We start from the raw sequence: 65,340 nt of genomic DNA, 5'->3' as shown, positions 1-65,340 counted from the left end.
GACGCGCCTCGGTCAGCGCCGGCGCGCAGGGCACGCTCGTCCCATCGCAGCACATCCAAACAAAACCTATTTCTGCTACTAACAAAGAACAAAGGCCCCACTACACTTCACCCCATTAAAAACTCACAGAAACCCAACTGGAAATAAATTTTAAAACCCCTCTATAACTAGCCCAAACCCCCCCATCCATTCCAATCCTAAACTTCCTCCCAAACCAGTAGCTCAGAAACCCAAAAAACTCAAACACACATTGAAAATGAAATAACTGCTAATAAAAACAAAAACCCATGAAAAAATAAATCAAACCGACTCACTGAACTCAAAACTGTGCAACTGACCCTAAACATTACTACAAAAAGCCCCCAAAGCTCCACCTTTATGCTAACTCACAAATAAGAACAAATAATCTATAAAAATTATCTTAAAAATTAAAAAAAAACTAATTAAAAGCATACAAATAAAAAATCTAAACTATTAAAATACTAAAAATACCACTACCCAAATTTTAAAAAATGTTGCCTATAAAAACCCACCATAAAAATGCCCCTGTCCCCAAAGATAAAACTAAACAAAACCCATCACACCAGAAATAAATCGGAACTTGGGAAAGCTAAAACCGTAACACTCAAGAAGTACACCATATCCCTTCTGGTACACCAGCTACAAACAGCATAAAACAATACAATCAATTCTTAAAAACCACCTTTAAACCACGACCTTTTTAAGAAAACTTTCAACAATTTTAAAACGGCTTTTAACAAAAGCCATCTAATAAATTAACACCCAAAACTCCAGCAGCCGAGCTAGCCCTACCAAATCTCTCTGTTTATACATCCAATAAACAAAACCAAAATCCCAACAATATCCCAAGTCTATTCAAGAAACCTACTGAAATTAATCCTACTCAAATACAAACCAACCCATCCATAAAGTTAGCCTCACTCAAAAAGAAAACAATGACAGAGAGTTAAGAATACCAAGAAATAAAGCAACACACCATACACCACCAACGAATATAATATTCAAGGAAAAATAAAAACACTTTTTTTTTTTTTTTTTTTTTTTTTTTTTTTAAACTAACTTCTTTTATTAGCTAGAACAAAGGATTTTGCCAGGACTGTAACAACAACTTCTTCTCCTCCTTCCTCTTCTTCTGAAACGTCCCATCTCATTCCCAAATTCCTTACAACTTTTGAGTTTCAATCCAAGCAAAAAGCAAAACTCGTGCACGTGTGCGTCGGATGCTCCTGCCAGGTTCTCCATTGCACCCCACATCTTCTTACACGTTCAGTCTTCGTGCTGTCCTGCCGGGATGAGTTTCAGAGAAGGATTGGCACATGTGAAGAGAGGATTTCCCCTCCCTCCCTCCCTCCCTCCCCCCCCAGAGCCGGTTTCCTTAGCACATTTCAATAAATTCCAAGCCTGCAATGATGCACACTCGTCCCAAGGCTCACAGCAAGCACGCAGGAGCTCAGGCTTACTTGCTTCCATGGCTCTGTGCCTGAGATAGCTGAGGAAATTTCCCGTGACCCTCTGTTGCAATAAACTGGAATGCAAACTCGGCTCCATCTCAGAGCCTCAGTGGGAGGCAGGAGCACATCTGGCTGACCCACAAAAATCCTTTCTTGGGCGGCGGCACCGCGCTGGAAAGGGGAAACACGTGCTAGTGAACAGCAGCTCAGAAACCATTCTTGTCCAATGTTACCTGCTCTACTTGGCAGCTCACTAACACCAGTCTAATTTTATCACTGCAGGGAGAATTCTGTAGGAAAGTGTCTGATGAGCAGCGACAAGGGCTTCACTCCCTGCTACGCAGCCTGCAACACCCTTGAGAGAGCAGAGCAGCAAAATCACCAAACTCTTCTTGCCGTGGGGCAGGGTAGAAGATCACTGTGGGAGGCACATAAAAAGAGGGGAAATGCTCTATAAATGCACAGACATTTGATTTCAGAAGCCCAGAGATAAGGATGTTCTCTAGGAAGCCAGACGTGACATGATATTTCTAAGATTTTCTTCTTCATTGAAGGAAATCTATGTGTATATATACACACTTAGAAATGATTGCGTGAGGTTTTTTTTTTTTTTTTTCTTTTGAAGCTCCAAGAATGATTTCCCATCTTGAGTCACTCAGGAAGAAATGGCCCCTGTGACTCAGGACAGAAGGGCTGCCTGCTCTTTTGATCATGACAGCTTTTGGCTGTACCCGGGAAGCAGGAGCAGCAGCCAGAGCTGAGGCTCAGCAGAGGCTGACCCCGGCCAGCCCCTTCCTCACTTCCCTGTGTCACAACCCTTCCAGGCAGAAGGACGCAAAGCAGGTTATGATTTCTCTCCTAGATATGTTTTTCGAAAATAATACTTCCAGGGGTGATCACAATGGGGGCACAGAAAAACACAAAGAATGAAAAGTACCGTGTTTGGTGTTTTATCAAACGGTGTGTCTTCCCTACCATGTCCGGAAGCTGGATCGATGCACCAAACTTTTCACTGCACCCTTGTCCTTGCTTCTGCGCCATCCTCACCAGCTGCTCTTGGGAAGTGCTTGTATTGCCCTGGAAAGGTGATCACCCTGCACGAAACTGGAGGCTGAGCTTTCGGCCTCTGGAGGAGGGAGCTGCGCCGTGGATCCCGTCCCGATGGCGCTGCAGACGCCGACACCCGCGGGAGGACTGGGGGGACTCCGAGCTCCACCTCTCTCTGCCCAGGCCCTGGGGAAGATGGGGGAGCTATTCTCCAGAAGCATCGCCCCTGCAATCATCACCTCCATCAACATTCTGAGAGCGCTTTTGGTTTTAACGAAGAGCAACCCTGATTTGCCATTTGCAGATCACAATGGGAATGAACCTGGAAGACAAAACACAAGATCAATTCACAGCTGGACGTTCAAATCTTTTTCTCCAAAACCCAATCAACGTGCAGCTTTTCCCTTAAGCTGAAGTACGGACCAAAGTCATAGAATCGTTCAGGTCAGAAAGGACCTTCAGGCAGCGAAGATGAGCATTTAGGTGTGGCATGAAGCTTGGGGAGCACTGAAGAAGCTGTAAAAGTCAACTGATATTCTTTGGAAATTAAAAACAAAACGAAGTAATTAACTAACAAGGAATCCTCTGCGGAAACGACACACGGGACGGCCTGCGGGGGAGACGCCCGAAAGCCAAAGCTGCGCTTCAGTGGCATCTAAGGTGGGAGTTTTGCAGAGTGCCTGTACACAAGTTTGTTTTCACTGGGATCAGTGAGCAGTGGCCACCGCAGAGCAGGAGGTGCTGTGGCTCAGAAGACCTGGCTGTGAAAAGTACAGGTTATTGTCCCCAAGCACATGCCAGCGGTCTGGAAAAGGGTGATCCGGCTTGACACTGCCGGTGTGCTTGCTAAAGGGGGGGAGCGGCTCAGTCCTCGTCACTCACCTGATGCTCCCAGTCGGGGCGCAGTCGAACGGCACCACTTGGCCGGGCTTCACCTCCCTGGCTATTTTCTGTGCAGGGAACTGCAATGCCATTGCAACTTTTCTGTTCTCGCATCATTCTTCTAGAAAAAAAAAAAACAATACGTTGAAGGGGAAACTGCCTTGTCACCGTCCCAAAATCCTTTATCGCTTGTGGTAACCCACGGCACACTCCCTGCCCGTGTTATCTTCACCTTAACTCTGTTTACAAGTGCCATGAATAAACCCAAATCCAACTGAGGAAGCTCCTCTTTGCTCACATTTCAATTCAAGGCTGGAACGATCACCTTGCAAAGAACTTTCCTCTACCGGTGCTAGATGCAAAAGAAAAAAAGCCAACCCAGGAATGCCTGCCACACCGGAGTACACAAAGCTGCTGCTGCTGCTTCCAATGGCTTAGGCTGAGGGCTTCTCTGTTCTTCTTTTGCCCTTCTCACGGGAAGGACTGGCTTTGACTGTCTTTGAACTAGCTACAGATACGAAAGATTTAGTAAACAAGTATTCTTTATCCCATTTCTCTTAAGAGTGTGTCCTGACAGATGTCTTCTTCCTCCTGAGGTTTAGACCACTGTTTGATCTTTTTTTCTTTTCCCCCCGCTTTTTTCCCCCCCTTTATTCCCTGAAGCATTTCACACCATGATGGGCAAAGGCCCAGCAGGAATTAGACTGAACACTGGACACGGAGACAAAAGAAAAGGCTGGAAGTTACTCTTGTTCTCCAGGCTGGCACTGCCAGCTCCTGAGGGCTCAGTCAGGACAGTCAACATTTCTGAGAGTACCTGTACACAGGCGTGTGCAGACCTTGGGTCCTGCTGCGGCTCGCAGCTGCAGGCTCAGACACGCACGCCGAGCTCCTGGATCCTCCACGACAGAGCCGCCTCTCCCTGCTGATCCCGTGCTGTGCCTGCGGAGCAGGGAGGGAAGGAGAGGCACGCAGGGTAGCACAGTGGCAGTGCACAAGCTGCCAGGCCTCACCCATCGGACCTGCACCGAAGAGGAAATCTTACTTTTCAAAACTCTCCATCGTGCCATACAAAACACTGAATCCTTCCCAGTCTGGAAGGGACAGCCTGGCATGATGCCCCTCAGGTCACATCTTACATAAAGGGTTCTTCTTCTCCTGCACAATGCTCTATAGTCTACTTTTACTTTTTATCTTTCTATAGATACAAAAATACCTACAGAAACTATCGATATTCACCAAGCGACCTTCAATCGCAACAGCCAGGCCTCCGCATGACTGCGCTTAACTCCTGCTCAGCTCAGGGCATCTCCCTGTTCCTCAGGCTCCAGAAACCACTGAAACTCCCCTGTTTTCCCCGGGGGGCTGCCTGCTGGCAGCTGCCCTCCTCTCTCCAACGCGGTCACCTGCCAGGCTGTAATATTGACATTGGTGTGACTATCGAGTCATTGGAGACTCATCCACGCTTAAATCAAATAAACCCCCTACTTTTAAGTACTAAATTCCCTACCAAAGCACGCGTTTTACTGACGCCTACACGGGCATACCGGGCAGCTTATTTTCATTCGGAAAAATAAAATAAGCTTCCCCAGTACAAAAGCCCCCTCCAGCAGCAGAGGATGCACCCTGAGTACCTCGGCGAAGAGAGGCCACCACGCCAGTGCCCGTCAGCGGCCCCCCAAAACCCGCCCGCCCGCCCGCGGCGCTGCCGAGCCCACAGCCCGCCAGCCCCGCACCGGAACCACCGCGGAAAGCCCCGACGGGCCGGCGCCGCCACGGGGGCGCCGTGCGGGCAGCGCAGCGAACGGACCGCGAGCCTCGACTGCGCCCCCCCTTCGTGCCGCCATCTTGGGAAGGTCACCCGGCTCCCGGCCGAGCCTCTCCCGAGTCCCGGGACGGCGGCGGCTGCGGGTCCCCGGCAGAGAGAGGCGTCCGTGCCATTGCCTGTCGGCGCCCGCCCGCCACCCGCCCGCCAGCGGCGCCACTGACCCAGGGCCCGTGTGCCCGGCGCTGCATACCTCACGGAAAATCCCGCCGGGCCGGCGGGCAGGCAGTCTGGTATACAGACCGCGGTGCTCCTTTTTCCCGCCCTTTTGGCCGCCATCTTGGGAAGGTCAAGCGCGTCCCGGCCGAGCCGCCCCCCAGGGCGCGATGGCGCGCGCGCCTCGGCACGGACGCGTCCCGGCCGCTGCCCGTCCGGGGGGCGGGACCGCGCTCGGCTGCGGGCGGGGAAGGCGGGCAAAAAACCGGCTGCCATCCCCCAGAAAATCCTCTGAAATAAACGCCGAAAACCTGCCTCTTAGCCAACAGGAACGAAACAAGCGCCCTTTCTTTAAAACCATATTTAAATCTATTTTAGATTTAAATGTTTCATGTTTACATTCACATGCATCTTTATACCGGACATTGATGCGTTAGGTAATTTGTATAATATATTACATCTACTCCTATGGTTTGTGTTTATTTATGTTTTGCGTTTTTATACATATCTGTCTATATCGATGGTATATTTCTTTCTTTAGATTTCTATTTATATAATACTTCTATTATTCAAAATAAAAACCCTGTCTCTAACAAAATAAATACAACCCCCCCTTATTTTAAACGCCATTGAAGTATTTTTATTTCTACTTCCTAAAATTATATTCACATATGATTCTTTCGTTTCTTTTGATGCATTATAATAGTGATTACATATAAGATATATAAAATTCTAAAAAAGTATTTAAATTATTATTTCTATTATGTATCATATCTACTGCTACAACTAATTTTTTCTTATATTTTTAAATTTTATATATATCTGTATGTATTTATGATCTATTTCTATCCTTAGATTGCCACCTTTATATTATTTGTATCTAAAATTTTTACAATCAAAACTCTGCCTATTGACAAAAAAAAACCCGCTTTACTATTTAAAAATATTTTTATATTTATAATTTTCATATTTATATTTATAATTTGTTATATAGTATACGATAACATATTGATGTACTCTACTTATATATATCCAATACACATTTCCTATAATATATTATCATAAGATATATACAGTATTACTTGTATTATGTATTGTATCGATTTTTATTATTCTGTATTTATAATTATCTTATATTGTTATATATGTCTGCATATATTTGTCATCCATTTCTATATTTATATTTTGATTGGGGCTTTGTTTCTATTTATAATCTAGATCTTTAGATATCTATAAACATATGTAATACTCTGTATTAAAAATTATAATAGCTTATTGTAATATATAATGATTCATGTTACATGTTTCACTTTTATATATTCGGTCTATATTTAAATTTTAAGGGGTTTTATTCCCATTTTTATACATCTATTTGTTTTGTTTCATTATCGTTATAGTTATAATTTTACATTTAAAATCCAATTCCTAAATAATAGGACAAAACAAACAGCATCAAATTCCCACCAATATCCTCCAAAAGCATCCAGATACCTCCACCAGCCAACCGACGGCCAGCAAAAAGCCACACAACGCTCTTTGCCGTAACAATTCTCATCACATCAGAAAAATGCAACGAATATAAAAGAAAACCCAATAGAAACGCACACAGCAAATCACCAAAACTACGAGGAAAAATTCAAACCACCTTACTAAACTCCAAGCAGTGCCAATGACCCTGAACTTTACTAAAAAAAAAAAAAAAAAAAAGAAAAAAATAAAAAAAATTTCTACCTCTACACTAAGTCAAAGAATAACCAATACTCTGTAAAAATAACTTTAAAAACCGAACTAATTAACGAAATAGAAAAAAATCTCAACCACTACAAAATAAGAAAATAACTACCCAAATAAAAAAACTACTTAAAAAGACCCACCCTATAAATACCCATGTTCCAAAAAAAAAAACCCCTGATAAACAACAACCAAATATATCAAAGGCCAAAAAAAAAAAAAAAAGCACCACCAAAAAAACCCAACCGAAAACTTAAATTTAAATAAACTTAAATTTACAACAACAACAAAAAAATCCTAACTGAATCAACCCATAGTGCCTCAATCTATCAAAATAAAACGCCGCCTAGAAATGAACACAAAGCCTAAAAAGAAACGGAACCATAAACAATATCTCCCAAACGATCCGTCACAATAAAACATACGCTACAATCGAACAAACCAAATAAATGAAAGCCCTGTAAGACGATAAACACAAACGCAATTATCAATATCTTTAAAACCCCGCTGCTATTAACTACCTGACGCTACCTCAAGCCCACCAGAACAAACGCTACACACTCACGCTACTAAAAGCCACCACAACAGAATTAAACGCCTAACCTCTACTTCACGCTACGACCCATAAAAACCATCGCACACCTTTAGAAAACATCGCACACCCCGGCAAAAAAAAAAAAAAAAAAAAAAAAAAAAAAAATCCGACAACAAAACTCCATTCAAAACAAACCTTTATCGTCACCACCTGAACCGAGATCCACAGCATTCAGGAAAAACACCCTATCCCTTAGCATCCAGCAACTGCAAACAGAACGAACCGATGCAATCGATTCCCAAAACCCGCCTCGAAACCACGACGTCCAAGAACTTTCAGCAATCGAAGCCCGCGCTGCCGGCACGGACGGAGCGCGGCTGCCGGCAGGACAGCGGCTCCTCCGGCGCGCAGGGGCGGCGCCGCCCCGGAGCCCCCCGCCCGCTCCCCCGGCCCGGCGGGGCCGGCACCGGGCCCAGGGGGCCCCGGCGGCGCCCGAGCCCCGCGCCCGGAGCGGGCAGAGCGGCCGGCACCGGCCGGGCCAGCGCAGGGCCCGGGCCGCCTCTCCCGCCCGCCGGCCCGGCACAGCCCCGCTCGGCTCCGGCACGGCTCGCACCGGCGCTGCCGCGGCAGCCCCGCCGCGCCAAATTCCCCGTCCGCCTCAGCGAGCGCCCGGGCGGTGCCGGGAGGGCTCCCGAGCGGGAACGTTCGGGGCCGGGCCACGGGCAGAAGAAGCGCCCTCGAACGCTGCGGCGCGGCCCGATCGCAAGCCTGCGAACGCTGCGAGAGCTGGAGGTGCCCGCAATTGTACCCCGAAACTGACGCCGCGGGCGGGGCTCACCTCGCTTCAACAAGGGCGAATAAATGTGTGTTCTCCCCTTCAGTTTCATCCCCTGTCATAACAGAAAATAAGGGGTTCTCCTCAAATGAAAGCCTTCAACTGATGGCAAAGAGGGATTTGGACCCCAATTCGAACCCTCGAGAAGGAGGGACAACAGGGCTGCCCCCTCAATTTAAACCTTAGGATGATGAAAATGGGGTGGCTGCCTTCAAATCAAACTCACAATACGACCACGATATTTTTCCAATTCCCCTTAAAACAGAACGCAGGGATTCCCTGTCGCCCCTGTGATAGCCCTAACAGCCTGGAAAAGGCAGGTTTTCCTTCAATCAACACCCTTAAAACCGCAAGTGAAGGGGGATCCCCCCCCCCCGGTTCAAACACAGACAATAATAGAAGAGTAGCTGCTTCCCTCTCCTTAATTTCTTTTGTCCTCATAAGCTCCATTTTTGTTCCTGGGGAACCGGGGAGGGACTGGCAAGATGAAATTGAGAAGGGAAAGGACAAAAGTCCCCGCTCCGAGTCCACACGGGCTCACCTGTTCGGCTGCCGCTTCCCGGCACAAAGCTCTGTCTCTCGGCACCTCCTTTAAGCAACGCTCCGCGTATCCAAGCGCGCATCCTGGTGTTCCCCCAGAGCCCGTGAGAAGCTCTCACCGTCCTTCCACGAGACAGCCCCGGGAACCCCGCTACTCAGCAGCAGCACCATGCAAAAGGGAGCTGAGGCAAACCCTCCCCCTAAAACAGACCCCGGCAGGAGCCGGCCCCTCCTCATCGTCACACTCACACCTGGGGCTGCTCCGAGCCCTCAATCATCGTCACACTCACACCTGGCGCTGGTGCCACTCTCCAACAGCGCCTCTCGGTGACCAGCGCAGAGCCCGCTTCTCACAGACCCAGAGCAAACAGAAATCTGCTACGGGTGTTGGCTTTTCTCATTCCGTCTGGTTCCACAACTAAAACGCGTTCGTGCGCTGATGGCATTGAGAGAAAGCTTTCCAGGGGAGAGAACTGTCATTCAGGTAGCACGCTTTGATACACCTTCAGAAAAAGCAGAATCAGCGCCAACTCCTAAGACCCCCGCTGAGGAACCCAGCCCTCCTTGGGACACCCAATGCACCTCGAAAAAGGAGGGGAGAAGTTCTCGTGCTGAACTCGGCACGGTTCGTCTAAACTCGGTCCTATTCGGTTCTTCGGCTCCACTCGGCTATTTCCGTCCACCCTCGGCTATTTTCGGTTCTTCGGCTGCACTCGGCTATTTTCGGTTCTTCGGCTCCACTCGGCTATTTTCGGTTCTTCGGCTCCACTCGGCTATTTTCGGTTCTTCGGCTCCACTCGGCTATTGTCGGCTAACCTCGGGGGGCTGCAGTACCGCGCTCTGCCCACCAGGCGGCTAAAAAGCAAAAAAAAGTCAACAAAGAACAACCCAAGCCTTTCTTTTAAACAATATTTAAATATATTTTATTTTCAAATTTTTCATGTTTATACCCAAATTTCGATTTAGAATGTATATTGATGCCTAATGTTGATTTCTATATTTATAATTTTCTATTGATATATACATTTATATTCTATATTTAATCGATTCCTATTACTTAGATTTATTAATATATTTTACATATTGATTATATATTTCTGGTTAAGATTTTATAATTCTGTAACAATCATATGATTTCAAATAAAACCCCTGCCTCTACCCAAATAAAAGCCAAAAAGAACCCCTTTCTTTTAAACTTTATTTGATTTTTTTTAAATTACATTTTTCATATTTATACTCCCATGTACAGTTTAAATGTGTATTCATGTATAGTGTCATTTGTGTTCTATATTACATCTCTCCCTATTATATTTATTTCTATTTTATATTTCTCTATCTATATATTTATATCCTGATTATATATTTTTATATTTAGAAATAGACAAAAATAATATCTATATTCATATTATTTAAAACAAAACCCCTGCCTCTAACCCAATAAAAACGAAAAAAAAAAAAAAAAACCACCAACCCTTTGTTGTAAAAAATATTTAAATTTTTTTTTTTTTTAGATTTATAGTCCTTTCTATTTAAAAATGTATATTGATGTACAACGTTTATTTGTACATTTATGTTTATCGTTTTCTATCTGTATATAAATTTATATTCTATATTACATACATTCCTATTGTTTATATTTATTTATATATTTTTATACATATGTTTTTATCTTGATTATATATGTCTGGTTAAGTTTTTTACTTCTGTAACACTTCTATTATTTAAAAAAATAAACCTGCCTCGAACCAAATAAAAGCCGAGAAGAACCACTTTTTTTTAACTGTATTTAATTTTTTTTTTACTTATGGTTTTTATATTTAGACTCACATTTACATTTCAAATGTATATTAATGTATATATTAATTATTTCTGCTCTCTATTACTTCTCTTCCTATTATTTCTATTGATTTATACTTTATATCTACATTTATATCCTGATTATATAGTTCTATATTTAGAAATAGAAAACAATAATATCTATATTCATATTATTTAAAATAAAAGCCCTGCCTCTAACCAAATAAAAACGAAAAGAACCCTTTCTTTTAACCTATATTTACATATCTTTATATTTACATTTTTCATATTTATATACACATTCATACGAATGAATTATTTTGCCGCCTAATATTATTTATATTCTAAATGACACCTCTTCATATTACTTACATATATTCATATTTAAATTTAAATTTATCGTTTAGTTATAGGTGTATATCTTTATACATTTATTTTATCTTTCTCTATTTAGATATAGAAAATATTTCTAAAATATTTACATTATTTAAAATAAAACCCTTGCCTCTAACCAAATGAAAACCAGAAACACCCCTTTATTTACAACCTATTTAAAGATTTAAAAATAATTTTGTTCTGCCTAATTATATTTACATGTCCATTTATAATTTTTATTCGTTATATTTATAGATGTGATATATAGTCTAGAGAAAACCTTTTAATCTATCAGATATAGTATTTTTATAATAGGTATTTCTATAAGTTTAATTTATTTATATTAGATATTTACAGGTATCGGTATATATAGTATATATTTGTATAGTCGGATTTATATTTTTATATTATTTATATTTATAATCCTTTTCAAAAACTCCAGCCTATAACCTAATAAAAACCAAAAAAGCCCCAATTTTTTTTAAACGACATTTAAATATTTTTCTGTTTACGATCCCTATTTCTATCTCTTTGTACAGATCTCTATCCCTCTAGCGCCCTTTTTGCGGTCGCTTCCAACGCCTGGGGATGGGCAGGGCGCTGGCTCGGGGGGGCTGCAGTACCGCTCTCTGTCCACAGGGCGGCAGACTTACCGGGAGGGGCGCGCTTCGATTTTCCCGCCCTTTATGCCGCCACCTTGAGAAGGTCAAGCGAGTCCGCGACATCCGCGACACTCCACTCCCAACATGGCGGCCAAACGAGGACCCCCCCCCACCGTGAGGCGTTTACGCAGATGCCTGTCAGAAACACGCCAAATTACAACCGTCCGCGACTCACCTGAGCTCACAGCCCGCGTCCGAGGCACTTGATACGCCACAAAAAATCCCGCCGTGGCCGCGCAGGCGTCAGGGTGCTGTGCAGGCAGTCCGGTTAGACCGACCGCGGGGCCTTCTTTTTCACCGCCATCTTGAGAAGGTCAGAGAAAGTCCGCGACATTCGCGACACGCCACTCTCAACATGGCGGCCGCGAGAAGACCCAGCAGCAGAGAGAGGCGTTTACGCAGATGCCTGTCAGAAACCCGCCGAAAAGCGCCCGCCCACCGCGCCGCTGAGCCGACAGCCCGCGTCCGGGACACATGAAACGCCACAGAAAATCCTGCCGGGGCCGCCCTGGCGCCGGGGTGCCGTGCAGGCAGTTCGGTTAGACGGACCGCGGGTCTTCAACTTGCCCGCCCTTTTGGCCGCCACCTTGAGAAGGTCAAGCGGCTCCGCGACACCCGCCGCACGCCACTCCCAACATGGCGGCTGCGGGGACGCCTGCCTGTGCCGGGCTGCAGTACCGCGCTCTGCCCACAAGGCGGCAGCACCGCCGCGCGCCCCAGCCGGGGGCAGCCGCGCGCCTTGGGGCTGCGGGCAGGGAAGGCGGCGAGAGAGAACAGGGGCGGCCCCCGCCGAAAACTCCTCTGAAAGAAATGCCAAAAAATAAGCCGGAAGAAATTAAACCCTGCCTCTCACCCAATAAGAAACAAAAAGAAAAACACAAAACAAAAAAACCCCCAAAAACCAGCCCAAACCCGAACATTCCTTTAAAACAGTATCTATTTTACTTTTTATATTTTTTCATATTTATATTCACATTTATATCTATCATGTATATATTGGTGTATCATGTAATTTAACAATTTATACTTACAAATTTCTATTTAGATAGAAATTGAATTTCTATATTTCATCTGTTCCCATTACTTAGGTTTATTTCTATGGTTTTATACATATTTTTATATACTGATTAGATATTTCGGGTTAAGATTTTTACTTCTGTAACACTTACATTATTTCTAATTAAACCCCTGCCTTTACCCAAATAAAAGCCAAAAAGAACCCCTTTCCTTTAAAATGTATTTCATTATTTTTTATTTTATTTTTCATATTTATACTCGTATATATCTTAATGTATGGTGTCATTTGTGTTCTATATTACACCTCTTCCTATTATTTATATATATTTCTAGCTTATATTTCTATATCTGTATTTTCATATCTTCTTTCTATATTTCGATATTTAGAAATATCAAACAATAATATCTATATTCATATTATTTAAAACAAAAACCCTGCCTCACACCAAATAAAAAGAAAAAACGACCTTTCTTTTAAATTATATTAACATATTTTATAGTAATATTTTTCGTATTTATTTTCCCATTTATATTTATAATTTCAATTGCCCTATAATGTTATTGATATTCTAGATTACATCTCTTCACATTACTTACACATATTTATATTTAGGTTTACATTTAGAGTTTAATTATAGTTACATATCTTTATATAATATATTTCTATATTTCGATTTACATTTCTATAATACTTGCCTTGTTTAAAATAAAGCCCCTGTCTCTAACCAAATAAAAACCAAAGACACCCCTTCGGTTAAACCGTATTTAAAAGTTTAAAAATAATTTCATTTTTCATCATTATATTCACATGTACATTTCTATTTTTTACTATATTTATAGATTATCTAGTATAGAGAATGCCTTGAAGAACAGACCTGTCTTTATACTATATATTTATATTACTTATATTTAGTTATATTAAATATTTATAGGTATCAGTAGATATATTATAGATTTGTATAGTTGGATTTATAGTTTTATATTATTTATATTTCTACTATTTATAAAAGAACCCAGCCTATAACCTAATAAAAACAAAAAAAAACCCCCAATTTCTTTTAAACTATAGTGAATATTTTTATATTTACAATCTCTACTTATATATATTTGTGTATATATATTAGACTCTATTTTCCATATATTATAGTATGTCACAATAACATACATTATATGATAGTTTTATATATTTATCTGTTTTCCATGTTTATGTTTACAGTTATAGTTTTAGATTTCCTTTCAAATTTATTTTTATTTCTATTTTGACCTGTCTAATAAACCATATCAACTCACTCACCTGACACGTCAGAACCAGAGAAATCCCGACGCGCCTCGGTCAGCGCCGGCGCGCAGGGCACGCTCGTCCCATCGCAGCACATCCAAACAAAACCTATTTCTGCTACTAACAAAGAACAAAGGCCCCACTACATTTCACCCCATTAAAAACTCACAGAAACCCAACTGGAAATAAATTTTAAAACCCCTCTATAACTAGCCCAAACCCCCCCATCCATTCCAATCCTAAACTTCCTCCCAAACCAGTAGCTCAGAAACCCAAAAAACTCAAACACACATTGAAAATGAAATAACTGCTAATAAAAACAAAAACCCATGAAAAAATAAATCAAACCGACTCACTGAACTCAAAACTGTGCAACTGACCCTAAACATTACTACAAAAAGCCCCCAAAGCTCCACCTTTATGCTAACTCACAAATAAGAACAAATAATCTATAAAAATTATCTTAAAAATTAAAAAAAAACTAATTAAAAGCATACAAATAAAAAATCTAAACTATTAAAATACTAAAAATACCACTACCCAAATTTTAAAAAATGTTGCCTATAAAAACCCACCATAAAAATGCCCCTGTCCCCAAAGATAAAACTAAACAAAACCCATCACACCAGAAATAAATCGGAACTTGGGAAAGCTAAAACCGTAACACTCAAGAAGTACACCATATCCCTTCTGGTACACCAGCTACAAACAGCATAAAACAATACAATCAATTCTTAAAAACCACCTTTAAACCACGACCTTTTTAAGAAAACTTTCAACAATTTTAAAACGGCTTTTAACAAAAGCCATCTAATAAATTAACACCCAAAACTCCAGCAGCCGAGCTAGCCCTACCAAATCTCTCTGTTTATACATCCAATAAACAAAACCAAAATCCCAACAATATCCCAAGTCTATTCAAGAAACCTACTGAAATTAATCCTACTCAAATACAAACCAACCCATCCATAAAGTTAGCCTCACTCAAAAAGAAAACAATGACAGAGAGTTAAGAATACCAAGAAATAAAGCAACACACCATACACCACCAACGAATATAATATTCAAGGAAAAAAAAAAAACACTTTTTTTTTTTTTTTTTTTTTTTTTTTTTTTTTTTAAAACTAACTTCTTTTATTAGCTAGAACAAAGGATTTTGCCAGGACTGTAACAACAACTTCTTCTCCTCCTTCCTCTTCTTCTGAAACGTCCCATCTCATTCCCAAATTCCTTACAACTTTTGAGTTTCAATCCAAGCAAAAAGCAAAACTCGTGCACGTGTGCGTCGGATGCTCCTGCCAGGTTCTCCATTGCACCCCACATCTTCTTACACGTTCAGTCTTCGTGCTGTCCTGCCGGGGTGAGTTTCAGAGAAGGATTGGCACATGTGAAGAGAGGATTTCCCCTCCCTCCCTCCCTCCCTCCCCCCCCAGAGCCGGTTTCCTTAGCACATTTCAATAAATTCCAAGCCTGCAATGATGCACACTCGTCCCAAGGCTCACAGCAAGCACGCAGGAGCTCAGGCTTACTTGCTTCCATGGCTCTGTGCCTGAGATAGCTGAGGAAATTTCCCGTGACCCTCTGTTGCAATAAACTGGAATGCAAACTCGGCTCCATCTCAGAGCCTCAGTGGGAGGCAGGAGCACATCTGGCTGACCCACAAAAATCCTTTCTTGGGCGGCGGCACCGCGCTGGAAAGGGGAAACACGTGCTAGTGAACAGCAGCTCAGAAACCATTCTTGTCCAATGTTACCTGCTCTACTTGGCAGCTCACTAACACCAGTCTAATTTTATCACTGCAGGGAGAATTCTGTAGGAAAGTGTCTGATGAGCAGCGACAAGGGCTTCACTCCCTGCTACGCAGCCTGCAACACCCTTGAGAGAGCAGAGCAGCAAAATCACCAAACTCTTCTTGCCGTGGGGCAGGGTAGAAGATCACTGTGGGAAGCACATCAAAAGAGGGGAAATGGTCTATAAATGCACAGACATTTGATTTCAGAAGCCCAGAGATAAGGATGTTCTCTAGGAAGCCAGACGTGACATGATATTTCTAAGATTTTCTTCTTCATTGAAGGAAATCTATGTGTATATATACACACTTAGAAATGATTGCGTGAGGTTTTTTTTTTTTTTTTCTTTTGAAGCTCCAAGAATGATTTCCCATCTTGAGTCACTCAGGAAGAAATGGCCCCTGTGACTCAGGACAGAAGGGCTGCCTGCTCTTTTGATCATGACAGCTTTTGGCTGTACCCGGGAAGCAGGAGCAGCAGCCAGAGCTGAGGCTCAGCAGAGGCTGACCCCGGCCAGCCCCTTCCTCACTTCCCTGTGTCACAACCCTTCCAGGCAGAAGGACGCAAAGCAGGTTACGATTTCTCTCCTAGATATGTTTTTCGAAAATAATACTTCCAGGGGTGATCACAATGGGGGCACAGAAAAACACAAAGAATGAAAAGTACCGTGTTTGGTGTTTTATCAAACGGTGTGTCTTCCCTACCATGTCCGGAAGCTGGATCGATGCACCAAACTTTTCACTGCACCCTTGTCCTTGCTTCTGCGCCATCCTCACCAGCTGCTCTTGGGAAGTGCTTGTATTGCCCTGGAAAGGTGATCACCCTGCACGAAACTGGAGGCTGAGCTTTCGGCCTCTGGAGGAGGGAGCTGCGCCGTGGATCCCGTCCCGATGGCGCTGCAGACGCCAGCACCCGCGGGAGGACTGGGGGGACTCCGAGCTCCACCTCTCTCTGCCCAGGCCCTGGGGAAGATGGGGGAGCTATTCTCCAGAAGCATCGCCCCTGCAATCATCACCTCCATCAACATTCTGAGAGCGCTTTTGGTTTTAACAAAGAGCAACCCTGATTTGCCATTTGCAGATCACAATGGGAATGAACCTGGAAGACAAAACACAAGATCAATTCACAGCTGGACGTTCAAATCTTTTTCTCCAAAACCCAATCAACGTGCAGCTTTTCCCTTAAGCTGAAGTACGGACCAAAGTCATAGAATCGTTCAGGTCAGAAAGGACCTTCAGGCAGCGAAGATGAGCATTTAGGTGTGGCATGAAGCTTGGGGAGCACTGAAGAAGCTGTAAAAGTCAACTGATATTCTTTGGAAATTAAAAACAAAACGAAGTAATTAACTAACAAGGAATCCTCTGCGGAAACGACACACGGGACGGCCTGCGGGGGAGACGCCCGAAAGCCAAAGCTGCGCTTCAGTGGCATCTAAGGTGGGAGTTTTGCAGAGTGCCTGTACACAAGTTTGTTTTCACTGGGATCAGTGAGCAGTGGCCACCGCAGAGCAGGAGGTGCTGTGGCTCAGAAGACCTGGCTGTGAAAAGTACAGGTTATTGTCCCCAAGCACATGCCAGCGGTCTGGAAAAGGGTGATCCGGCTTGACACTGCCGGTGTGCTTGCTAAAGGGGGGGAGCGGCTCAGTCCTCGTCACTCACCTGATGCTCCCAGTCGGGGCGCAGTCGAACGGCACCACTTGGCCGGGCTTCACCTCCCTGGCTATTTTCTGTGCAGGGAACTGCAATGCCATTGCAACTTTTCTGTTCTCGCATCATTCTTCTAGAAAAAAAAAAACAATACGTTGAAGGGGAAACTGCCTTGTCACCGTCCCAAAATCCTTTATCGCTTGTGGTAACCCACGGCACACTCCCTGCCCGTGTTATCTTCACCTTAACTCTGTTTACAAGTGCCATGAATAAACCCAAATCCAACTGAGGAAGCTCCTCTTTGCTCACATTTCAATTCAAGGCTGGAACGATCACCTTGCAAAGAACTTTCCTCTACCGGTGCTAGATGCAAAAGAAAAAAAGCCAACCCAGGAATGCCTGCCACACCGGAGTACACAAAGCTGCTGCTGCTGCTTCCAATGGCTTAGGCTGAGGGCTTCTCTGTTCTTCTTTTGCCCTTCTAACGGGAAGGACTGGCTTTGACTGTCTTTGAACTAGCTACAGATACGAAAGATTTAGTAAACAAGTATTCTTTATCCCATTTCTCTTAAGAGTGTGTCCTGACAGATGTCTTCTTCCTCCTGAGGTTTAGACCACTGTTTGATCTTTTTTTCTTTTCCCCCCGCTTTTTTCCCCCCCTTTATTCCCTGAAGCATTTCACACCATGATGGGCAAAGGCCCAGCAGGAATTAGACTGAACACTGGACACGGAGACAAAAGAAAAGGCTGGAAGTTACTCTTGTTCTCCAGGCTGGCACTGCCAGCTCCTGAGAGCTCAGTCAGGACAGTCAACATTTCTGAGAGTACCTGTACACAGGCGTGTGCAGACCTTGGGTCCTGCTGCGGCTCGCAGCTGCAGGCTCAGACACGCACGCCGAGCTCCTGGATCCTCCACGACAGAGCCGCCTCTCCCTGCTGATCCCGTGCTGTGCCTGCGGAGCAGGGAGGGAAGGAGAGGCACGCAGGGTAGCACAGTGGCAGTGCACAAGCTGCCAGGCCTCACCCATCGGACCTGCACCGAAGAGGAAATCTTACTTTTCAAAACTCTCCATCGTGCCATACAAAACACTGAATCCTTCCCAGTCTGGAAGGGACAGCCTGGCATGATGCCCCTCAGGTCACATCTTACATAAAGGGTTCTTCTTCTCCTGCACAATGCTCTATAGTCTACTTTTACTTTTTATCTTTCTATAGATATAAAAATACCTACAGAAACTATCGATATTCACGAAGCGACCTTCAATCGTAACAGCCAGGCCTCCGCATGACTGCGCTTAACTCCTGCTTAGCTCAGGGCATCTCCCTGTTCCTCAGGCTCCAGAAACCACTGAAACTCCCCTGTTTTCCCCGGGGGGCTGCCTGCTGGCAGCCGCCCTCCTCTCTCCAACGCGGTCACCTGCCAGGCTGTAATATTGACATTGGTGTGACTATCGAGTCATTGGAGACTCATCCACGCTTAAATCAAATAAACCCCCTACTTTTAAGTACTAAATTCCCTACCAAAGCACGCGTTTTACTGACGCCTACACGGGCATACCGGGCAGCTTATTTTCATTCGGAAAAATAAAATAAGCTTCCCCAGTACAAAAGCCCCCTCCAGCAGCAGAGGATGCACCCTGAGTACCTCGGCGAAGAGAGGCCACCACGCCAGTGCCCGTCAGCGGCCCCCCAAAACCCGCCCGCCCGCCCGCGGCGCTGCCGAGCCCACAGCCCGCCAGCCCCGCACCGGAACCACCGCGGAAAGCCCCGACGGGCCGGCGCCGCCACGGGGGCGCCGTGCGGGCAGCGCAGCGAACGGACCGCGAGCCTCGACTGCGCCCCCCCTTCGTGCCGCCATCTTGGGAAGGTCACCCGGCTCCCGGCCGAGCCTCTCCCGAGTCCCGGGACGGCGGCGGCTGCGGGTCCCCGGCAGAGAGAGGCGTCCGTGCCATTGCCTGTCGGCGCCCGCCCGCCACCCGTCCGCCAGCTGCGCCACTGACCCAGGGCCCGTGTGCCCGGCGCTGCATACCTCACGGAAAATCCCGCCGGGCCGGCGGGCAGGCAGTCTGGTATACAGACCGCGGTGCTCCTTTTTCCCGCCCTTTTGGCCGCCATCTTGGGAAGGTCAAGCGCGTCCCGGCCGAGCCGCCCCCCAGGGCGCGATGGCGCGCGGGCCTCGGCACGGACGCGTCCCGGCCGCTGCCCGTCCGGGGGGCGGTACCGCGCTCGGCTGCGGGCGGGGAAGGCGGGCAAAAAACCGGCTGCCATCCCCCAGAAAATCCTCTGAAATAAACGCCGAAAACCTGCCTCTTAGCCAACAGGAACGAAACAAGCGCCCTTTCTTTAAAACCATATTTAAATCTATTTTAGATTTAAATGTTTCATGTTTACATTCACATGCATCTTTATACCGGACATTGATGCGTTAGGTAATTTGTATAATATATTACATCTACTCCTATGGTTTGTATTTATTTATGTTTTGCGTTTTTATACATATCTGTCTATATCGATGGTATATTTCTTTCTTTAGATTTCTATTTATATAATACTTCTATTATTCAAAATAAAAACCCTGTCTCTAACAAAATAAATACAACCCCCCCTTATTTTAAACGCCATTGAAGTATTTTTATTTCTACTTCCTAAAATTATATTCACATATGATTCTTTCGTTTCTTTTGATGCATTATAATAGTGATTACATATAAGATATATAAAATTCTAAAAAAGTATTTAAATTATTATTTCTATTATGTATCATATCTACTGCTACAACTAATTTTTTCTTATATTTTTAAATTTTATATATATCTGTATGTATTTATGATCTATTTCTATCCTTAGATTGCCACCTTTATATTATTTGTATCTAAAATTTTTACAATCAAAACTCTGCCTATTGACAAAAAAAAACCCGCTTTACTATTTAAAAATATTTTTATATTTATAATTTTCATATTTATATTTATAATTTGTTATATAGTATACGATAACATATTGATGTACTCTACTTATATATATCCAATACACATTTCCTATAATATATTATCATAAGATATATACAGTATTACTTGTATTATGTATTGTATCGATTTTTATTATTCTGTATTTATAATTATCTTATATTGTTATATATGTCTGCATATATTTGTCATCCATTTCTATATTTATATTTTGATTGGGGCTTTGTTTCTATTTATAATCTAGATCTTTAGATATCTATAAACAGATGTAATACTCTGTATTAAAAATTATAATAGCTTATTGTAATATATAATGATTCATGTTACATGTTTCACTTTTATATATTCGGTCTATATTTAAATTTTAAGGGGTTTTATTCCCATTTTTATACATCTATTTGTTTTGTTTCATTATCGTTATAGTTATAATTTTACATTTAAAATCCAATTCCTAAATAATAGGACAAAACAAACAGCATCAAATTCCCACCAATATCCTCCAAAAGCATCCAGATACCTCCACCAGCCAACCGACGGCCAGCAAAAAGCCACACAACGCTCTTTGCCGTAACAATTCTCATCACATCAGAAAAATGCAACGAATATAAAAGAAAACCCAATAGAAACGCACACAGCAAATCACCAAAACTACGAGGAAAAATTCAAACCACCTTACTAAACTCCAAGCAGTGCCAATGACCCTGAACTTTACTAAAAAAAAAAAAAAAAAAAAAGAAAAAAATAAAAAAAATTTCTACCTCTACACTAAGTCAAAGAATAACCAATACTCTGTAAAAATAACTTTAAAAACCGAACTAATTAACGAAATAGAAAAAAATCTCAACCACTACAAAATAAGAAAATAACTACCCAAATAAAAAAACTACTTAAAAAGACCCACCCTATAAATACCCATGTTCCAAAAAAAAAAACCCCTGATAAACAACAACCAAATATATCAAAGGCCAAAAAAAAAAAAAAAAAGCACCACCAAAAAAACCCAACCAAAAACCCAACCGAAAACTTAAATTTAAATAAACTTAAATTTACAACAACAACAAAAAAATCCTAACTGAATCAACCCATAGTGCCTCAATCTATCAAAATAAAACGCCGCCTAGAAATGAACACAAAGCCTAAAAAGAAACGGAACCATAAACAATATCTCCCAAACGATCCGTCACAATAAAACATACGCTACAATCGAACAAACCAAATAAATGAAAGCCCTGTAAGACGATAAACACAAACGCAATTATCAATATCTTTAAAACCCCGCTGCTATTAACTACCTGACGCTACCTCAAGCCCACCAGAACAAACGCTACACACTCACGCTACTAAAAGCCACCACAACAGAATTAAACGCCTAACCTCTACTTCACGCTACGACCCATAAAAACCATCGCACACCTTTAGAAAACATCGCACACCCCGGCAAAAAAAAAAAAAAAAAAAAAAAAAAAAAAAAAAAATCCGACAACAAAACTCCATTCAAAACAAACCTTTATCGTCACCACCTGAACCGAGATCCACAGCATTCAGGAAAAACACCCTATCCCTTAGCATCCAGCAACTGCAAACAGAACGAACCGATGCAATCGATTCCCAAAACCCGCCTCGAAACCACGACGTCCAAGAACTTTCAGCAATCGAAGCCCGCGCTGCCGGCACGGACGGAGCGCGGCTGCCGGCAGGACAGCGGCTCCTCCGGCGCGCAGGGGCGGCGCCGCCCCGGAGCCCCCCGCCCGCTCCCCCGGCCCGGCGGGGCCGGCACCGGGCCCAGGGGGCCCCGGCGGCGCCCGAGCCCCGCGCCCGGAGCGGGCAGAGCGGCCGGCACCGGCCGGGCCAGCGCAGGGCCCGGGCCGCCTCTCCCGCCCGCCGGCCCGGCACAGCCCCGCTCGGCTCCGGCACGGCTCGCACCGGCGCTGCCGCGGCAGCCCCGCCGCGCCAAATTCCCCGTCCGCCTCAGCGAGCGCCCGGGCGGTGCCGGGAGGGCTCCCGAGCGGGAACGTTCGGGGCCGGGCCACGGGCAGAAGAAGCGCCCTCGAACGCTGCGGCGCGGCCCGATCGCAAGCCTGCGAACGCTGCGAGAGCTGGAGGTGCCCGCAATTGTACCCCGAAACGGACGCCGCGGGCGGGGCTCACCTCGCTTCAACAAGGGCGAATAAATGTGTGTTCTCCCCTTCAGTTTCATCCCCTGTAATAACAGAAAATAAGGGGTTCTCCTCAAATGAAAGCCTTCAACTGATGGCAAAGAGGGATTTGGACCCCAATTCGAACCCTCGAGAAGGAGGGACAACAGGGCTGCCCCCTCAATTTAAACCTTAGGATGATGAAAATGGGGTGGCTGCCTTCAAATCAAACTCACAATACGACCACGATATTTTTCCAATTCCCCTTAAAACAGAACGCAGGGATTCCCTGTCGCCCCTGTGATAGCCCTAACAGCCTGGAAAAGGCAGGTTTTCCTTCAATCAACACCCTTAAAACCGCAAGTGAAGGGGGATCCCCCCCCCCCGGTTCAAACACAGACAATAATAGAAGAGTAGCTGCTTCCCTCTCCTTAATTTCTTTTGTCCTCATAAGCTCCATTTTTGTTCCTGGGGAACCGGGGAGGGACTGGCAAGATGAAATTGAGAAGGGAAAGGACAAAAGTCCCCGCTCCGAGTCCACACGGGCTCACCTGTTCGGCTGCCGCTTCCCGGCACAAAGCTCTGTCTCTCGGCACCTCCTTTAAGCAACGCTCCGCGTATCCAAGCGCGCATCCTGGTGTTCCCCCAGAGCCCGTGAGAAGCTCTCACCGTCCTTCCACGAGACAGCCCCGGGAACCCCGCTACTCAGCAGCAGCACCATGCAAAAGGGAGCTGAGGCAAACCCTCCCCCTAAAACAGACCCCGGCAGGAGCCGGCCCCTCCTCATCGTCACACTCACACCTGGGGCTGCTCCGAGCCCTCAATCATCGTCACACTCACACCTGGCGCTGGTGCCACTCTCCAACAGCGCCTCTCGGTGACCAGCGCAGAGCCCGCTTCTCACAGACCCAGAGCAAACAGAAATCTGCTACGGGTGTTGGCTTTTCTCATTCCGTCTGGTTCCACAACTAAAACGCGTTCGTGCGCTGATGGCATTGAGAGAAAGCTTTCCAGGGGAGAGAACTGTCATTCAGGTAGCACGCTTTGATACACCTTCAGAAAAAGCAGAATCAGCGCCAACTCCTAAGACCCCCGCTGAGGAACCCAGCCCTCCTTGGGACACCCAATGCACCTCGAAAAAGGAGGGGAGAAGTTCTCGTGCTGAACTCGGCACGGTTCGTCTAAACTCGGTCCTATTCGGTTCTTCGGCTCCACTCGGCTATTTCCGTCCACCCTCGGCTATTTTCGGTTCTTCGGCTCCACTCGGCTATTTTCGGTTCTTCGGCTCCACTCGGCTATTTTCGGTTCTTCGGCTCCACTCGGCTATTTTCGGTTCTTCGGCTCCACTCGGCTATTGTCGGCTAACCTCGGGGGGCTGCAGTACCGCGCTCTGCCCACCAGGCGGCTAAAAAGCAAAAAAAAGTCAACAAAGAACAACCCAAGCCTTTCTTTTAAACAATATTTAAATATATTTTATTTTCAAATTTTTCATGTTTATACCCAAATTTCGATTTAGAATGTATATTGATGCCTAATGTTGATTTCTATATTTATAATTTTCTATTGATATATACATTTATATTCTATATTTAATCGATTCCTATTACTTAGATTTATTAATATATTTTACATATTGATTATATATTTCTGGTTAAGATTTTATAATTCTGTAACAATCATATGATTTCAAATAAAACCCCTGCCTCTACCCAAATAAAAGCCAAAAAGAACCCCTTTCTTTTAAACTTTATTTGATTTTTTTTAAATTACATTTTTCATATTTATACTCCCATGTACAGTTTAAATGTGTATTCATGTATAGTGTCATTTGTGTTCTATATTACATCTCTCCCTATTATATTTATTTCTATTTTATATTTCTCTATCTATATATTTATATCCTGATTATATATTTTTATATTTAGAAATAGACAAAAATAATATCTATATTCATATTATTTAAAACAAAACCCCTGCCTCTAACCCAATAAAAACGAAAAAAAAAAAAAAAAACCACCAACCCTTTGTTGTAAAAAATATTTAAATTTTTTTTTTTTTTAGATTTATAGTCCTTTCTATTTAAAAATGTATATTGATGTACAACGTTTATTTGTACATTTATGTTTATCGTTTTCTATCTGTATATAAATTTATATTCTATATTACATACATTCCTATTGTTTATATTTATTTATATATTTTTATACATATGTTTTTATCTTGATTATATATGTCTGGTTAAGTTTTTTACTTCTGTAACACTTCTATTATTTAAAAAAATAAACCTGCCTCGAACCAAATAAAAGCCGAGAAGAACCACTTTTTTTTAACTGTATTTAATTTTTTTTTTACTTATGGTTTTTATATTTAGACTCACATTTACATTTCAAATGTATATTAATGTATATATTAATTATTTCTGCTCTCTATTACTTCTCTTCCTATTATTTCTATTGATTTATACTTTATATCTACATTTATATCCTGATTATATAGTTCTATATTTAGAAATAGAAAACAATAATATCTATATTCATATTATTTAAAATAAAAGCCCTGCCTCTAACCAAATAAAAACGAAAAGAACCCTTTCTTTTAACCTATATTTACATATCTTTATATTTACATTTTTCATATTTATATACACATTCATACGAATGAATTATTTTGCCGCCTAATATTATTTATATTCTAAATGACACCTCTTCATATTACTTACATATATTCATATTTAAATTTAAATTTATCGTTTAGTTATAGGTGTATATCTTTATACATTTATTTTATCTTTCTCTATTTAGATATAGAAAATATTTCTAAAATATTTACATTATTTAAAATAAAACCCTTGCCTCTAACCAAATGAAAACCAGAAACACCCCTTTATTTACAACCTATTTAAAGATTTAAAAATAATTTTGTTCTGCCTAATTATATTTACATGTCCATTTATAATTTTTATTCGTTATATTTATAGATGTGATATATAGTCTAGAGAAAACCTTTTAATCTATCAGATATAGTATTTTTATAATAGGTATTTCTATAAGTTTAATTTATTTATATTAGATATTTACAGGTATCGGTATATATAGTATATATTTGTATAGTCGGATTTATATTTTTATATTATTTATATTTATAATCCTTTTCAAAAACTCCAGCCTATAACCTAATAAAAACCAAAAAAGCCCCAATTTTTTTTAAACGACATTTAAATATTTTTCTGTTTACGATCCCTATTTCTATCTCTTTGTACAGATCTCTATCCCTCTAGCGCCCTTTTTGCGGTCGCTTCCAACGCCTGGGGATGGGCAGGGCGCTGGCTCGGGGGGGCTGCAGTACCGCTCTCTGTCCACAGGGCGGCAGACTTACCGGGAGGGGCGCGCTTCGATTTTCCCGCCCTTTATGCCGCCACCTTGAGAAGGTCAAGCGAGTCCGCGACATCCGCGACACTCCACTCCCAACATGGCGGCCAAACGAGGACCCCCCCCCACCGTGAGGCGTTTACGCAGATGCCTGTCAGAAACACGCCAAATTACAACCGTCCGCGACTCACCTGAGCTCACAGCCCGCGTCCGAGGCACTTGATACGCCACAAAAAATCCCGCCGTGGCCGCGCAGGCGTCAGGGTGCTGTGCAGGCAGTCCGGTTAGACCGACCGCGGGGCCTTCTTTTTCACCGCCATCTTGAGAAGGTCAGAGAAAGTCCGCGACATTCGCGACACGCCACTCTCAACATGGCGGCCGCGAGAAGACCCAGCAGCAGAGAGAGGCGTTTACGCAGATGCCTGTCAGAAACCCGCCGAAAAGCGCCCGCCCACCGCGCCGCTGAGCCGACAGCCCGCGTCCGGGACACATGAAACGCCACAGAAAATCCTGCCGGGGCCGCCCTGGCGCCGGGGTGCCGTGCAGGCAGTTCGGTTAGACGGACCGCGGGTCTTCAACTTGCCCGCCCTTTTGGCCGCCACCTTGAGAAGGTCAAGCGGCTCCGCGACACCCGCCGCACGCCACTCCCAACATGGCGGCTGCGGGGACGCCTGCCTGTGCCGGGCTGCAGTACCGCGCTCTGCCCACAAGGCGGCAGCACCGCCGCGCGCCCCAGCCGGGGGCAGCCGCGCGCCTTGGGGCTGCGGGCAGGGAAGGCGGCGAGAGAGAACAGGGGCGGCCCCCGCCGAAAACTCCTCTGAAAGAAATGCCAAAAAATAAGCCGGAAGAAATTAAACCCTGCCTCTCACCCAATAAGAAACAAAAAGAAAAACACAAAACAAAAAAACCCCCAAAAACCAGCCCAAACCCGAACATTCCTTTAAAACAGTATCTATTTTACTTTTTATATTTTTTCATATTTATATTCACATTTATATCTATCATGTATATATTGGTGTATCATGTAATTTAACAATTTATACTTACAAATTTCTATTTAGATAGAAATTGAATTTCTATATTTCATCTGTTCCCATTACTTAGGTTTATTTCTATGGTTTTATACATATTTTTATATACTGATTAGATATTTCGGGTTAAGATTTTTACTTCTGTAACACTTACATTATTTCTAATTAAACCCCTGCCTTTACCCAAATAAAAGCCAAAAAGAACCCCTTTCCTTTAAAATGTATTTCATTATTTTTTATTTTATTTTTCATATTTATACTCGTATATATCTTAATGTATGGTGTCATTTGTGTTCTATATTACACCTCTTCCTATTATTTATATATATTTCTAGCTTATATTTCTATATCTGTATTTTCATATCTTCTTTCTATATTTCGATATTTAGAAATATCAAACAATAATATCTATATTCATATTATTTAAAACAAAAACCCTGCCTCACACCAAATAAAAAGAAAAAACGACCTTTCTTTTAAATTATATTAACATATTTTATAGTAATATTTTTCGTATTTATTTTCCCATTTATATTTATAATTTCAATTGCCCTATAATGTTATTGATATTCTAGATTACATCTCTTCACATTACTTACACATATTTATATTTAGGTTTACATTTAGAGTTTAATTATAGTTACATATCTTTATATAATATATTTCTATATTTCGATTTACATTTCTATAATACTTGCCTTGTTTAAAATAAAGCCCCTGTCTCTAACCAAATAAAAACCAAAGACACCCCTTCGGTTAAACCGTATTTAAAAGTTTAAAAATAATTTCATTTTTCATCATTATATTCACATGTACATTTCTATTTTTTACTATATTTATAGATTATCTAGTATAGAGAATGCCTTGAAGAACAGACCTGTCTTTATACTATATATTTATATTACTTATATTTAGTTATATTAAATATTTATAGGTATCAGTAGATATATTATAGATTTGTATAGTTGGATTTATAGTTTTATATTATTTATATTTCTACTATTTATAAAAGAACCCAGCCTATAACCTAATAAAAACAAAAAAAAACCCCCAATTTCTTTTAAACTATAGTGAATATTTTTATATTTACAATCTCTACTTATATATATTTGTGTATATATATTAGACTCTATTTTCCATATATTATAGTATGTCACAATAACATACATTATATGATAGTTTTATATATTTATCTGTTTTCCATGTTTATGTTTACAGTTATAGTTTTAGATTTCCTTTCAAATTTATTTTTATTTCTATTTTGACCTGTCTAATAAACCATATCAACTCACTCACCTGACACGTCAGAACCAGAGAAATCCCGACGCGCCTCGGTCAGCGCCGGCGCGCAGGGCACGCTCGTCCCATCGCAGCACATCCAAACAAAACCTATTTCTGCTACTAACAAAGAACAAAGGCCCCACTACATTTCACCCCATTAAAAACTCACAGAAACCCAACTGGAAATAAATTTTAAAACCCCTCTATAACTAGCCCAAACCCCCCCATCCATTCCAATCCTAAACTTCCTCCCAAACCAGTAGCTCAGAAACCCAAAAAACTCAAACACACATTGAAAATGAAATAACTGCTAATAAAAACAAAAACCCATGAAAAAATAAATCAAACCGACTCACTGAACTCAAAACTGTGCAACTGACCCTAAACATTACTACAAAAAGCCCCCAAAGCTCCACCTTTATGCTAACTCACAAATAAGAACAAATAATCTATAAAAATTATCTTAAAAATTAAAAAAAAACTAATTAAAAGCATACAAATAAAAAATCTAAACTATTAAAATACTAAAAATACCACTACCCAAATTTTAAAAAATGTTGCCTATAAAAACCCACCATAAAAATGCCCCTGTCCCCAAAGATAAAACTAAACAAAACCCATCACACCAGAAATAAATCGGAACTTGGGAAAGCTAAAACCGTAACACTCAAGAAGTACACCATATCCCTTCTGGTACACCAGCTACAAACAGCATAAAACAATACAATCAATTCTTAAAAACCACCTTTAAACCACGACCTTTTTAAGAAAACTTTCAACAATTTTAAAACGGCTTTTAACAAAAGCCATCTAATAAATTAACACCCAAAACTCCAGCAGCCGAGCTAGCCCTACCAAATCTCTCTGTTTATACATCCAATAAACAAAACCAAAATCCCAACAATATCCCAAGTCTATTCAAGAAACCTACTGAAATTAATCCTACTCAAATACAAACCAACCCATCCATAAAGTTAGCCTCACTCAAAAAGAAAACAATGACAGAGAGTTAAGAATACCAAGAAATAAAGCAACACACCATACACCACCAACGAATATAATATTCAAGGAAAAAAAAAAAACACTTTTTTTTTTTTTTTTTTTTTTTTTTTTTTTTTTTAAAACTAACTTCTTTTATTAGCTAGAACAAAGGATTTTGCCAGGACTGTAACAACAACTTCTTCTCCTCCTTCCTCTTCTTCTGAAACGTCCCATCTCATTCCCAAATTCCTTACAACTTTTGAGTTTCAATCCAAGCAAAAAGCAAAACTCGTGCACGTGTGCGTCGGATGCTCCTGCCAGGTTCTCCATTGCACCCCACATCTTCTTACACGTTCAGTCTTCGTGCTGTCCTGCCGGGGTGAGTTTCAGAGAAGGATTGGCACATGTGAAGAGAGGATTTCCCCTCCCTCCCTCCCTCCCTCCCCCCCCAGAGCCGGTTTCCTTAGCACATTTCAATAAATTCCAAGCCTGCAATGATGCACACTCGTCCCAAGGCTCACAGCAAGCACGCAGGAGCTCAGGCTTACTTGCTTCCATGGCTCTGTGCCTGAGATAGCTGAGGAAATTTCCCGTGACCCTCTGTTGCAATAAACTGGAATGCAAACTCGGCTCCATCTCAGAGCCTCAGTGGGAGGCAGGAGCACATCTGGCTGACCCACAAAAATCCTTTCTTGGGCGGCGGCACCGCGCTGGAAAGGGGAAACACGTGCTAGTGAACAGCAGCTCAGAAACCATTCTTGTCCAATGTTACCTGCTCTACTTGGCAGCTCACTAACACCAGTCTAATTTTATCACTGCAGGGAGAATTCTGTAGGAAAGTGTCTGATGAGCAGCGACAAGGGCTTCACTCCCTGCTACGCAGCCTGCAACACCCTTGAGAGAGCAGAGCAGCAAAATCACCAAACTCTTCTTGCCGTGGGGCAGGGTAGAAGATCACTGTGGGAAGCACATCAAAAGAGGGGAAATGGTCTATAAATGCACAGACATTTGATTTCAGAAGCCCAGAGATAAGGATGTTCTCTAGGAAGCCAGACGTGACATGATATTTCTAAGATTTTCTTCTTCATTGAAGGAAATCTATGTGTATATATACACACTTAGAAATGATTGCGTGAGGTTTTTTTTTTTTTTTTCTTTTGAAGCTCCAAGAATGATTTCCCATCTTGAGTCACTCAGGAAGAAATGGCCCCTGTGACTCAGGACAGAAGGGCTGCCTGCTCTTTTGATCATGACAGCTTTTGGCTGTACCCGGGAAGCAGGAGCAGCAGCCAGAGCTGAGGCTCAGCAGAGGCTGACCCCGGCCAGCCCCTTCCTCACTTCCCTGTGTCACAACCCTTCCAGGCAGAAGGACGCAAAGCAGGTTACGATTTCTCTCCTAGATATGTTTTTCGAAAATAATACTTCCAGGGGTGATCACAATGGGGGCACAGAAAAACACAAAGAATGAAAAGTACCGTGTTTGGTGTTTTATCAAACGGTGTGTCTTCCCTACCATGTCCGGAAGCTGGATCGATGCACCAAACTTTTCACTGCACCCTTGTCCTTGCTTCTGCGCCATCCTCACCAGCTGCTCTTGGGAAGTGCTTGTATTGCCCTGGAAAGGTGATCACCCTGCACGAAACTGGAGGCTGAGCTTTCGGCCTCTGGAGGAGGGAGCTGCGCCGTGGATCCCGTCCCGATGGCGCTGCAGACGCCAGCACCCGCGGGAGGACTGGGGGGACTCCGAGCTCCACCTCTCTCTGCCCAGGCCCTGGGGAAGATGGGGGAGCTATTCTCCAGAAGCATCGCCCCTGCAATCATCACCTCCATCAACATTCTGAGAGCGCTTTTGGTTTTAACAAAGAGCAACCCTGATTTGCCATTTGCAGATCACAATGGGAATGAACCTGGAAGACAAAACACAAGATCAATTCACAGCTGGACGTTCAAATCTTTTTCTCCAAAACCCAATCAACGTGCAGCTTTTCCCTTAAGCTGAAGTACGGACCAAAGTCATAGAATCGTTCAGGTCAGAAAGGACCTTCAGGCAGCGAAGATGAGCATTTAGGTGTGGCATGAAGCTTGGGGAGCACTGAAGAAGCTGTAAAAGTCAACTGATATTCTTTGGAAATTAAAAACAAAACGAAGTAATTAACTAACAAGGAATCCTCTGCGGAAACGACACACGGGACGGCCTGCGGGGGAGACGCCCGAAAGCCAAAGCTGCGCTTCAGTGGCATCTAAGGTGGGAGTTTTGCAGAGTGCCTGTACACAAGTTTGTTTTCACTGGGATCAGTGAGCAGTGGCCACCGCAGAGCAGGAGGTGCTGTGGCTCAGAAGACCTGGCTGTGAAAAGTACAGGTTATTGTCCCCAAGCACATGCCAGCGGTCTGGAAAAGGGTGATCCGGCTTGACACTGCCGGTGTGCTTGCTAAAGGGGGGGAGCGGCTCAGTCCTCGTCACTCACCTGATGCTCCCAGTCGGGGCGCAGTCGAACGGCACCACTTGGCCGGGCTTCACCTCCCTGGCTATTTTCTGTGCAGGGAACTGCAATGCCATTGCAACTTTTCTGTTCTCGCATCATTCTTCTAGAAAAAAAAAAACAATACGTTGAAGGGGAAACTGCCTTGTCACCGTCCCAAAATCCTTTATCGCTTGTGGTAACCCACGGCACACTCCCTGCCCGTGTTATCTTCACCTTAACTCTGTTTACAAGTGCCATGAATAAACCCAAATCCAACTGAGGAAGCTCCTCTTTGCTCACATTTCAATTCAAGGCTGGAACGATCACCTTGCAAAGAACTTTCCTCTACCGGTGCTAGATGCAAAAGAAAAAAAGCCAACCCAGGAATGCCTGCCACACCGGAGTACACAAAGCTGCTGCTGCTGCTTCCAATGGCTTAGGCTGAGGGCTTCTCTGTTCTTCTTTTGCCCTTCTAACGGGAAGGACTGGCTTTGACTGTCTTTGAACTAGCTACAGATACGAAAGATTTAGTAAACAAGTATTCTTTATCCCATTTCTCTTAAGAGTGTGTCCTGACAGATGTCTTCTTCCTCCTGAGGTTTAGACCACTGTTTGATCTTTTTTTCTTTTCCCCCCGCTTTTTTCCCCCCCTTTATTCCCTGAAGCATTTCACACCATGATGGGCAAAGGCCCAGCAGGAATTAGACTGAACACTGGACACGGAGACAAAAGAAAAGGCTGGAAGTTACTCTTGTTCTCCAGGCTGGCACTGCCAGCTCCTGAGAGCTCAGTCAGGACAGTCAACATTTCTGAGAGTACCTGTACACAGGCGTGTGCAGACCTTGGGTCCTGCTGCGGCTCGCAGCTGCAGGCTCAGACACGCACGCCGAGCTCCTGGATCCTCCACGACAGAGCCGCCTCTCCCTGCTGATCCCGTGCTGTGCCTGCGGAGCAGGGAGGGAAGGAGAGGCACGCAGGGTAGCACAGTGGCAGTGCACAAGCTGCCAGGCCTCACCCATCGGACCTGCACCGAAGAGGAAATCTTACTTTTCAAAACTCTCCATCGTGCCATACAAAACACTGAATCCTTCCCAGTCTGGAAGGGACAGCCTGGCATGATGCCCCTCAGGTCACATCTTACATAAAGGGTTCTTCTTCTCCTGCACAATGCTCTATAGTCTACTTTTACTTTTTATCTTTCTATAGATATAAAAATACCTACAGAAACTATCGATATTCACGAAGCGACCTTCAATCGTAACAGCCAGGCCTCCGCATGACTGCGCTTAACTCCTGCTTAGCTCAGGGCATCTCCCTGTTCCTCAGGCTCCAGAAACCACTGAAACTCCCCTGTTTTCCCCGGGGGGCTGCCTGCTGGCAGCCGCCCTCCTCTCTCCAACGCGGTCACCTGCCAGGCTGTAATATTGACATTGGTGTGACTATCGAGTCATTGGAGACTCATCCACGCTTAAATCAAATAAACCCCCTACTTTTAAGTACTAAATTCCCTACCAAAGCACGCGTTTTACTGACGCCTACACGGGCATACCGGGCAGCTTATTTTCATTCGGAAAAATAAAATAAGCTTCCCCAGTACAAAAGCCCCCTCCAGCAGCAGAGGATGCACCCTGAGTACCTCGGCGAAGAGAGGCCACCACGCCAGTGCCCGTCAGCGGCCCCCCAAAACCCGCCCGCCCGCCCGCGGCGCTGCCGAGCCCACAGCCCGCCAGCCCCGCACCGGAACCACCGCGGAAAGCCCCGACGGGCCGGCGCCGCCACGGGGGCGCCGTGCGGGCAGCGCAGCGAACGGACCGCGAGCCTCGACTGCGCCCCCCCTTCCTGCCGCCATCTTGGGAAGGTCACCCGGCTCCCGGCCGAGCCTCTCCCGAGTCCCGGGACGGCGGCGGCTGCGGGTCCCCGGCAGAGAGAGGCGTCCGTGCCATTGCCTGTCGGCGCCCGCCCGCCACCCGTCCGCCAGCTGCGCCACTGACCCAGGGCCCGTGTGCCCGGCGCTGCATACCTCACGGAAAATCCCGCCGGGCCGGCGGGCAGGCAGTCTGGTATACAGACCGCGGTGCTCCTTTTTCCCGCCCTTTTGGCCGCCATCTTGGGAAGGTCAAGCGCGTCCCGGCCGAGCCGCCCCCCAGGGCGCGATGGCGCGCGGGCCTCGGCACGGACGCGTCCCGGCCGCTGCCCGTCCGGGGGGCGGTACCGCGCTCGGCTGCGGGCGGGGAAGGCGGGCAAAAAACCGGCTGCCATCCCCCAGAAAATCCTCTGAAATAAACGCCGAAAACCTGCCTCTTAGCCAACAGGAACGAAACAAGCGCCCTTTCTTTAAAACCATATTTAAATCTATTTTAGATTTAAATGTTTCATGTTTACATTCACATGCATCTTTATACCGGACATTGATGCGTTAGGTAATTTGTATAATATATTACATCTACTCCTATGGTTTGTATTTATTTATGTTTTGCGTTTTTATACATATCTGTCTATATCGATGGTATATTTCTTTCTTTAGATTTCTATTTATATAATACTTCTATTATTCAAAATAAAAACCCTGTCTCTAACAAAATAAATACAACCCCCCCTTATTTTAAACGCCATTGAAGTATTTTTATTTCTACTTCCTAAAATTATATTCACATATGATTCTTTCGTTTCTTTTGATGCATTATAATAGTGATTACATATAAGATATATAAAATTCTAAAAAAGTATTTAAATTATTATTTCTATTATGTATCATATCTACTGCTACAACTAATTTTTTCTTATATTTTTAAATTTTATATATATCTGTATGTATTTATGATCTATTTCTATCCTTAGATTGCCACCTTTATATTATTTGTATCTAAAATTTTTACAATCAAAACTCTGCCTATTGACAAAAAAAAACCCGCTTTACTATTTAAAAATATTTTTATATTTATAATTTTCATATTTATATTTATAATTTGTTATATAGTATACGATAACATATTGATGTACTCTACTTATATATATCCAATACACATTTCCTATAATATATTATCATAAGATATATACAGTATTACTTGTATTATGTATTGTATCGATTTTTATTATTCTGTATTTATAATTATCTTATATTGTTATATATGTCTGCATATATTTGTCATCCATTTCTATATTTATATTTTGATTGGGGCTTTGTTTCTATTTATAATCTAGATCTTTAGATATCTATAAACAGATGTAATACTCTGTATTAAAAATTATAATAGCTTATTGTAATATATAATGATTCATGTTACATGTTTCACTTTTATATATTCGGTCTATATTTAAATTTTAAGGGGTTTTATTCCCATTTTTATACATCTATTTGTTTTGTTTCATTATCGTTATAGTTATAATTTTACATTTAAAATCCAATTCCTAAATAATAGGACAAAACAAACAGCATCAAATTCCCACCAATATCCTCCAAAAGCATCCAGATACCTCCACCAGCCAACCGACGGCCAGCAAAAAGCCACACAACGCTCTTTGCCGTAACAATTCTCATCACATCAGAAAAATGCAACGAATATAAAAGAAAACCCAATAGAAACGCACACAGCAAATCACCAAAACTACGAGGAAAAATTCAAACCACCTTACTAAACTCCAAGCAGTGCCAATGACCCTGAACTTTACTAAAAAAAAAAAAAAAAAAAAAGAAAAAAATAAAAAAAATTTCTACCTCTACACTAAGTCAAAGAATAACCAATACTCTGTAAAAATAACTTTAAAAACCGAACTAATTAACGAAATAGAAAAAAATCTCAACCACTACAAAATAAGAAAATAACTACCCAAATAAAAAAACTACTTAAAAAGACCCACCCTATAAATACCCATGTTCCAAAAAAAAAAACCCCTGATAAACAACAACCAAATATATCAAAGGCCAAAAAAAAAAAAAAAAAGCACCACCAAAAAAACCCAACCAAAAACCCAACCGAAAACTTAAATTTAAATAAACTTAAATTTACAACAACAACAAAAAAATCCTAACTGAATCAACCCATAGTGCCTCAATCTATCAAAATAAAACGCCGCCTAGAAATGAACACAAAGCCTAAAAAGAAACGGAACCATAAACAATATCTCCCAAACGATCCGTCACAATAAAACATACGCTACAATCGAACAAACCAAATAAATGAAAGCCCTGTAAGACGATAAACACAAACGCAATTATCAATATCTTTAAAACCCCGCTGCTATTAACTACCTGACGCTACCTCAAGCCCACCAGAACAAACGCTACACACTCACGCTACTAAAAGCCACCACAACAGAATTAAACGCCTAACCTCTACTTCACGCTACGACCCATAAAAACCATCGCACACCTTTAGAAAACATCGCACACCCCGGCAAAAAAAAAAAAAAAAAAAAAAAAAAAAAAAAAAAAAATCCGACAACAAAACTCCATTCAAAACAAACCTTTATCGTCACCACCTGAACCGAGATCCACAGCATTCAGGAAAAACACCCTATCCCTTAGCATCCAGCAACTGCAAACAGAACGAACCGATGCAATCGATTCCCAAAACCCGCCTCGAAACCACGACGTCCAAGAACTTTCAGCAATCGAAGCCCGCGCTGCCGGCACGGACGGAGCGCGGCTGCCGGCAGGACAGCGGCTCCTCCGGCGCGCAGGGGCGGCGCCGCCCCGGAGCCCCCCGCCCGCTCCCCCGGCCCGGCGGGGCCGGCACCGGGCCCAGGGGGCCCCGGCGGCGCCCGAGCCCCGCGCCCGGAGCGGGCAGAGCGGCCGGCACCGGCCGGGCCAGCGCAGGGCCCGGGCCGCCTCTCCCGCCCGCCGGCCCGGCACAGCCCCGCTCGGCTCCGGCACGGCTCGCACCGGCGCTGCCGCGGCAGCCCCGCCGCGCCAAATTCCCCGTCCGCCTCAGCGAGCGCCCGGGCGGTGCCGGGAGGGCTCCCGAGCGGGAACGTTCGGGGCCGGGCCACGGGCAGAAGAAGCGCCCTCGAACGCTGCGGCGCGGCCCGATCGCAAGCCTGCGAACGCTGCGAGAGCTGGAGGTGCCCGCAATTGTACCCCGAAACGGACGCCGCGGGCGGGGCTCACCTCGCTTCAACAAGGGCGAATAAATGTGTGTTCTCCCCTTCAGTTTCACCCCCTGTAATAACAGAAAATAAGGGGTTCTCCTCAAATGAAAGCCTTCAACTGATGGCAAAGAGGGATTTGGACCCCAATTCGAACCCTCGAGAAGGAGGGACAACAGGGCTGCCCCCTCAATTTAAACCTTAGGATGATGAAAATGGGGTGGCTGCCTTCAAATCAAACTCACAATACGACCACGATATTTTTCCAATTCCCCTTAAAACAGAACGCAGGGATTCCCTGTCGCCCCTGTGATAGCCCTAACAGCCTGGAAAAGGCAGGTTTTCCTTCAATCAACACCCTTAAAACCGCAAGTGAAGGGGGATCCCCCCCCCCCGGTTCAAACACAGACAATAATAGAAGAGTAGCTGCTTCCCTCTCCTTAATTTCTTTTGTCCTCATAAGCTCCATTTTTGTTCCTGGGGAACCGGGGAGGGACTGGCAAGATGAAATTGAGAAGGGAAAGGACAAAAGTCCCCGCTCCGAGTCCACACGGGCTCACCTGTTCGGCTGCCGCTTCCCGGCACAAAGCTCTGTCTCTCGGCACCTCCTTTAAGCAACGCTCCGCGTATCCAAGCGCGCATCCTGGTGTTCCCCCAGAGCCCGTGAGAAGCTCTCACCGTCCTTCCACGAGACAGCCCCGGGAACCCCGCTACTCAGCAGCAGCACCATGCAAAAGGGAGCTGAGGCAAACCCTCCCCCTAAAACAGACCCCGGCAGGAGCCGGCCCCTCCTCATCGTCACACTCACACCTGGGGCTGCTCCGAGCCCTCAATCATCGTCACACTCACACCTGGCGCTGGTGCCACTCTCCAACAGCGCCTCTCGGTGACCAGCGCAGAGCCCGCTTCTCACAGACCCAGAGCAAACAGAAATCTGCTACGGGTGTTGGCTTTTCTCATTCCGTCTGGTTCCACAACTAAAACGCGTTCGTGCGCTGATGGCATTGAGAGAAAGCTTTCCAGGGGAGAGAACTGTCATTCAGGTAGCACGCTTTGATACACCTTCAGAAAAAGCAGAATCAGCGCCAACTCCTAAGACCCCCGCTGAGGAACCCAGCCCTCCTTGGGACACCCAATGCACCTCGAAAAAGGAGGGGAGAAGTTCTCGTGCTGAACTCGGCACGGTTCGTCTAAACTCGGTCCTATTCGGTTCTTCGGCTCCACTCGGCTATTTCCGTCCACCCTCGGCTATTTTCGGTTCTTCGGCTGCACTCGGCTATTTTCGGTTCTTCGGCTCCACTCGGCTATTTTCGGTTCTTCGGCTCCACTCGGCTATTTTCGGTTCTTCGGCTCCACTCGGCTATTTTCGGTTCTTCGGCTCCACTCGGCTATTGTCGGCTAACCTCGGGGGGCTGCAGTACCGCGCTCTGCCCACCAGGCGGCTAAAAAGCAAAAAAAAGTCAACAAAGAACAACCCAAGCCTTTCTTTTAAACAATATTTAAATATATTTTATTTTCAAATTTTTCATGTTTATACCCAAATTTCGATTTAGAATGTATATTGATGCCTAATGTTGATTTCTATATTTATAATTTTCTATTGATATATACATTTATATTCTATATTTAATCGATTCCTATTACTTAGATTTATTAATATATTTTACATATTGATTATATATTTCTGGTTAAGATTTTATAATTCTGTAACAATCATATGATTTCAAATAAAACCCCTGCCTCTACCCAAATAAAAGCCAAAAAGAACCCCTTTCTTTTAAACTTTATTTGATTTTTTTTAAATTACATTTTTCATATTTATACTCCCATGTACAGTTTAAATGTGTATTCATGTATAGTGTCATTTGTGTTCTATATTACATCTCTCCCTATTATATTTATTTCTATTTTATATTTCTCTATCTATATATTTATATCCTGATTATATATTTTTATATTTAGAAATAGACAAAAATAATATCTATATTCATATTATTTAAAACAAAACCCCTGCCTCTAACCCAATAAAAACGAAAAAAAAAAAAAAAAACCACCAACCCTTTGTTGTAAAAAATATTTAAATTTTTTTTTTTTTTAGATTTATAGTCCTTTCTATTTAAAAATGTATATTGATGTACAACGTTTATTTGTACATTTATGTTTATCGTTTTCTATCTGTATATAAATTTATATTCTATATTACATACATTCCTATTGTTTATATTTATTTATATATTTTTATACATATGTTTTTATCTTGATTATATATGTCTGGTTAAGTTTTTTACTTCTGTAACACTTCTATTATTTAAAAAAATAAACCTGCCTCGAACCAAATAAAAGCCGAGAAGAACCACTTTTTTTTAACTGTATTTAATTTTTTTTTTACTTATGGTTTTTATATTTAGACTCACATTTACATTTCAAATGTATATTAATGTATATATTAATTATTTCTGCTCTCTATTACTTCTCTTCCTATTATTTCTATTGATTTATACTTTATATCTACATTTATATCCTGATTATATAGTTCTATATTTAGAAATAGAAAACAATAATATCTATATTCATATTATTTAAAATAAAAGCCCTGCCTCTAACCAAATAAAAACGAAAAGAACCCTTTCTTTTAACCTATATTTACATATCTTTATATTTACATTTTTCATATTTATATACACATTCATACGAATGAATTATTTTGCCGCCTAATATTATTTATATTCTAAATGACACCTCTTCATATTACTTACATATATTCATATTTAAATTTAAATTTATCGTTTAGTTATAGGTGTATATCTTTATACATTTATTTTATCTTTCTCTATTTAGATATAGAAAATATTTCTAAAATATTTACATTATTTAAAATAAAACCCTTGCCTCTAACCAAATGAAAACCAGAAACACCCCTTTATTTACAACCTATTTAAAGATTTAAAAATAATTTTGTTCTGCCTAATTATATTTACATGTCCATTTATAATTTTTATTCGTTATATTTATAGATGTGATATATAGTCTAGAGAAAACCTTTTAATCTATCAGATATAGTATTTTTATAATAGGTATTTCTATAAGTTTAATTTATTTATATTAGATATTTACAGGTATCGGTATATATAGTATATATTTGTATAGTCGGATTTATATTTTTATATTATTTATATTTATAATCCTTTTCAAAAACTCCAGCCTATAACCTAATAAAAACCAAAAAAGCCCCAATTTTTTTTAAACGACATTTAAATATTTTTCTGTTTACGATCCCTATTTCTATCTCTTTGTACAGATCTCTATCCCTCTAGCGCCCTTTTTGCGGTCGCTTCCAACGCCTGGGGATGGGCAGGGCGCTGGCTCGGGGGGGCTGCAGTACCGCTCTCTGTCCACAAGGCGGCAGACTTACCGGGAGGGGCGCGCTTCGATTTTCCCGCCCTTTATGCCGCCACCTTGAGAAGGTCAAGCGAGTCCGCGACATCCGCGACACTCCACTCCCAACATGGCGGCCAAACGAGGACCCCCCCCCACCGTGAGGCGTTTACGCAGATGCCTGTCAGAAACACGCCAAATTACAACCGTCCGCGACTCACCTGAGCTCACAGCCCGCGTCCGAGGCACTTGATACGCCACAAAAAATCCCGCCGTGGCCGCGCAGGCGTCAGGGTGCTGTGCAGGCAGTCCGGTTAGACCGACCGCGGGGCCTTCTTTTTCACCGCCATCTTGAGAAGGTCAGAGAAAGTCCGCGACATTCGCGACACGCCACTCTCAACATGGCGGCCGCGAGAAGACCCAGCAGCAGAGAGAGGCGTTTACGCAGATGCCTGTCAGAAACCCGCCGAAAAGCGCCCGCCCACCGCGCCGCTGAGCCGACAGCCCGCGTCCGGGACACATGAAACGCCACAGAAAATCCTGCCGGGGCCGCCCTGGCGCCGGGGTGCCGTGCAGGCAGTTCGGTTAGACGGACCGCGGGTCTTCAACTTGCCCGCCCTTTTGGCCGCCACCTTGAGAAGGTCAAGCGGCTCCGCGACACCCGCCGCACGCCACTCCCAACATGGCGGCTGCGGGGACGCCTGCCTGTGCCGGGCTGCAGTACCGCGCTCTGCCCACAAGGCGGCAGCACCGCCGCGCGCCCCAGCCGGGGGCAGCCGCGCGCCTTGGGGCTGCGGGCAGGGAAGGCGGCGAGAGAGAACAGGGGCGGCCCCCGCCGAAAACTCCTCTGAAAGAAATGCCAAAAAATAAGCCGGAAGAAATTAAACCCTGCCTCTCACCCAATAAGAAACAAAAAGAAAAACACAAAACAAAAAAACCCCCAAAAACCAGCCCAAACCCGAACATTCCTTTAAAACAGTATCTATTTTACTTTTTATATTTTTTCATATTTATATTCACATTTATATCTATCATGTATATATTGGTGTATCATGTAATTTAACAATTTATACTTACAAATTTCTATTTAGATAGAAATTGAATTTCTATATTTCATCTGTTCCCATTACTTAGGTTTATTTCTATGGTTTTATACATATTTTTATATACTGATTAGATATTTCGGGTTAAGATTTTTACTTCTGTAACACTTACATTATTTCTAATTAAACCCCTGCCTTTACCCAAATAAAAGCCAAAAAGAACCCCTTTCCTTTAAAATGTATTTCATTATTTTTTATTTTATTTTTCATATTTATACTCGTATATATCTTAATGTATGGTGTCATTTGTGTTCTATATTACACCTCTTCCTATTATTTATATATATTTCTAGCTTATATTTCTATATCTGTATTTTCATATCTTCTTTCTATATTTCGATATTTAGAAATATCAAACAATAATATCTATATTCATATTATTTAAAACAAAAACCCTGCCTCACACCAAATAAAAAGAAAAAACGACCTTTCTTTTAAATTATATTAACATATTTTATAGTAATATTTTTCGTATTTATTTTCCCATTTATATTTATAATTTCAATTGCCCTATAATGTTATTGATATTCTAGATTACATCTCTTCACATTACTTACACATATTTATATTTAGGTTTACATTTAGAGTTTAATTATAGTTACATATCTTTATATAATATATTTCTATATTTCGATTTACATTTCTATAATACTTGCCTTGTTTAAAATAAAGCCCCTGTCTCTAACCAAATAAAAACCAAAGACACCCCTTCGGTTAAACCGTATTTAAAAGTTTAAAAATAATTTCATTTTTCATCATTATATTCACATGTACATTTCTATTTTTTACTATATTTATAGATTATCTAGTATAGAGAATGCCTTGAAGAACAGACCTGTCTTTATACTATATATTTATATTACTTATATTTAGTTATATTAAATATTTATAGGTATCAGTAGATATATTATAGATTTGTATAGTTGGATTTATAGTTTTATATTATTTATATTTCTACTATTTATAAAAGAACCCAGCCTATAACCTAATAAAAACAAAAAAAAACCCCCAATTTCTTTTAAACTATAGTGAATATTTTTATATTTACAATCTCTACTTATATATATTTGTGTATATATATTAGACTCTATTTTCCATATATTATAGTATGTCACAATAACATACATTATATGATAGTTTTATATATTTATCTGTTTTCCATGTTTATGTTTACAGTTATAGTTTTAGATTTCCTTTCAAATTTATTTTTATTTCTATTTTGACCTGTCTAATAAACCATATCAACTCACTCACCTGACACGTCAGAACCAGAGAAATCCCGACGCGCCTCGGTCAGCGCCGGCGCGCAGGGCACGCTCGTCCCATCGCAGCACATCCAAACAAAACCTATTTCTGCTACTAACAAAGAACAAAGGCCCCACTACACTTCACCCCATTAAAAACTCACAGAAACCCAACTGGAAATAAATTTTAAAACCCCTCTATAACTAGCCCAAACCCCCCCATCCATTCCAATCCTAAACTTCCTCCCAAACCAGTAGCTCAGAAACCCAAAAAACTCAAACACACATTGAAAATGAAATAACTGCTAATAAAAACAAAAACCCATGAAAAAATAAATCAAACCGACTCACTGAACTCAAAACTGTGCAACTGACCCTAAACATTACTACAAAAAGCCCCCAAAGCTCCACCTTTATGCTAACTCACAAATAAGAACAAATAATCTATAAAAATTATCTTAAAAATTAAAAAAAAACTAATTAAAAGCATACAAATAAAAAATCTAAACTATTAAAATACTAAAAATACCACTACCCAAATTTTAAAAAATGTTGCCTATAAAAACCCACCATAAAAATGCCCCTGTCCCCAAAGATAAAACTAAACAAAACCCATCACACCAGAAATAAATCGGAACTTGGGAAAGCTAAAACCGTAACACTCAAGAAGTACACCATATCCCTTCTGGTACACCAGCTACAAACAGCATAAAACAATACAATCAATTCTTAAAAACCACCTTTAAACCACGACCTTTTTAAGAAAACTTTCAACAATTTTAAAACGGCTTTTAACAAAAGCCATCTAATAAATTAACACCCAAAACTCCAGCAGCCGAGCTAGCCCTACCAAATCTCTCTGTTTATACATCCAATAAACAAAACCAAAATCCCAACAATATCCCAAGTCTATTCAAGAAACCTACTGAAATTAATCCTACTCAAATACAAACCAACCCATCCATAAAGTTAGCCTCACTCAAAAAGAAAACAATGACAGAGAGTTAAGAATACCAAGAAATAAAGCAACACACCATACACCACCAACGAATATAATATTCAAGGAAAAAAAAAAAACACTTTTTTTTTTTTTTTTTTTTTTTTTTTTTTTTTTTAAAACTAACTTCTTTTATTAGCTAGAACAAAGGATTTTGCCAGGACTGTAACAACAACTTCTTCTCCTCCTTCCTCTTCTTCTGAAACGTCCCATCTCATTCCCAAATTCCTTACAACTTTTGAGTTTCAATCCAAGCAAAAAGCAAAACTCGTGCACGTGTGCGTCGGATGCTCCTGCCAGGTTCTCCATTGCACCCCACATCTTCTTACACGTTCAGTCTTCGTGCTGTCCTGCCGGGGTGAGTTTCAGAGAAGGATTGGCACATGTGAAGAGAGGATTTCCCCTCCCTCCCTCCCTCCCTCCCCCCCCCGAGCCGGTTTCCTTAGCACATTTCAATAAATTCCAAGCCTGCAATGATGCACACTCGTCCCAAGGCTCACAGCAAGCACGCAGGAGCTCAGGCTTACTTGCTTCCATGGCTCTGTGCCTGAGATAGCTGAGGAAATTTCCCGTGACCCTCTGTTGCAATAAACTGGAATGCAAACTCGGCTCCATCTCAGAGCCTCAGTGGGAGGCAGGAGCACATCTGGCTGACCCACAAAAATCCTTTCTTGGGCGGCGGCACCGCGCTGGAAAGGGGAAACACGTGCTAGTGAACAGCAGCTCAGAAACCATTCTTGTCCAATGTTACCTGCTCTACTTGGCAGCTCACTAACACCAGTCTAATTTTATCACTGCAGGGAGAATTCTGTAGGAAAGTGTCTGATGAGCAGCGACAAGGGCTTCACTCCCTGCTACGCAGCCTGCAACACCCTTGAGAGAGCAGAGCAGCAAAATCACCAAACTCTTCTTGCCGTGGGGCAGGGTAGAAGATCACTGTGGGAAGCACATCAAAAGAGGGGAAATGGTCTATAAATGCACAGACATTTGATTTCAGAAGCCCAGAGATAAGGATGTTCTCTAGGAAGCCAGACGTGACATGATATTTCTAAGATTTTCTTCTTCATTGAAGGAAATCTATGTGTATATATACACACTTAGAAATGATTGCGTGAGGTTTTTTTTTTTTTTTTCTTTTGAAGCTCCAAGAATGATTTCCCATCTTGAGTCACTCAGGAAGAAATGGCCCCTGTGACTCAGGACAGAAGGGCTGCCTGCTCTTTTGATCATGACAGCTTTTGGCTGTACCCGGGAAGCAGGAGCAGCAGCCAGAGCTGAGGCTCAGCAGAGGCTGACCCCGGCCAGCCCCTTCCTCACTTCCCTGTGTCACAACCCTTCCAGGCAGAAGGACGCAAAGCAGGTTACGATTTCTCTCCTAGATATGTTTTTCGAAAATAATACTTCCAGGGGTGATCACAATGGGGGCACAGAAAAACACAAAGAATGAAAAGTACCGTGTTTGGTGTTTTATCAAACGGTGTGTCTTCCCTACCATGTCCGGAAGCTGGATCGATGCACCAAACTTTTCACTGCACCCTTGTCCTTGCTTCTGCGCCATCCTCACCAGCTGCTCTTGGGAAGTGCTTGTATTGCCCTGGAAAGGTGATCACCCTGCACGAAACTGGAGGCTGAGCTTTCGGCCTCTGGAGGAGGGAGCTGCGCCGTGGATCCCGTCCCGATGGCGCTGCAGACGCCAGCACCCGCGGGAGGACTGGGGGGACTCCGAGCTCCACCTCTCTCTGCCCAGGCCCTGGGGAAGATGGGGGAGCTATTCTCCAGAAGCATCGCCCCTGCAATCATCACCTCCATCAACATTCTGAGAGCGCTTTTGGTTTTAACAAAGAGCAACCCTGATTTGCCATTTGCAGATCACAATGGGAATGAACCTGGAAGACAAAACACAAGATCAATTCACAGCTGGACGTTCAAATCTTTTTCTCCAAAACCCAATCAACGTGCAGCTTTTCCCTTAAGCTGAAGTACGGACCAAAGTCATAGAATCGTTCAGGTCAGAAAGGACCTTCAGGCAGCGAAGATGAGCATTTAGGTGTGGCATGAAGCTTGGGGAGCACTGAAGAAGCTGTAAAAGTCAACTGATATTCTTTGGAAATTAAAAACAAAACGAAGTAATTAACTAACAAGGAATCCTCTGCGGAAACGACACACGGGACGGCCTGCGGGGGAGACGCCCGAAAGCCAAAGCTGCGCTTCAGTGGCATCTAAGGTGGGAGTTTTGCAGAGTGCCTGTACACAAGTTTGTTTTCACTGGGATCAGTGAGCAGTGGCCACCGCAGAGCAGGAGGTGCTGTGGCTCAGAAGACCTGGCTGTGAAAAGTACAGGTTATTGTCCCCAAGCACATGCCAGCGGTCTGGAAAAGGGTGATCCGGCTTGACACTGCCGGTGTGCTTGCTAAAGGGGGGGAGCGGCTCAGTCCTCGTCACTCACCTGATGCTCCCAGTCGGGGCGCAGTCGAACGGCACCACTTGGCCGGGCTTCACCTCCCTGGCTATTTTCTGTGCAGGGAACTGCAATGCCATTGCAACTTTTCTGTTCTCGCATCATTCTTCTAGAAAAAAAAAAACAATACGTTGAAGGGGAAACTGCCTTGTCACCGTCCCAAAATCCTTTATCGCTTGTGGTAACCCACGGCACACTCCCTGCCCGTGTTATCTTCACCTTAACTCTGTTTACAAGTGCCATGAATAAACCCAAATCCAACTGAGGAAGCTCCTCTTTGCTCACATTTCAATTCAAGGCTGGAACGATCACCTTGCAAAGAACTTTCCTCTACCGGTGCTAGATGCAAAAGAAAAAAAGCCAACCCAGGAATGCCTGCCACACCGGAGTACACAAAGCTGCTGCTGCTGCTTCCAATGGCTTAGGCTGAGGGCTTCTCTGTTCTTCTTTTGCCCTTCTAACGGGAAGGACTGGCTTTGACTGTCTTTGAACTAGCTACAGATACGAAAGATTTAGTAAACAAGTATTCTTTATCCCATTTCTCTTAAGAGTGTGTCCTGACAGATGTCTTCTTCCTCCTGAGGTTTAGACCACTGTTTGATCTTTTTTTCTTTTCCCCCCGCTTTTTTCCCCCCCTTTATTCCCTGAAGCATTTCACACCATGATGGGCAAAGGCCCAGCAGGAATTAGACTGAACACTGGACACGGAGACAAAAGAAAAGGCTGGAAGTTACTCTTGTTCTCCAGGCTGGCACTGCCAGCTCCTGAGAGCTCAGTCAGGACAGTCAACATTTCTGAGAGTACCTGTACACAGGCGTGTGCAGACCTTGGGTCCTGCTGCGGCTCGCAGCTGCAGGCTCAGACACGCACGCCGAGCTCCTGGATCCTCCACGACAGAGCCGCCTCTCCCTGCTGATCCCGTGCTGTGCCTGCGGAGCAGGGAGGGAAGGAGAGGCACGCAGGGTAGCACAGTGGCAGTGCACAAGCTGCCAGGCCTCACCCATCGGACCTGCACCGAAGAGGAAATCTTACTTTTCAAAACTCTCCATCGTGCCATACAAAACACTGAATCCTTCCCAGTCTGGAAGGGACAGCCTGGCATGATGCCCCTCAGGTCACATCTTACATAAAGGGTTCTTCTTCTCCTGCACAATGCTCTATAGTCTACTTTTACTTTTTATCTTTCTATAGATATAAAAATACCTACAGAAACTATCGATATTCACGAAGCGACCTTCAATCGTAACAGCCAGGCCTCCGCATGACTGCGCTTAACTCCTGCTTAGCTCAGGGCATCTCCCTGTTCCTCAGGCTCCAGAAACCACTGAAACTCCCCTGTTTTCCCCGGGGGGCTGCCTGCTGGCAGCCGCCCTCCTCTCTCCAACGCGGTCACCTGCCAGGCTGTAATATTGACATTGGTGTGACTATCGAGTCATTGGAGACTCATCCACGCTTAAATCAAATAAACCCCCTACTTTTAAGTACTAAATTCCCTACCAAAGCACGCGTTTTACTGACGCCTACACGGGCATACCGGGCAGCTTATTTTCATTCGGAAAAATAAAATAAGCTTCCCCAGTACAAAAGCCCCCTCCAGCAGCAGAGGATGCACCCTGAGTACCTCGGCGAAGAGAGGCCACCACGCCAGTGCCCGTCAGCGGCCCCCCAAAACCCGCCCGCCCGCCCGCGGCGCTGCCGAGCCCACAGCCCGCCAGCCCCGCACCGGAACCACCGCGGAAAGCCCCGACGGGCCGGCGCCGCCACGGGGGCGCCGTGCGGGCAGCGCAGCGAACGGACCGCGAGCCTCGACTGCGCCCCCCCTTCCTGCCGCCATCTTGGGAAGGTCACCCGGCTCCCGGCCGAGCCTCTCCCGAGTCCCGGGACGGCGGCGGCTGCGGGTCCCCGGCAGAGAGAGGCGTCCGTGCCATTGCCTGTCGGCGCCCGCCCGCCACCCGTCCGCCAGCTGCGCCACTGACCCAGGGCCCGTGTGCCCGGCGCTGCATACCTCACGGAAAATCCCGCCGGGCCGGCGGGCAGGCAGTCTGGTATACAGACCGCGGTGCTCCTTTTTCCCGCCCTTTTGGCCGCCATCTTGGGAAGGTCAAGCGCGTCCCGGCCGAGCCGCCCCCCAGGGCGCGATGGCGCGCGGGCCTCGGCACGGACGCGTCCCGGCCGCTGCCCGTCCGGGGGGCGGTACCGCGCTCGGCTGCGGGCGGGGAAGGCGGGCAAAAAACCGGCTGCCATCCCCCAGAAAATCCTCTGAAATAAACGCCGAAAACCTGCCTCTTAGCCAACAGGAACGAAACAAGCGCCCTTTCTTTAAAACCATATTTAAATCTATTTTAGATTTAAATGTTTCATGTTTACATTCACATGCATCTTTATACCGGACATTGATGCGTTAGGTAATTTGTATAATATATTACATCTACTCCTATGGTTTGTATTTATTTATGTTTTGCGTTTTTATACATATCTGTCTATATCGATGGTATATTTCTTTCTTTAGATTTCTATTTATATAATACTTCTATTATTCAAAATAAAAACCCTGTCTCTAACAAAATAAATACAACCCCCCCTTATTTTAAACGCCATTGAAGTATTTTTATTTCTACTTCCTAAAATTATATTCACATATGATTCTTTCGTTTCTTTTGATGCATTATAATAGTGATTACATATAAGATATATAAAATTCTAAAAAAGTATTTAAATTATTATTTCTATTATGTATCATATCTACTGCTACAACTAATTTTTTCTTATATTTTTAAATTTTATATATATCTGTATGTATTTATGATCTATTTCTATCCTTAGATTGCCACCTTTATATTATTTGTATCTAAAATTTTTACAATCAAAACTCTGCCTATTGACAAAAAAAAACCCGCTTTACTATTTAAAAATATTTTTATATTTATAATTTTCATATTTATATTTATAATTTGTTATATAGTATACGATAACATATTGATGTACTCTACTTATATATATCCAATACACATTTCCTATAATATATTATCATAAGATATATACAGTATTACTTGTATTATGTATTGTATCGATTTTTATTATTCTGTATTTATAATTATCTTATATTGTTATATATGTCTGCATATATTTGTCATCCATTTCTATATTTATATTTTGATTGGGGCTTTGTTTCTATTTATAATCTAGATCTTTAGATATCTATAAACAGATGTAATACTCTGTATTAAAAATTATAATAGCTTATTGTAATATATAATGATTCATGTTACATGTTTCACTTTTATATATTCGGTCTATATTTAAATTTTAAGGGGTTTTATTCCCATTTTTATACATCTATTTGTTTTGTTTCATTATCGTTATAGTTATAATTTTACATTTAAAATCCAATTCCTAAATAATAGGACAAAACAAACAGCATCAAATTCCCACCAATATCCTCCAAAAGCATCCAGATACCTCCACCAGCCAACCGACGGCCAGCAAAAAGCCACACAACGCTCTTTGCCGTAACAATTCTCATCACATCAGAAAAATGCAACGAATATAAAAGAAAACCCAATAGAAACGCACACAGCAAATCACCAAAACTACGAGGAAAAATTCAAACCACCTTACTAAACTCCAAGCAGTGCCAATGACCCTGAACTTTACTAAAAAAAAAAAAAAAAAAAAAGAAAAAAATAAAAAAAATTTCTACCTCTACACTAAGTCAAAGAATAACCAATACTCTGTAAAAATAACTTTAAAAACCGAACTAATTAACGAAATAGAAAAAAATCTCAACCACTACAAAATAAGAAAATAACTACCCAAATAAAAAAACTACTTAAAAAGACCCACCCTATAAATACCCATGTTCCAAAAAAAAAAACCCCTGATAAACAACAACCAAATATATCAAAGGCCAAAAAAAAAAAAAAAAAGCACCACCAAAAAAACCCAACCAAAAACCCAACCGAAAACTTAAATTTAAATAAACTTAAATTTACAACAACAACAAAAAAATCCTAACTGAATCAACCCATAGTGCCTCAATCTATCAAAATAAAACGCCGCCTAGAAATGAACACAAAGCCTAAAAAGAAACGGAACCATAAACAATATCTCCCAAACGATCCGTCACAATAAAACATACGCTACAATCGAACAAACCAAATAAATGAAAGCCCTGTAAGACGATAAACACAAACGCAATTATCAATATCTTTAAAACCCCGCTGCTATTAACTACCTGACGCTACCTCAAGCCCACCAGAACAAACGCTACACACTCACGCTACTAAAAGCCACCACAACAGAATTAAACGCCTAACCTCTACTTCACGCTACGACCCATAAAAACCATCGCACACCTTTAGAAAACATCGCACACCCCGGCAAAAAAAAAAAAAAAAAAAAAAAAAAAAAAAAAAAAAATCCGACAACAAAACTCCATTCAAAACAAACCTTTATCGTCACCACCTGAACCGAGATCCACAGCATTCAGGAAAAACACCCTATCCCTTAGCATCCAGCAACTGCAAACAGAACGAACCGATGCAATCGATTCCCAAAACCCGCCTCGAAACCACGACGTCCAAGAACTTTCAGCAATCGAAGCCCGCGCTGCCGGCACGGACGGAGCGCGGCTGCCGGCAGGACAGCGGCTCCTCCGGCGCGCAGGGGCGGCGCCGCCCCGGAGCCCCCCGCCCGCTCCCCCGGCCCGGCGGGGCCGGCACCGGGCCCAGGGGGCCCCGGCGGCGCCCGAGCCCCGCGCCCGGAGCGGGCAGAGCGGCCGGCACCGGCCGGGCCAGCGCAGGGCCCGGGCCGCCTCTCCCGCCCGCCGGCCCGGCACAGCCCCGCTCGGCTCCGGCACGGCTCGCACCGGCGCTGCCGCGGCAGCCCCGCCGCGCCAAATTCCCCGTCCGCCTCAGCGAGCGCCCGGGCGGTGCCGGGAGGGCTCCCGAGCGGGAACGTTCGGGGCCGGGCCACGGGCAGAAGAAGCGCCCTCGAACGCTGCGGCGCGGCCCGATCGCAAGCCTGCGAACGCTGCGAGAGCTGGAGGTGCCCGCAATTGTACCCCGAAACGGACGCCGCGGGCGGGGCTCACCTCGCTTCAACAAGGGCGAATAAATGTGTGTTCTCCCCTTCAGTTTCACCCCCTGTAATAACAGAAAATAAGGGGTTCTCCTCAAATGAAAGCCTTCAACTGATGGCAAAGAGGGATTTGGACCCCAATTCGAACCCTCGAGAAGGAGGGACAACAGGGCTGCCCCCTCAATTTAAACCTTAGGATGATGAAAATGGGGTGGCTGCCTTCAAATCAAACTCACAATACGACCACGATATTTTTCCAATTCCCCTTAAAACAGAACGCAGGGATTCCCTGTCGCCCCTGTGATAGCCCTAACAGCCTGGAAAAGGCAGGTTTTCCTTCAATCAACACCCTTAAAACCGCAAGTGAAGGGGGATCCCCCCCCCCCGGTTCAAACACAGACAATAATAGAAGAGTAGCTGCTTCCCTCTCCTTAATTTCTTTTGTCCTCATAAGCTCCATTTTTGTTCCTGGGGAACCGGGGAGGGACTGGCAAGATGAAATTGAGAAGGGAAAGGACAAAAGTCCCCGCTCCGAGTCCACACGGGCTCACCTGTTCGGCTGCCGCTTCCCGGCACAAAGCTCTGTCTCTCGGCACCTCCTTTAAGCAACGCTCCGCGTATCCAAGCGCGCATCCTGGTGTTCCCCCAGAGCCCGTGAGAAGCTCTCACCGTCCTTCCACGAGACAGCCCCGGGAACCCCGCTACTCAGCAGCAGCACCATGCAAAAGGGAGCTGAGGCAAACCCTCCCCCTAAAACAGACCCCGGCAGGAGCCGGCCCCTCCTCATCGTCACACTCACACCTGGGGCTGCTCCGAGCCCTCAATCATCGTCACACTCACACCTGGCGCTGGTGCCACTCTCCAACAGCGCCTCTCGGTGACCAGCGCAGAGCCCGCTTCTCACAGACCCAGAGCAAACAGAAATCTGCTACGGGTGTTGGCTTTTCTCATTCCGTCTGGTTCCACAACTAAAACGCGTTCGTGCGCTGATGGCATTGAGAGAAAGCTTTCCAGGGGAGAGAACTGTCATTCAGGTAGCACGCTTTGATACACCTTCAGAAAAAGCAGAATCAGCGCCAACTCCTAAGACCCCCGCTGAGGAACCCAGCCCTCCTTGGGACACCCAATGCACCTCGAAAAAGGAGGGGAGAAGTTCTCGTGCTGAACTCGGCACGGTTCGTCTAAACTCGGTCCTATTCGGTTCTTCGGCTCCACTCGGCTATTTCCGTCCACCCTCGGCTATTTTCGGTTCTTCGGCTGCACTCGGCTATTTTCGGTTCTTCGGCTCCACTCGGCTATTTTCGGTTCTTCGGCTCCACTCGGCTATTTTCGGTTCTTCGGCTCCACTCGGCTATTTTCGGTTCTTCGGCTCCACTCGGCTATTGTCGGCTAACCTCGGGGGGCTGCAGTACCGCGCTCTGCCCACCAGGCGGCTAAAAAGCAAAAAAAAGTCAACAAAGAACAACCCAAGCCTTTCTTTTAAACAATATTTAAATATATTTTATTTTCAAATTTTTCATGTTTATACCCAAATTTCGATTTAGAATGTATATTGATGCCTAATGTTGATTTCTATATTTATAATTTTCTATTGATATATACATTTATATTCTATATTTAATCGATTCCTATTACTTAGATTTATTAATATATTTTACATATTGATTATATATTTCTGGTTAAGATTTTATAATTCTGTAACAATCATATGATTTCAAATAAAACCCCTGCCTCTACCCAAATAAAAGCCAAAAAGAACCCCTTTCTTTTAAACTTTATTTGATTTTTTTTAAATTACATTTTTCATATTTATACTCCCATGTACAGTTTAAATGTGTATTCATGTATAGTGTCATTTGTGTTCTATATTACATCTCTCCCTATTATATTTATTTCTATTTTATATTTCTCTATCTATATATTTATATCCTGATTATATATTTTTATATTTAGAAATAGACAAAAATAATATCTATATTCATATTATTTAAAACAAAACCCCTGCCTCTAACCCAATAAAAACGAAAAAAAAAAAAAAAAACCACCAACCCTTTGTTGTAAAAAATATTTAAATTTTTTTTTTTTTTAGATTTATAGTCCTTTCTATTTAAAAATGTATATTGATGTACAACGTTTATTTGTACATTTATGTTTATCGTTTTCTATCTGTATATAAATTTATATTCTATATTACATACATTCCTATTGTTTATATTTATTTATATATTTTTATACATATGTTTTTATCTTGATTATATATGTCTGGTTAAGTTTTTTACTTCTGTAACACTTCTATTATTTAAAAAAATAAACCTGCCTCGAACCAAATAAAAGCCGAGAAGAACCACTTTTTTTTAACTGTATTTAATTTTTTTTTTACTTATGGTTTTTATATTTAGACTCACATTTACATTTCAAATGTATATTAATGTATATATTAATTATTTCTGCTCTCTATTACTTCTCTTCCTATTATTTCTATTGATTTATACTTTATATCTACATTTATATCCTGATTATATAGTTCTATATTTAGAAATAGAAAACAATAATATCTATATTCATATTATTTAAAATAAAAGCCCTGCCTCTAACCAAATAAAAACGAAAAGAACCCTTTCTTTTAACCTATATTTACATATCTTTATATTTACATTTTTCATATTTATATACACATTCATACGAATGAATTATTTTGCCGCCTAATATTATTTATATTCTAAATGACACCTCTTCATATTACTTACATATATTCATATTTAAATTTAAATTTATCGTTTAGTTATAGGTGTATATCTTTATACATTTATTTTATCTTTCTCTATTTAGATATAGAAAATATTTCTAAAATATTTACATTATTTAAAATAAAACCCTTGCCTCTAACCAAATGAAAACCAGAAACACCCCTTTATTTACAACCTATTTAAAGATTTAAAAATAATTTTGTTCTGCCTAATTATATTTACATGTCCATTTATAATTTTTATTCGTTATATTTATAGATGTGATATATAGTCTAGAGAAAACCTTTTAATCTATCAGATATAGTATTTTTATAATAGGTATTTCTATAAGTTTAATTTATTTATATTAGATATTTACAGGTATCGGTATATATAGTATATATTTGTATAGTCGGATTTATATTTTTATATTATTTATATTTATAATCCTTTTCAAAAACTCCAGCCTATAACCTAATAAAAACCAAAAAAGCCCCAATTTTTTTTAAACGACATTTAAATATTTTTCTGTTTACGATCCCTATTTCTATCTCTTTGTACAGATCTCTATCCCTCTAGCGCCCTTTTTGCGGTCGCTTCCAACGCCTGGGGATGGGCAGGGCGCTGGCTCGGGGGGGCTGCAGTACCGCTCTCTGTCCACAAGGCGGCAGACTTACCGGGAGGGGCGCGCTTCGATTTTCCCGCCCTTTATGCCGCCACCTTGAGAAGGTCAAGCGAGTCCGCGACATCCGCGACACTCCACTCCCAACATGGCGGCCAAACGAGGACCCCCCCCCACCGTGAGGCGTTTACGCAGATGCCTGTCAGAAACACGCCAAATTACAACCGTCCGCGACTCACCTGAGCTCACAGCCCGCGTCCGAGGCACTTGATACGCCACAAAAAATCCCGCCGTGGCCGCGCAGGCGTCAGGGTGCTGTGCAGGCAGTCCGGTTAGACCGACCGCGGGGCCTTCTTTTTCACCGCCATCTTGAGAAGGTCAGAGAAAGTCCGCGACATTCGCGACACGCCACTCTCAACATGGCGGCCGCGAGAAGACCCAGCAGCAGAGAGAGGCGTTTACGCAGATGCCTGTCAGAAACCCGCCGAAAAGCGCCCGCCCACCGCGCCGCTGAGCCGACAGCCCGCGTCCGGGACACATGAAACGCCACAGAAAATCCTGCCGGGGCCGCCCTGGCGCCGGGGTGCCGTGCAGGCAGTTCGGTTAGACGGACCGCGGGTCTTCAACTTGCCCGCCCTTTTGGCCGCCACCTTGAGAAGGTCAAGCGGCTCCGCGACACCCGCCGCACGCCACTCCCAACATGGCGGCTGCGGGGACGCCTGCCTGTGCCGGGCTGCAGTACCGCGCTCTGCCCACAAGGCGGCAGCACCGCCGCGCGCCCCAGCCGGGGGCAGCCGCGCGCCTTGGGGCTGCGGGCAGGGAAGGCGGCGAGAGAGAACAGGGGCGGCCCCCGCCGAAAACTCCTCTGAAAGAAATGCCAAAAAATAAGCCGGAAGAAATTAAACCCTGCCTCTCACCCAATAAGAAACAAAAAGAAAAACACAAAACAAAAAAACCCCCAAAAACCAGCCCAAACCCGAACATTCCTTTAAAACAGTATCTATTTTACTTTTTATATTTTTTCATATTTATATTCACATTTATATCTATCATGTATATATTGGTGTATCATGTAATTTAACAATTTATACTTACAAATTTCTATTTAGATAGAAATTGAATTTCTATATTTCATCTGTTCCCATTACTTAGGTTTATTTCTATGGTTTTATACATATTTTTATATACTGATTAGATATTTCGGGTTAAGATTTTTACTTCTGTAACACTTACATTATTTCTAATTAAACCCCTGCCTTTACCCAAATAAAAGCCAAAAAGAACCCCTTTCCTTTAAAATGTATTTCATTATTTTTTATTTTATTTTTCATATTTATACTCGTATATATCTTAATGTATGGTGTCATTTGTGTTCTATATTACACCTCTTCCTATTATTTATATATATTTCTAGCTTATATTTCTATATCTGTATTTTCATATCTTCTTTCTATATTTCGATATTTAGAAATATCAAACAATAATATCTATATTCATATTATTTAAAACAAAAACCCTGCCTCACACCAAATAAAAAGAAAAAACGACCTTTCTTTTAAATTATATTAACATATTTTATAGTAATATTTTTCGTATTTATTTTCCCATTTATATTTATAATTTCAATTGCCCTATAATGTTATTGATATTCTAGATTACATCTCTTCACATTACTTACACATATTTATATTTAGGTTTACATTTAGAGTTTAATTATAGTTACATATCTTTATATAATATATTTCTATATTTCGATTTACATTTCTATAATACTTGCCTTGTTTAAAATAAAGCCCCTGTCTCTAACCAAATAAAAACCAAAGACACCCCTTCGGTTAAACCGTATTTAAAAGTTTAAAAATAATTTCATTTTTCATCATTATATTCACATGTACATTTCTATTTTTTACTATATTTATAGATTATCTAGTATAGAGAATGCCTTGAAGAACAGACCTGTCTTTATACTATATATTTATATTACTTATATTTAGTTATATTAAATATTTATAGGTATCAGTAGATATATTATAGATTTGTATAGTTGGATTTATAGTTTTATATTATTTATATTTCTACTATTTATAAAAGAACCCAGCCTATAACCTAATAAAAACAAAAAAAAACCCCCAATTTCTTTTAAACTATAGTGAATATTTTTATATTTACAATCTCTACTTATATATATTTGTGTATATATATTAGACTCTATTTTCCATATATTATAGTATGTCACAATAACATACATTATATGATAGTTTTATATATTTATCTGTTTTCCATGTTTATGTTTACAGTTATAGTTTTAGATTTCCTTTCAAATTTATTTTTATTTCTATTTTGACCTGTCTAATAAACCATATCAACTCACTCACCTGACCCGTCAGAACCACAGAAATCCCGACGCGCCTCGGTCAGCGCCGGCGCGCAGGGCACGCTCGTCCCGTCGCAGCACATCCAAACAAAACCTATTTCTGCTACTAACAAAGAACAAAGGCCCCACTACATTTCACCCCATTAAAAACTCACAGAAACCCAACTGGAAATAAATTTTAAAACCCCTCTATAACTAGCCCAAACCCCCCCATCCATTCCAATCCTAAACTTCCTCCCAAACCAGTAGCTCAGAAACCCAAAAAACTCAAACACACATTGAAAATGAAATAACTGCTAATAAAAACAAAAACCCATGAAAAAATAAATCAAACCGACTCACTGAACTCAAAACTGTGCAACTGACCCTAAACATTACTACAAAAAGCCCCCAAAGCTCCACCTTTATGCTAACTCACAAATAAGAACAAATAATCTATAAAAATTATCTTAAAAATTAAAAAAAAACTAATTAAAAGCATACAAATAAAAAATCTAAACTATTAAAATACTAAAAATACCACTACCCAAATTTTAAAAAATGTTGCCTATAAAAACCCACCATAAAAATGCCCCTGTCCCCAAAGATAAAACTAAACAAAACCCATCACACCAGAAATAAATCGGAACTTGGGAAAGCTAAAACCGTAACACTCAAGAAGTACACCATATCCCTTCTGGTACACCAGCTACAAACAGCATAAAACAATACAATCAATTCTTAAAAACCACCTTTAAACCACGACCTTTTTAAGAAAACTTTCAACAATTTTAAAACGGCTTTTAACAAAAGCCATCTAATAAATTAACACCCAAAACTCCAGCAGCCGAGCTAGCCCTACCAAATCTCTCTGTTTATACATCCAATAAACAAAACCAAAATCCCAACAATATCCCAAGTCTATTCAAGAAACCTACTGAAATTAATCCTACTCAAATACAAACCAACCCATCCATAAAGTTAGCCTCACTCAAAAAGAAAACAATGACAGAGAGTTAAGAATACCAAGAAATAAAGCAACACACCATACACCACCAACGAATATAATATTCAAGGAAAAAAAAAAAACACTTTTTTTTTTTTTTTTTTTTTTTTTTTTTTTTTTAAAACTAACTTCTTTTATTAGCTAGAACAAAGGATTTTGCCAGGACTGTAACAACAACTTCTTCTCCTCCTTCCTCTTCTTCTGAAACGTCCCATCTCATTCCCAAATTCCTTACAACTTTTGAGTTTCAATCCAAGCAAAAAGCAAAACTCGTGCACGTGTGCGTCGGATGCTCCTGCCAGGTTCTCCATTGCACCCCACATCTTCTTACACGTTCAGTCTTCGTGCTGTCCTGCCGGGGTGAGTTTCAGAGAAGGATTGGCACATGTGAAGAGAGGATTTCCCCTCCCTCCCTCCCTCCCTCCCCCCCCAGAGCCGGTTTCCTTAGCACATTTCAATAAATTCCAAGCCTGCAATGATGCACACTCGTCCCAAGGCTCACAGCAAGCACGCAGGAGCTCAGGCTTACTTGCTTCCATGGCTCTGTGCCTGAGATAGCTGAGGAAATTTCCCGTGACCCTCTGTTGCAATAAACTGGAATGCAAACTCGGCTCCATCTCAGAGCCTCAGTGGGAGGCAGGAGCACATCTGGCTGACCCACAAAAATCCTTTCTTGGGCGGCGGCACCGCGCTGGAAAGGGGAAACACGTGCTAGTGAACAGCAGCTCAGAAACCATTCTTGTCCAATGTTACCTGCTCTACTTGGCAGCTCACTAACACCAGTCTAATTTTATCACTGCAGGGAGAATTCTGTAGGAAAGTGTCTGATGAGCAGCGACAAGGGCTTCACTCCCTGCTACGCAGCCTGCAACACCCTTGAGAGAGCAGAGCAGCAAAATCACCAAACTCTTCTTGCCGTGGGGCAGGGTAGAAGATCACTGTGGGAAGCACATCAAAAGAGGGGAAATGGTCTATAAATGCACAGACATTTGATTTCAGAAGCCCAGAGATAAGGATGTTCTCTAGGAAGCCAGACGTGACATGATATTTCTAAGATTTTCTTCTTCATTGAAGGAAATCTATGTGTATATATACACACTTAGAAATGATTGCGTGAGGTTTTTTTTTTTTTTTTCTTTTGAAGCTCCAAGAATGATTTCCCATCTTGAGTCACTCAGGAAGAAATGGCCCCTGTGACTCAGGACAGAAGGGCTGCCTGCTCTTTTGATCATGACAGCTTTTGGCTGTACCCGGGAAGCAGGAGCAGCAGCCAGAGCTGAGGCTCAGCAGAGGCTGACCCCGGCCAGCCCCTTCCTCACTTCCCTGTGTCACAACCCTTCCAGGCAGAAGGACGCAAAGCAGGTTACGATTTCTCTCCTAGATATGTTTTTCGAAAATAATACTTCCAGGGGTGATCACAATGGGGGCACAGAAAAACACAAAGAATGAAAAGTACCGTGTTTGGTGTTTTATCAAACGGTGTGTCTTCCCTACCATGTCCGGAAGCTGGATCGATGCACCAAACTTTTCACTGCACCCTTGTCCTTGCTTCTGCGCCATCCTCACCAGCTGCTCTTGGGAAGTGCTTGTATTGCCCTGGAAAGGTGATCACCCTGCACGAAACTGGAGGCTGAGCTTTCGGCCTCTGGAGGAGGGAGCTGCGCCGTGGATCCCGTCCCGATGGCGCTGCAGACGCCAGCACCCGCGGGAGGACTGGGGGGACTCCGAGCTCCACCTCTCTCTGCCCAGGCCCTGGGGAAGATGGGGGAGCTATTCTCCAGAAGCATCGCCCCTGCAATCATCACCTCCATCAACATTCTGAGAGCGCTTTTGGTTTTAACAAAGAGCAACCCTGATTTGCCATTTGCAGATCACAATGGGAATGAACCTGGAAGACAAAACACAAGATCAATTCACAGCTGGACGTTCAAATCTTTTTCTCCAAAACCCAATCAACGTGCAGCTTTTCCCTTAAGCTGAAGTACGGACCAAAGTCATAGAATCGTTCAGGTCAGAAAGGACCTTCAGGCAGCGAAGATGAGCATTTAGGTGTGGCATGAAGCTTGGGGAGCACTGAAGAAGCTGTAAAAGTCAACTGATATTCTTTGGAAATTAAAAACAAAACGAAGTAATTAACTAACAAGGAATCCTCTGCGGAAACGACACACGGGACGGCCTGCGGGGGAGACGCCCGAAAGCCAAAGCTGCGCTTCAGTGGCATCTAAGGTGGGAGTTTTGCAGAGTGCCTGTACACAAGTTTGTTTTCACTGGGATCAGTGAGCAGTGGCCACCGCAGAGCAGGAGGTGCTGTGGCTCAGAAGACCTGGCTGTGAAAAGTACAGGTTATTGTCCCCAAGCACATGCCAGCGGTCTGGAAAAGGGTGATCCGGCTTGACACTGCCGGTGTGCTTGCTAAAGGGGGGGAGCGGCTCAGTCCTCGTCACTCACCTGATGCTCCCAGTCGGGGCGCAGTCGAACGGCACCACTTGGCCGGGCTTCACCTCCCTGGCTATTTTCTGTGCAGGGAACTGCAATGCCATTGCAACTTTTCTGTTCTCGCATCATTCTTCTAGAAAAAAAAAAACAATACGTTGAAGGGGAAACTGCCTTGTCACCGTCCCAAAATCCTTTATCGCTTGTGGTAACCCACGGCACACTCCCTGCCCGTGTTATCTTCACCTTAACTCTGTTTACAAGTGCCATGAATAAACCCAAATCCAACTGAGGAAGCTCCTCTTTGCTCACATTTCAATTCAAGGCTGGAACGATCACCTTGCAAAGAACTTTCCTCTACCGGTGCTAGATGCAAAAGAAAAAAAGCCAACCCAGGAATGCCTGCCACACCGGAGTACACAAAGCTGCTGCTGCTGCTTCCAATGGCTTAGGCTGAGGGCTTCTCTGTTCTTCTTTTGCCCTTCTAACGGGAAGGACTGGCTTTGACTGTCTTTGAACTAGCTACAGATACGAAAGATTTAGTAAACAAGTATTCTTTATCCCATTTCTCTTAAGAGTGTGTCCTGACAGATGTCTTCTTCCTCCTGAGGTTTAGACCACTGTTTGATCTTTTTTTCTTTTCCCCCCGCTTTTTTCCCCCCCTTTATTCCCTGAAGCATTTCACACCATGATGGGCAAAGGCCCAGCAGGAATTAGACTGAACACTGGACACGGAGACAAAAGAAAAGGCTGGAAGTTACTCTTGTTCTCCAGGCTGGCACTGCCAGCTCCTGAGAGCTCAGTCAGGACAGTCAACATTTCTGAGAGTACCTGTACACAGGCGTGTGCAGACCTTGGGTCCTGCTGCGGCTCGCAGCTGCAGGCTCAGACACGCACGCCGAGCTCCTGGATCCTCCACGACAGAGCCGCCTCTCCCTGCTGATCCCGTGCTGTGCCTGCGGAGCAGGGAGGGAAGGAGAGGCACGCAGGGTAGCACAGTGGCAGTGCACAAGCTGCCAGGCCTCACCCATCGGACCTGCACCGAAGAGGAAATCTTACTTTTCAAAACTCTCCATCGTGCCATACAAAACACTGAATCCTTCCCAGTCTGGAAGGGACAGCCTGGCATGATGCCCCTCAGGTCACATCTTACATAAAGGGTTCTTCTTCTCCTGCACAATGCTCTATAGTCTACTTTTACTTTTTATCTTTCTATAGATATAAAAATACCTACAGAAACTATCGATATTCACGAAGCGACCTTCAATCGTAACAGCCAGGCCTCCGCATGACTGCGCTTAACTCCTGCTTAGCTCAGGGCATCTCCCTGTTCCTCAGGCTCCAGAAACCACTGAAACTCCCCTGTTTTCCCCGGGGGGCTGCCTGCTGGCAGCCGCCCTCCTCTCTCCAACGCGGTCACCTGCCAGGCTGTAATATTGACATTGGTGTGACTATCGAGTCATTGGAGACTCATCCACGCTTAAATCAAATAAACCCCCTACTTTTAAGTACTAAATTCCCTACCAAAGCACGCGTTTTACTGACGCCTACACGGGCATACCGGGCAGCTTATTTTCATTCGGAAAAATAAAATAAGCTTCCCCAGTACAAAAGCCCCCTCCAGCAGCAGAGGATGCACCCTGAGTACCTCGGCGAAGAGAGGCCACCACGCCAGTGCCCGTCAGCGGCCCCCCAAAACCCGCCCGCCCGCCCGCGGCGCTGCCGAGCCCACAGCCCGCCAGCCCCGCACCGGAACCACCGCGGAAAGCCCCGACGGGCCGGCGCCGCCACGGGGGCGCCGTGCGGGCAGCGCAGCGAACGGACCGCGAGCCTCGACTGCGCCCCCCCTTCGTGCCGCCATCTTGGGAAGGTCACCCGGCTCCCGGCCGAGCCTCTCCCGAGTCCCGGGACGGCGGCGGCTGCGGGTCCCCGGCAGAGAGAGGCGTCCGTGCCATTGCCTGTCGGCGCCCGCCCGCCACCCGTCCGCCAGCTGCGCCACTGACCCAGGGCCCGTGTGCCCGGCGCTGCATACCTCACGGAAAATCCCGCCGGGCCGGCGGGCAGGCAGTCTGGTATACAGACCGCGGTGCTCCTTTTTCCCGCCCTTTTGGCCGCCATCTTGGGAAGGTCAAGCGCGTCCCGGCCGAGCCGCCCCCCAGGGCGCGATGGCGCGCGGGCCTCGGCACGGACGCGTCCCGGCCGCTGCCCGTCCGGGGGGCGGTACCGCGCTCGGCTGCGGGCGGGGAAGGCGGGCAAAAAACCGGCTGCCATCCCCCAGAAAATCCTCTGAAATAAACGCCGAAAACCTGCCTCTTAGCCAACAGGAACGAAACAAGCGCCCTTTCTTTAAAACCATATTTAAATCTATTTTAGATTTAAATGTTTCATGTTTACATTCACATGCATCTTTATACCGGACATTGATGCGTTAGGTAATTTGTATAATATATTACATCTACTCCTATGGTTTGTATTTATTTATGTTTTGCGTTTTTATACATATCTGTCTATATCGATGGTATATTTCTTTCTTTAGATTTCTATTTATATAATACTTCTATTATTCAAAATAAAAACCCTGTCTCTAACAAAATAAATACAACCCCCCCTTATTTTAAACGCCATTGAAGTATTTTTATTTCTACTTCCTAAAATTATATTCACATATGATTCTTTCGTTTCTTTTGATGCATTATAATAGTGATTACATATAAGATATATAAAATTCTAAAAAAGTATTTAAATTATTATTTCTATTATGTATCATATCTACTGCTACAACTAATTTTTTCTTATATTTTTAAATTTTATATATATCTGTATGTATTTATGATCTATTTCTATCCTTAGATTGCCACCTTTATATTATTTGTATCTAAAATTTTTACAATCAAAACTCTGCCTATTGACAAAAAAAAACCCGCTTTACTATTTAAAAATATTTTTATATTTATAATTTTCATATTTATATTTATAATTTGTTATATAGTATACGATAACATATTGATGTACTCTACTTATATATATCCAATACACATTTCCTATAATATATTATCATAAGATATATACAGTATTACTTGTATTATGTATTGTATCGATTTTTATTATTCTGTATTTATAATTATCTTATATTGTTATATATGTCTGCATATATTTGTCATCCATTTCTATATTTATATTTTGATTGGGGCTTTGTTTCTATTTATAATCTAGATCTTTAGATATCTATAAACAGATGTAATACTCTGTATTAAAAATTATAATAGCTTATTGTAATATATAATGATTCATGTTACATGTTTCACTTTTATATATTCGGTCTATATTTAAATTTTAAGGGGTTTTATTCCCATTTTTATACATCTATTTGTTTTGTTTCATTATCGTTATAGTTATAATTTTACATTTAAAATCCAATTCCTAAATAATAGGACAAAACAAACAGCATCAAATTCCCACCAATATCCTCCAAAAGCATCCAGATACCTCCACCAGCCAACCGACGGCCAGCAAAAAGCCACACAACGCTCTTTGCCGTAACAATTCTCATCACATCAGAAAAATGCAACGAATATAAAAGAAAACCCAATAGAAACGCACACAGCAAATCACCAAAACTACGAGGAAAAATTCAAACCACCTTACTAAACTCCAAGCAGTGCCAATGACCCTGAACTTTACTAAAAAAAAAAAAAAAAAAAAAGAAAAAAATAAAAAAAATTTCTACCTCTACACTAAGTCAAAGAATAACCAATACTCTGTAAAAATAACTTTAAAAACCGAACTAATTAACGAAATAGAAAAAAATCTCAACCACTACAAAATAAGAAAATAACTACCCAAATAAAAAAACTACTTAAAAAGACCCACCCTATAAATACCCATGTTCCAAAAAAAAAAACCCCTGATAAACAACAACCAAATATATCAAAGGCCAAAAAAAAAAAAAAAAAGCACCACCAAAAAAACCCAACCAAAAACCCAACCGAAAACTTAAATTTAAATAAACTTAAATTTACAACAACAACAAAAAAATCCTAACTGAATCAACCCATAGTGCCTCAATCTATCAAAATAAAACGCCGCCTAGAAATGAACACAAAGCCTAAAAAGAAACGGAACCATAAACAATATCTCCCAAACGATCCGTCACAATAAAACATACGCTACAATCGAACAAACCAAATAAATGAAAGCCCTGTAAGACGATAAACACAAACGCAATTATCAATATCTTTAAAACCCCGCTGCTATTAACTACCTGACGCTACCTCAAGCCCACCAGAACAAACGCTACACACTCACGCTACTAAAAGCCACCACAACAGAATTAAACGCCTAACCTCTACTTCACGCTACGACCCATAAAAACCATCGCACACCTTTAGAAAACATCGCACACCCCGGCAAAAAAAAAAAAAAAAAAAAAAAAAAAAAAAAAAAATCCGACAACAAAACTCCATTCAAAACAAACCTTTATCGTCACCACCTGAACCGAGATCCACAGCATTCAGGAAAAACACCCTATCCCTTAGCATCCAGCAACTGCAAACAGAACGAACCGATGCAATCGATTCCCAAAACCCGCCTCGAAACCACGACGTCCAAGAACTTTCAGCAATCGAAGCCCGCGCTGCCGGCACGGACGGAGCGCGGCTGCCGGCAGGACAGCGGCTCCTCCGGCGCGCAGGGGCGGCGCCGCCCCGGAGCCCCCCGCCCGCTCCCCCGGCCCGGCGGGGCCGGCACCGGGCCCAGGGGGCCCCGGCGGCGCCCGAGCCCCGCGCCCGGAGCGGGCAGAGCGGCCGGCACCGGCCGGGCCAGCGCAGGGCCCGGGCCGCCTCTCCCGCCCGCCGGCCCGGCACAGCCCCGCTCGGCTCCGGCACGGCTCGCACCGGCGCTGCCGCGGCAGCCCCGCCGCGCCAAATTCCCCGTCCGCCTCAGCGAGCGCCCGGGCGGTGCCGGGAGGGCTCCCGAGCGGGAACGTTCGGGGCCGGGCCACGGGCAGAAGAAGCGCCCTCGAACGCTGCGGCGCGGCCCGATCGCA

The 65,340-nt window shown here is 43.1% G+C and overlaps 5 long non-coding RNA genes across 5 annotated transcripts; all 5 read right to left on the bottom strand.

The window, feature by feature from the left end:
• Window positions 1-1,077: 1,077 nt before the first annotated feature.
• Window positions 1,078-2,874, bottom strand: LOC132326976 (uncharacterized). The gene is made up of 2 exons (XR_009486399.1): window positions 1,706-2,874; window positions 1,078-1,304 (listed from the first exon to the last, which is right to left on the bottom strand). It is a non-coding gene; the product is annotated as an uncharacterized LOC132326976 (long non-coding RNA).
• A 12,404-nt stretch (window positions 2,875-15,278) lies between these two features.
• On the bottom strand, window positions 15,279-16,092 carry LOC132326975 (uncharacterized). The gene is made up of 2 exons (XR_009486398.1): window positions 15,907-16,092; window positions 15,279-15,505 (listed from the first exon to the last, which is right to left on the bottom strand). It is a non-coding gene; the product is annotated as an uncharacterized LOC132326975 (long non-coding RNA).
• Window positions 16,093-29,495: 13,403 nt separating this feature from the next.
• LOC132326974 (uncharacterized) lies at window positions 29,496-30,309 on the bottom strand. The gene is made up of 2 exons (XR_009486396.1): window positions 30,124-30,309; window positions 29,496-29,722 (listed from the first exon to the last, which is right to left on the bottom strand). It is a non-coding gene; the product is annotated as an uncharacterized LOC132326974 (long non-coding RNA).
• A 13,433-nt stretch (window positions 30,310-43,742) lies between these two features.
• Window positions 43,743-44,556, bottom strand: LOC132326973 (uncharacterized). Its single transcript, XR_009486395.1, has 2 exons — window positions 44,371-44,556; window positions 43,743-43,969 (listed from the first exon to the last, which is right to left on the bottom strand). It is a non-coding gene; the product is annotated as an uncharacterized LOC132326973 (long non-coding RNA).
• A 13,432-nt stretch (window positions 44,557-57,988) lies between these two features.
• Window positions 57,989-58,802, bottom strand: LOC132326972 (uncharacterized). The gene is made up of 2 exons (XR_009486394.1): window positions 58,617-58,802; window positions 57,989-58,215 (listed from the first exon to the last, which is right to left on the bottom strand). It is a non-coding gene; the product is annotated as an uncharacterized LOC132326972 (long non-coding RNA).
• Window positions 58,803-65,340: the final 6,538 nt, after the last annotated feature.

Source organism: Haemorhous mexicanus, chromosome 4 (genome assembly GCF_027477595.1).
Source record: "Haemorhous mexicanus isolate bHaeMex1 chromosome 4, bHaeMex1.pri, whole genome shotgun sequence".
Classification (NCBI taxonomy): Eukaryota; Metazoa; Chordata; class Aves; order Passeriformes; family Fringillidae; genus Haemorhous; species Haemorhous mexicanus.
The sequence above is the reverse complement of the archived record's forward strand: the minus strand, read 5'-3'. Positions and strand labels throughout refer to the sequence as shown.